Raw genomic sequence first — 72089 nt, 5'->3', positions numbered from 1 at the left:
GGGGAAGATAAAGACTGCATGAGCTGCTCACCAGCCATTATTTGTTGTGCTTTTGGGAGCGATGGAGTTTGATGGAAGGTTATGATCAGAGAAGTAGAGAATGGATAATTCAGTTGTGCTCAAAAGTTTACATACCCTGGCAGAATTTATGCTTTTTTGGCATTTTTCAGAGAATGTGAATGATAACACCAAAACTTTTCCTCCACTCATAGTTAGTGGTTCGGTGAAGCCATTTATTGTGAAACTACTGTGTTTTCTCTTTTTAAATCCTAATGACAACCCAAAGCATCCAAATGACCCTGGTCAATAGTTTGCATACCCCAATTGTTAATACTGAGTACTGCCCCCTCTAACATCAATGACAGCTTGAAGTCTTTTGTGGTAGTTGTGGATGACCACTCTTCTTGGCAAAAAGTCTGCAGTTCCTGTAAATTCTTGGGCTGTCTAGCATGAACTGCTCGCTTGAGATCTCCTCAGAGTGGCTCAATGATATCGAGGTCAGGAGACTGAGATGGCCACTCCAGAATCTTCTTTGTTCTGCTGTAGCCAATGACAAGTCGACTTGGCCTTTTTGCAAATGTGCCTCCAGTAATTGCTGATAACGTGCTGCATTCATCTTTCCTTCAACTTTGACCAAGTTTCCTGTGCCTTTGTAGCTCATGCATTCCCAAAACATCAGCGATCCACCTTTGTACTTTGCAGGAAGAATTGTGTTCCTTTCATCATAGGCCTTGTTGACCTCTCTCCAAATGTAACATTTATGGTTGTGGCCAAAAAGTTCAATTTTGGTCTCATCACTCCAAATTATCTTGTTCCAAGAGTTTTGAGGCTTGTCAATGTGCTGTTTTGTGTATTGTATGCAAGATACTTTGTGGCATTTGGCAGTAATGGCTTTCTTATGGCGACTCGACCATGCAGCCGATTTTTCTTCAAGTGCCTCCTTATTGGGCATCTTGAAACAGCCACACTGCTAGTTTTCCGAGAGTCCAGTATTTCAGCTGATGCTATTTGTACATTTTTCTTTGTAACCCAAACAATAATTAGCTAAGCAAGACTTGCAATGATAATTATTGCAGAAATAATATGCGCCCAGACAATGCACCCTGGATATGTCATACAGGTGTGGAGTCTTGCTGTTTCTAGTGAAGGTTAGCAGCATTTCACATTACATTTTATGATTTTTTTGAAATTTATAAGTGTATCTCTCAGTATCTTCATTTACAATTGGGTCTAGAGACTCTTATTAATAATTATGTATTTGAGTATTTTTTTTAATAATATGATACAGTCACACAAATACTCCTAGAAACCTCTTGTTATATAAAACAAATTGGTGCTTGCAATAGGTAAAAATGTTGGAGAGTAAAATATAGTAAACCTAAAGTAACAGTAGTTAGCCTCATTCACATGTCCATGTTTAAACATGTACGTGAAAAATGGTACCAATGTCATAAGTGTATGGTCCATGTGTCCATTTTTACCATGAGTATGTCATCCGTGTGTCCATTTCTACCATCGGTGTGTCATCCGTGTGTCTGTTTTTACCATCAGTGTGTCATCTGTGTGTCCATTTTTACCATTATTGTGTCCTCTGTGTGTCCATTTTTACCATCAGTGTGTCATCTGTGTGTTCGTTTTTACCATCAGATTGTCATCTGTGTGTTCGTTTTTAACCATTAGTGTGTCATCCTTGTGTTCTTTTTTATCCATTAGTATGCCATCTGTGGGTCCGTTTTTACCATCAGTGTTTTGGATCAGTGTTCATTCTGTGTGTCCGTTTTTACCATCAGTGTGTCATCAGTATTTTTCATGGTTGGATAAGTAAACAGTAATTTTATTGAAAACATTATATACCAAAAGAGGCAAAACTGCAGATAAAACAAAGATAAAAATGCATAAAAAAAACGCCCTCAAAAAATGCAAGAAATATGGTAGGTTCAGAATGAAATAATCTACAACATCTTAAATGCATTAAATACTCATCATGGGAAATTAGTCTTAAACAATTAGAAAAACACTTGTATTTATTTGTAGCAAAAAAGATGACGACCCTCAAAAAGACACATGCCCCTGTATTTTTTTAGCCTTTCCATTGACTTGTATTCCAAAGTATTGAGAATCTTCCTCGCAGAAAATGCCAGGAGAATAGTCAGGTCACTTTTTTTTTTTAATGTTTGGCGTCTTTGAAAAAGATGTTCAAAAGCCTGAACATCTGAATAGCAAGACATTTTCTCATACAAACCAAAAGGACCTTTCTTTCGATAGTTTTGTTTGCATTTATTCCACTATCTTGTAGCGTGCATCATCAGCTAAAAAAAATGGATTAAAAAATTACTCGTAAATGTCTGAAAATGAAGCAGTTTGTATGCAGTCAAGTAATATGTTGCCAAGTGAAAACTATTGGGTCAACTTACCGCCATATTCATCACATTATTACTGAATGGGTTTTCTCATTCTCCGGAGGACAGTGCGGAGATGCTGTACAGCAAAAGAAAGTTAGGACAATGCGCACTGTATCTTGTTCTAACATTACAGTATATGCTGAACAGTATTCTACTGTTTTAGTTATTATCTTTTTCAATGCAACAGACATAGTATTGTCCTTTCTTTCTATAAGTGATGACGATTACTATGAAAGGCTTTCTGTAGACTCGGATTTCTTTGAACACATCTGATGGTTTCCTGAATACGTAGAAAATGTATGTTGTTTTTGTACTGTTTGAAGCACCTAATAAAACATTGGCATGTTAATGATATGGCTTTCAGCACATTACAGAAATAATCTGTAAGAACGTATTCATCAGTAAACTCTATTTCGGGCACCAATTCTTAGAAACGTGTTCACTTATAAGTATTTATTTCAGTGTGGGGAGAGTTTGACTGTAACTACTGTACATCACTGACCCGGAGACCAGAATTATGTCTGCTCACTTAAGAATTTTTTGTTTGTTTCTGTGCCTTATCTCCAAGAATCACCAAAACATTTTCATGCATATTTGTGCATTATATCATCAGAACTTTGAATTAATAAACCTTTGAGACTTAAGGGAACATTCTGGGGCTGAAAGATATTGGGTTTCCTCATCATTTAACATACTTGATGAGGATAGAGATAAGATTTTCTGTAGGATTTTTGATGAATCCATCAAAGGTAAAAATGTTGCCATGATCTCATGTCTGCAAAATGGTCGTCTTCCTTTAGAAGCATTAGCTTGTAGCGGAGAATATCTCTATATACAGTTAGGTCCATATATATTTGGACAGAGACAACATTTTTCTAATTTTGGTTATAGACATTACCACAATGAATTTTAAACAAAACAATTCAGATGCAGTTGAAGTTCAGACTTTCAGCTTTCATTTGAGTGTATCCACATTAAAATTGGATGAAGGGTTTAGGAGTTTCAGCTCCTTAACATGTGCCACCCTGTTTTTAAAGGGACCAAAAGTAATTGGACAGATTCAATTATTTTAAATAAAATGTTCATTTCTAGTACTTGGTTGAAAACCCTTTGTTGTCAATGACTGCCTGAAGTCTTGAACTCATGGACATCACCAGACGCTGTGTTTCCTCCTTTTTGATGCTCTGCCAGGCCTACACTGTGGTGGTTTTCAGTTGCTGTTTTCTTGTGGGCCTTTCTGTCTGAAGTTTAGTCTTTAACAAGTGAAATGCATGCTCAATTGGGTTGAGATCAGGTGACTGACTTGGCCATTCAAGAATATTCCACTTCTTTGCTTTAATAAACTCTTGGGTTGCTTTAGCTTTATGTTTTGGGTCATTGTCCATCTGTAGTATGAAATGACGACCAATCAGTTTGGCTGCATTTGGCTGGATGTGAGCACACAGTATGTCTCTGAATACCTCAGAATTCATTTGGATGCTTCTGTTCTGTGTCACATCATCAATAAACACTAGTGACCCAGTGCCACTGGTAGCCATGCATGCCCAAGCCATCACACTGCCTCCGCCGTGTTTTACAGATAATGTGGTATGCTTTGGATCATGAGCTGTACCACGCCTTCACCATACTTTTCTCTTTCCATCATTCTGGTAGAGGTTGTTCTTGGTTTCATCTGTCCAAAGAATGTTCTTCCAGAACTGTGCTGGCTTTTTTAGCTGTTTTTTTAGCAAAGTCCAGTCTAGCCTTTTTATTTTTGATGCTTATGAGTGGCTTGCACCGTGCAGTGAACCCTCTGTATTTACGTTCATGCAGTCTTCTCTTTATGCTAGATTTGGATATTGATACGCCGACCTCCTGGAGAGTGTTGTTCACTTGGTTGGCTGTTGTGAAGGGGTTTCTCTTCACCATGGAGATTATTCTGCGATCATCCACCACCGTTGTCTTCCGTGGGCGCCCAGGTCTTTTTGCATTGATGAGTTCACCAGTGCTTTCTTTCTTTCTCAGGATGTACCAAACTGTAGATTTTGCCACTCCTAATATTGTAGCAATTTCTCTGATGTTTTTTTTTCTGTTTTCGCAGCTTAAGGATGGCTTGTTTCACCTGCATGGAGAGCTCCTTTGACCGCATGTTCACTTCACAGCAAAACCTTCCAAATGCAAGCACCAAACCTCAAATCAACTCCAGGCCTTTTATCTGTTTAATTGAGAATGACATAACGAAGGGATTGCCCACACCTGTCCATGAAATAGCCTTGGAGTCAATTGTCCAATTACTTTTGGTCCCTTTAAAAACAGGGTGGCACATGTTAAGGAGCTGAAACGCCTAAACCCTTCATCCAATTTTAATGCGGATACCCTCAAATGAAAGCTGAAAGTTTGAAGTTCAACTGCATCAGAATTGTTTTGTTTAAAATTCATTGTGGTAATGTATATAACCAAAATTAGAAAAATGTCTCTGTCCAAATATATATGGACCTAACTGTATATGAAGTCAGAGGAAGTCTTTACAGCAGTATTTGAAGGCCATATTGCCTCGATTCCTTACCGTTCTTTGTTGACTATGTTATGTATGAGCCAATACAAGTGGAAAAATGATTCTTTCCTGACCTACTGTTGGGAATTGAACAGACCATTAAAGCGGAATTTCACCCCCAAAATATTTTTATCCACTTGTATCTATTTCATAGACATAACCTATCAGTACTTTTTCCAAGACAGTCTTCTGCTCCTGAGAAATCAGCATTTGAATGGATATGGAAATGAGGCTGAAAATCTATTGCAGATCTGAAGCCTCTGTCACTCCAGCTCTATTATGTGCTCAGAGCCTCCTGCTTGTCTTTCAGCTCCATTGCTGTGTGACTTAAAGCAAAGATGCTGTCAATCAAGCAAGAGGCTGCAGCGCTGGGTGGGAACATAGCCAGAGTGACAGAGGTCTTGGAAGAGCTTCCATGCACTGAAAGCCCTTCAGCCATGATTCAATGAATGATATCGCGGGAACAGAGAAACAAAATGTTTAGAAAAAAAGCTCAGGCTACATGGCGACTTTGGCCTTGGCTTCTGTCGAAATTAGGCATCAATTAGACTCAGTCAACATGTTGAGTTTGGCCTCGACACCTGTTGTACACTTAATGCCACTCCTACATCGCAGTGCAATGCAAGTGAATAGGGATGCATTGCGATCCCAAAGGTACTGTTACTACAACAAGCAAGTTGCAAAACAAAACCCATTATGGGCTGAGATTTAGCAGCAGCACTTAACGAGCCTTTGACCAGGTTAGCAAACCTTGGACCGGGCATACTCTTGGATTTTAACATGCAAAAAATAGGACAGAATAAAGAGATAATTAGAGGGAGCATATCACATAATGTGTATAAGGCAGCGTAATACCACCAGAAAATGAATAATAAAACACAATTTCTGAACATAAACGGAAACATACATGTAAAACCTAAATAAGTGTTTAACCCCTTAGCGACCGCCGAAACGCCTTTTAACGGCAGCAGTTAAGGGTACTTAAACCACAGTGCCGTTAATTAACGGCGCTGTGGAAAAAGTGTATAGCGCCCTCCAGAGTCAGAATTTCTCTGGGGTCTTGGTTGCTGGGGATAGCCGAGACCCCAGAGAACATGATTCGGGTCGGTTTTTACCCCTGGGTTGCGATCGCCAGTAAATAACCGTTTACCGGCGGTCGCAAAAAACCAAACACGATGGCCAATTAATTTCTCTGTCCTCCGATGTGATCGCACATCAGAGGACAGAGAAACGGGGTACCCGATAGCCCCCCGATACTCACCTGTCTCCCCCGATGATCCTCGTGGCTCCGGATGGGCGCCGCCATCTTTTTTGGGGAATAAAATGGCGGGCGCATGCACAGTGTGCCCGCCGGCCGGCACCCGGGAGATCTTTGGGGTCTCGGCTGCCGGGGGTAGCCGAGACCAAAAAGAACATGATCGGGTTGGTTTTTACCGACCCCTGTTTTGTGATCGCCGGTAAATAACCGTTTACAGGCGACCGCAAAAAGAAAAAAAAACAGTGTGTCATTGCACATCAGAGGACAGAGAAATAGGGGGGTTCGGGAACCCTGTCATACTTACCGGTGTCCTTGGGTCCTCCTGCATCCCCTCCTGGCCGCCAGCTTCTTCCTCCAGGAAGAAAATGGCGGGTGCATGCGCAGTGCGCCCACCGTCATGTGCCAGCCGGCAGAGGAAGATTTTTCCTCTTGTTTTATTTTGGTCACTGTGACATCCTATCACAGTGATCAAAATAAAAAAAATAGTAAATAACCCCCCCTTTATCACCCCCTTAGTTAGGAAATAATGATAAAATAAAAAAAAAATGTATTTCTATTTTCCAATTAGGGTTAGGGCTAGGGTTAGGGCTAGTGTTAAGGCTAGGGTTAAGGCTAGAGTTTGGTTTAGGGCTAGGGCTAAGGCTAGGCTTAGGGCTAGGGTTAGGGCTAGGTTTAGGGCTAGGGTTAGGGTTAGGGTTAGGGCTAGGGTTAGGATTGGGGCTAAAGTTAGGGTTAAGTTTGGGGCTAAAGTTAGGGTTAGGGCTAGGGTTAGGGTTGGTGCTAAAGTTAGGGTTAGGGTTGGGGCTAAAGTTAGGGTTAGGGCTAGGGTTAGGGTTGGGGCTAAAGTTGGGGTTAGGGTTGGGTTTAAACTTAGGGTTAGGGTTGGGGCTAAAGTTAGTGTTAAGGTTGGGACTAAAGTTAGGGTTAGGGTTGGGGCTAAAGTTAGGGTTAGGGTTGGGGCTAAAGTTAGGGCTAGGGTTGGGGCTAAAGTTAGGGTTAGAGTTGTAATTAGGGTTAGGGTTGGGATTAGGGTTTGGATTAGGGTTGGTATTAGAATTAAGGTTGGCATATTAGGGTTACATTTGGGATTAGGGTTAGGTCTGAGATTATGATTAGGGGTGTGTTTGGCTTAGGGATTTGATTAGGGTTAGGGTTGGGATTATGGTTAGGGGTGTTTTGGCGTTAGGGTTGTGATTAGGGCTATGGTTAGGGTTGGGATTAGGGTTAGGGGTGTTTTGGGGTTAGGGTTTTGATTAGGTTTATGGATTGGGGGGTTTCCAATGTTTAGGTACATCAGGGGGTCTCCAAACACGACCACCAATTTTGCGTTCAAAAAGTAAATTGGTGCTCCCTCCCTTCTGAGCTCTGCCGTGCGCCCAAAAAGTGGTTTACCCCAACATATGGGGTATTAGCATACTCAGGACTGATTGGACAACAACTTTTGGGGTCCAGTTTATCCTGCTACCCTTTCAAAAATAAAAAAAATTGGGGGCTAAAAAAGACATTTTTGTGGGGAAAAAATTATTTTTTATTTTCATAGCTCTGTGTCAAACTTCTGTGAAGCGGTTGGTTGTTCAAAATGCTCACCACATATCTAGATAAGTTCCTTGGGAGGTCTCGTTTCCAAAATAGGGTCACTTGTGTGGGGTTTCTACTGTTTAGGTACATCAGGGGCTCTGAAAATGCAACATGACACCCGCAGACCATTCCATCAAAGTCTGCATTTTAAAACGTCACTACTTCCCTTCCGAGCCCTGATTTGTGCCCAAACAGTGGTACTCCCAACATATGAGGTATTAGCGTACTCAGAACAAATTGGACAACAAATTTTGGGGTCCAATTTCTCCTTTTACCCTTGGGAAAATAAAAAATTGGGGGCTAAAAAAATCATTTTTTGAAAAAAATATATTTATATTTTCACGACTCATGCACTTCATGCATTATAAACCTCTGTGACACACTTGGGCGTTCAAAGTGCTCACCACACATCTAGATAAGATCCTTGGTGGGTCTATTTTCCAAAATGGGGTCACTTATTGGGGGTTTCTACTGTTTAGGTACATCAGGGGCTCTGCAAATGCAACATAACGCCGGCAGACCATTCTATCAAAGTCTGCATTCCAAAACGGCATGCCTTCCCTTCCGAGCTCTGCCATGCACCCAAACAGTGGTCCCCCTCCGCATATGGGGTATCAGCATACTCAGCATAAATTGCACAATAAATTTTGTGGTCCAATTTCTCCTGTTACCCTTGTGAAAGTAAAAATCTGGGGGTGAAAAATCATTTTTGTGGAAAAAATGTTTTTTTTTTATTTTCATGGCTCTACATTATAAAGTTCTGTGAATCAGTTGGGGGTTCATAGTGCTCATTACAAATCTATATAAGCTCTTTGGGGTCTAGTTTCCAAAATGGGGTCACTTGTGGGGGGTTTCTACTGTTTAGGTACATCAGGAGCTTTGTAAATGCAACATGACGCCCGCATACCATTCCATCAAAGTCTGCATTTTAAAACGTCACTACTTCTTTTCTGAGCCCCGATGTGTGCCCAAACAGTGGTCCCCCCCACAAATGGGGTATCAGCGTACTCAGGACAAACTGGACAACAAATTTTGGACCCTTGAGAAAATAAAATATTGTGAGCTAAAAATAATTTTTGAGGAAAAAAAAAGGATTTTAATTTTCACTGCTCTACGTTATAAATTTCTGTGAAGCACTTGGGGGTTCAAAGTGCTCACCACACATCTAGATAAGTTCCTTAATGGGTTCAGTTTACAAAATGGGGTCACTTGCGGGGGTTTCCACTGTTTAGGCACATCAGGAGCTCTCCAAACGCGACATTGCGTCTGATCTCAATTCCAGGAAATTCTGCATTGAAAAAGTCAAACAGAACTCCTTCTCTTCCAAACTCTGCCATGCGCCCAAACTGTGGTTTACCCCCACATATCAGGTATCAGCGTACTCATGACAAATTGCACAAAAATGTTTTGGGTCTAATATCTCCTGTTACCCTTGTGAAAATAAAGATTTGGGGGTGAAAAATCATTTTTGTAGAAAAAATTATTTTTTTTATTTTCAAGGCTCTACATTATAAACTTCTGTGAAGCACCTGGGGGATTAAAGTGCTCATCACACATCTAGCCAAGTTCCTTAAAGGGTCTAGTTTCCAAAATGGGGTCACTTGTGTGGGGGTTTCCACTGTTTAGGCACATCAGGGGTTCTCCAAGCGCGACATGGCATCCAATCTCATTTCCAGCCAATTCTGCATTGAAAAAGTCAAACGGAACTCCTTCTCTTCCAAGCTCTGCTGTGCACCCAAACTGTGGTTTACCCCCGCATATGGGGTATTGGCGTACTCAGGACAAAGTGCACAACAATTTTTGGGCTCTAATATTTCTCCTGTTACCCTTCTGAAAATAAAAATTTGAGGGCGAAAAGATCATTTCTGTAGAAAAAATGCAATTTTTTTATTTTCACGTCTCTACGTTATAAACTTCTGTGAAGCACCTAGGGGTTTAAAGTGCTCACCACATATCTAGACAAATTCCTTTAAGGGTCTAGTTTCCAATTGGTGTCACTTGTGGGGGGTTTCTACTGTTTAGGCACATCAGGGGCTCTCCAAACGCGACATGACGTCCGATCTCAATTCCAGCCAATTCTGCATTGAAAAGTCAAACGGTGCTCCTTCTCTTCCAAGCTCTGCCGTGTGCCCAAACAGTGGTTTACCCCCACATATGGGGTATCAACGTACTCAAGAGAAATTGCACAACAACTTTCATGGTCTAATTTCTCCTTTAACCCTTGTGAAAATAAGAATTTGTGGGCAAAAACATCATTTTTGTGTAAAAATTGCAATTTTTTTATTTTCATGGTTCTATGTTATAAATTTCTGTGAACCACTTGGGGGTTCAAAGTGCTCACTACACATCTATATAAGTTCCTTAAGGGGTATAGTTTAAAAAATGGGGTCACTTGTGGCGGGTTTCCACTGTTTAGGCACATCAGGGGCTTCCGAAACACGACATGGCGTCCGATCTCAATTCCAGCCAATTCTACATTGAAAAAGTCAAATTGCGCTCCTAATTTTCCAAGCCCTGCTGCACAGCATCAAAAAGGTATAAAGCCATAAGGGCATAAAACTAGTAGTGATGACAGTGCAAACCCCAAAGCAGTTTAGAGAAAGATGTAATACATTAGAATATATAGTCCATGGAGCCAAAATGAGCCCGTAGTTAAAGTGACAATAATGCAATACCAAGCAAGATGGTATGCATCGTGAAAAAGAATTGCCACAAAGTGACCACAAATCAAGACAATAAATGTATCCCCTTAAATGCATCATTAGAGCATTTATACAGATAAAACAAACAATTAATTATATATCCAAAAAGAGGTGGCAGCCAGATAATATAGTAGTTCTTATATACATGATGAATCTCATATGGCCTATGGCAACGTATCATTCTCTTTACTCAAACAGATGGGAAGGGGAGGAGGGTGTCCCAGGTGAATATAATTGATCCAGATAAATGCCATGATGATAGGTCGCATATGGTAAAAACCAAAAGAACAACTAAAAGATAATTCATGAACGGACTACTACCCAAATCCCCAATAGTCACGACCTTCTACCAAAGGTGCACAAGGACACTGTTAACCCCCCTGGTCGACCCATTGTCTCTGGCATAGGAGGTTTCAGTGATAACATCTGTAAATGTATTAAGTACTATTTGAAACCTTTCGTAGAGACACTCCCCTCCTATGTCAGAGACACGACCGACGTGCTCACTAGGATTGACGTGGTCTCTCTCGATGCCAACATGTTGCTTTTCATAATTGACATTGAATTGTTGTATACAACCATCAGATATGTTGATGGCCTCAGGGCGGACAGCTTCTTCCTTGAGACGGCCAACTGGGATGATCACTTCTCAGACCTTATTATTGATTTACTTGGATTTGTTTTAACACATCATTTTTTGTGTTTAAAGACAGTTTTTTTTTGTGCAAATTCAGGGGACCGCATTGAGTGCGGCGTGTGCTCTGTCATATGGAAATCTGTTTCTTGGCTTTTGGGAGAGGCAGATTTTCCAGGGCGATGGAGAACACACCTTGGACCCAGTCATAGGCTGGTTTAGTTACATCGACGATGTCCTGATAAATTGGGAGGGTGACGAGACCAGCCTATCTGAGTTTATGCGGCAACTCAAAGTGTTAGGACTGGCGGAACGCACCAAGTATAAGGTGTAATGGTATTAGGTGCGTTCGCCGTCCGAGGTCCACCGTGCAGGTGAAAGACCCTGCTGCTAGTAAGACGGACTATATGGCGGTACTAAGTATACACACATGAGTTAACTTCACCCTGCGTGAAGGAAGCGATCCTGTTGCGTCACAGGACCGCAGTACCGCACATAAAGCGCGAGCAAGAGGTCAGCGGACTCAACCCCTACACAGGATTGAAGTCCGATTAGACACTTGCTGGCACAACACCGCAACTGGGTGTGTCAGAGGAATATAAATAATAATATAAAGGCACAAGAGTGCGTGCGGTGCCGCACTGACGGATGCCACTAACCACCCAGGGTTGGGTCAGGAAAGCGCAGAGCAAGCGCACGGCGCCGTACTGGCGGACACAGCAACTGGTAGCTGAAATGTGTGTTTCGTGCTGTTGGATAAGTCGGGCGCTAGATAGCAAACATACACCTTCCGCGAACAGACATTCAATAGGGAGGGTTATTTAAAGAGCGACTTTCACTCACAACACACACACATATTTACAAGACAATACTAGCGCATGGCCGTGCGGCCATGCGGGGCTTAAATAGCTGCAGCATGTTTAGGACCTTCCAAAGAAGGACCAATGGAGTGCTGCAGCATCTGAGCATGTGACCCTGGATCTCCACTGAGAGATCTCACCATGGGCATGCTCAGAGTTCAAAGCAGGATTTAGTCCTAGCAGCTACAAGGACCTTAGCTGCAGTATCTGATCATGTGACCCTCGATCTCCACTGAGAGATCTTACTCTGGGCATGCTCAGAATGTAAAAAGCAGGACTTAGCCCCAGAAACGTCCGCTCGCCGCTGCCCAGCACTGACTTCAATGGGAGAAGCAGGAAACGCAGCAGTAACTCTAAGCACAGAGTCAGACTGAGCGAGACTCTAGGATCGACGTCTCTGCTGAGCAAGCTCCACTGCGGCAGGAGAAGAATGGGAGACCGCAGCGGAGATGGCCCAAGATTCCCCCTGTGCAGAGGCAGGAACTCGACCCCTAACACAAAGACAATTCTTTTTACCATAAATTTACATATAATTGGCATCAGAGTAGGATACATTTTTTGGACATTAGTTTGTGTGTCAGGGAGGATGGATCTATTGAGATAGATTTATACCGGAAAGAAACAACTGTTAATTCTCCTCTATTTGCCTTCTCGGCCCACAACTATGCAGGGATTAAGGCCATCCCAGTTGGCCAGTTTCTCAGGAACAGACAGGTCTGCTCTACAGAGACCCGCTTCGAGAGACAATCTGTCATTCTTACTGAGATATTGAGAGCCAGGGGTTACAGTGGGCACTGCATTAGGGCTGGCTACAGGATGGCCAGGTCAACAAGGAGTGATCTGCTTGCGTAGTCCAAAAATAGAGTACAGGCAAGTAATTTTGATCTGAGTTACATCTGATTACCACTGGGATAGAATCCATGAGATTCTGAACAGGCATTGGCCAGTTCTGCATACCAACACCGTCCTGGAATCCCACCTACCTTTTGCCCCACTCATGACAAAATGGAGAAGTAAAATGACCACCTGGTAAGAAAACAGTATGTGGAAAAGCAAAAATCAATTTTTAATTCAGGTGGTCCTAAACATGATTGCTTTACTTGTGGTTCATGTGTGGCATGCCTCAACATCCTCAGATGTGGGACCTTCAGATCATCTGATGGTAGCAGGGAATATGTGATTCGTAATTTTATCTCCTGCAATATTACACATGTGATTTACTATGCCACATGTCCCTTCTCTCTCATCTATATTGGTCTCACATCTAGGGAGTTAAAAAAAAGAACTCGCAAACATATACGCAATATTTTGGCTGCCAGGGAAGTGTCCGATGTTTCAAAACTTAGAACTTTACTGTGGCATTTTAAGGCCTCTCACGGATCTGATCCAAGTGGTTTGAGGATGAGGGGGATCGATAGGATTCATGGTGGTGTCAGGGGTGGCAACCTGAAACAGATGTTGGCTCAACATGAATGTAGGTGGATTGTCCCCTTTAACATCATATCCCCGAAAGGACTCAAAAAGAAAGTCAGTTTCGTTAACTTCTTATGACCTATCCCCTCTGCCGAGCGTTACGTCCTATATGATGCTTTCTACCACTGCTGCCTTCTGCGCTTTCCTTTATTTGGGCTCCTTGCTTTTCGAATTTTAACTAATGTATTGTTTGTGTCTTTTTCTTTTAGTTGTTCTATTGGTTTTTACCATATGTTCTCTGTCATCATGACATCTCTTTGGATCCATTATATTAATTATATTATCCTGGGACATCCTCCTCCTCTTCCCGTCTTCTTGAGTGAAGAGAATGATACATTGTCATTGGCCATATGAGGTTCACCATGAATACAGTGGGTACGGAAAGTATTCAGATCCCTTTAAATTTCTCACTCTTTGTTTCATTACAGCCATTTGTTAATTTAAAAAAAGTTCATTTTTTTCTTTTTAATATACACTCTACAACCCATCTTGACTGAAAAAAACCCCAGAAATGTAGAAATTTTTGCAAATTTATTAAAAAAGAAAAACTGAAATATCACATGGTCATAAGTATTCAGACCCCTTGCTCAGTAATGAGTATAAGCACCCTTTTGAACTAGTACAGCCATGAATCTTCTTGGGAATGATGCAACAAGTTTTTCACACCTGGATTTGGGAATCCTCTGCCATTCTTCCTTGCAGATCCTCTCCAGTTCTGTCAGGTTGGATGGTGAACTTTGGTGGACAGCCATTTTCAGGTCACTCCAGAGATGCTCAATTGGGTATAGGTCAGGGCACTGGCTGAGCCAGTCAAGAATGGTCACAGAGTTCTTCGGAAGCCACTCCATTGTTATTTTAGCTGTGTGCTTAGGGTCATTGTCTTGTTGGAAGGTGAACCTTCAGCCAAATCTGAGGTTCAGAGCACTCTGGAAGAGATTTTCATCCAGGATATCATGTACTTGGCTGCATTCATGTTCCTTCAATTGCAACCAGTTGTCCTGTCCCTGCAGCTGAAAAACACCCCCATAGCATGAGGCTGCCACCATTGTTGGCATTGTATTGGGCAGGTGATGAACAGTGCCTGGTTTTCTCCAGACATACTGCTTAGAATTATCACCAAAAAGGTCTATTTTTGTCTCATCAGACCAGAGAATCTAATTTCTCATAGTCTGGGAGTCATGCATGTGTTTTTTACCAAATTCTATGCGGACTTTCATATGTCTTGCACTGAGGAGAGGTTTCCGCTGGGCCACTCTGCCATAAAGGCCGATGGTGGAGGGCTGCAGTGATAGCTGACTTTGTGGAACTTTCTCCCATATCCCTACTCCATCTGTGGAGCTCAGTCACAGTGATCTTGGGGTTCTTCTTTACCTCTCCCACCAAGGCTCTTCTCCACGATTGCTCAGTTTGGCTGGACGGCCAGGTCTAGGATGACTTCTGGTTGTCCCAAACTTCTTCCATTTAAGGATTATGGAGGCCACTGTGCTCTTAGTAACCTTGCGAACTGCAGAAATTCTTTTGTAACCTTGGCCAGATGTGAGCCTTGCCACAATTCTGTCTCTGAGCTCCTTGGCCAGTTCCTTTGACCTCATGATTCTCATTTGGTCTGACATGCACTGTGAGCTGTGAGGTCTTATATAGACAGGTGTGTGCCTTTCCAAATCAAGTCCTATCAGTTTAATTAAACACAGCTGGACTCCAATGAAGAAGTAGAACCATCTCAAGGAGCATCACAAGGAAATGGACAGCATGTGACTTAAATATGAGTGTCTGAGCAAAGGGTTTGAATAATTATGACTATGTGATATTTCAGTTTTTCTTTTATAATAAATTAGCAAAAATTTCTACATTTCTGTTTTTTTTCAGTCAAGATGGGGTGCAGAGTGTGCATTAATGAGAAAAAATGAACTTTTTTGAATTTACCAAATGGCTGCAATGAAACAAAGAGTGAAAAATTTAAAGGGGTCTGAATACTTTCTGTACCCACTGTATAAGAACTACTATTTTGTCTGGCTACCACCTGTTTTTGGATATAAAATTAATTGTTTGTTTTATCTGTATAAGTATTTTAATGATGTATCTAAGGGGGGACATTTATTGTCTTGTTTTGTTGTCACTTTGTGGCAATTCTTTTTCACGATGCATACCATCTTTGCTTTGTATTGCACTATTGTCTCCTTAACACCAGGCCCATATACTGTATTCTAATATATTACGTCTTGCTCTAAATTGCCTTGGGGTTTGCACTGTCGTCACTACTAGCTTTATGCCCTTATGGCTTATACGTTTTTGATGCTGTGCAGCATTATGTTTAAACACCTATTTAGGTTTTACATGTATGTCTCCATCTATGTACAGAGATTGTTTAATTTTTCATTTTCTGATGTTATTATGCTGTCTTTTACACATTATGTGATGCGCTCCTTCTAATTATCTCTTTATTCTGTCCTATTTTTGTTTTTTCTTTCCCCCTGTCATATCCACTTACCATATATGACACTGTAACTTTAACATGGGTATTATCTCCTGGATATTATAGCCCCTGCATTTGAAATAAGTATTTTCTTATACCTGGAATGATGGCCACAATCTTCAGGAAATTGGCCCCCGAAAGTGATTCTTCCAGCAGTTTACTTTCTCAGTGGCTATCGATCTTATGCAGTGCTCATGTCTAATGACGTCATCGGGTGCTACGTCACCCGCATGCGCACTGTGTGGTGATGGCGGCGGAGGAAGTGACTCTCCATGTGTCTAGAAACCGGGGCTGTGTACCACAGTTATCGGTGCTTTTTCTCCATATGTAATGCTTTCCAGAGACAGAACACTATCTACTCCAATTCTGATAAAGTGAGCATGTGAAACATGTGTCAGGGGCTGAAAGGCTGTAACGGTCTGGACCTACCATGGGTGCTTCTTTTTATGGCAGTTCATGTTATTGATACATAGGTATATCCTACAATTATTTACGGTGTCTCCTACTTGATGAATTCGTATGCACCCTTATTGTGATACTTTCTACCTCGCTTCAACAGGTCCTATACTGACCCTTAGGGTTCATACTCACCTACGAGAATCTCTGATGAGTATCGCAGGTCAATACCCGAAGCGTGCGGCTGCATGTATTCCTTTGCTGCCACACGCTCCGATCTGAGTGCTGGGTTCAGTGACGGCTGCGACCAATCAGTGACGCGGGATTTCCGTGACAGGCAAACAGACGGAAGTGACCCTTAGAGGATTATATAGATAGATAGAGGGGTCTCACACCATTATTTTTATTATTTAAATAAATAATTTTAAAAATGGTGAGGGCCTCCCCACATTTTTGACAACCAGCCAAACTAAAGCAAACAGCTGGGGGCTCATATCCTCAGACTGGTAAGGTGCCATAGATATTGCCTCCCCAGCCTACAAATAGCAGCCTGCAGCTTCCCCAGAAATGTGAATTAAAAAGATGCCCCAATTCTGGTGCTTTGTCCTGCTCTTTCCATTTGCCCTGGCGTGGTGGCAAGTGGGGTAATGTTTACATAGTTACATAGTTATTAAGGTTGAAGGAAGACTATAAGTCCATCTAGTTTAACCCATAGCCTAACCTAACATGCCCTAACATATTGATCCATGTTGTGAGGTTAATGTCAGCTGTTTTATGGCCGCTGACATCAAGCCCACAAGTTAGTAAAAAATGAGAGGTGTTTATAAGATCTGGAGAAGTCCATGTTCGAGGTCCGTGTATGAACACTATGTGTTCTGTATGGACCCCAAACTCTACTGCTCAGGCTGAGGTATGCTCATCTCTAATAGTTAATAAAAAAAAAGAAATCTCCATAACATTGGTAAACAAGCAGCATACAGTTTCCTGAGTTATAGTCAGAAACTTTATTTTATTCATTTTATCCATACATTAGGTGACTGTTCCCGAAAGTCTTTATTCAGTTTGATCAAGCACTGGCATTGTTCCAAAAGGAATGGATGAACCAATATCCAGATGTGCAAAACTGTCAACTATATACCCAAGCAAACTCACCACTGTAAAGGCTGAGTTTTACATGGGGGTTTCTCCTTTTTACTTATAATCAATTAACACATGTTTCACAGATGTTTATTTGACCTTAAAAAATTTTGTGCTGATATAATGGCAGAAATAAAGAATAAATCATTATGATGCTATCAGGTCAGAACAAAGATATGTAAAAGGTTGTGCCTTGTTTTCATCAGTAATGTACATTTTGTGGATTGTGTTATGTTTGCTAATGACAGGTGTTATGAAGGCAATCCAGAAACACAGTGTGCTTAGCGATCAGAGCGCACACAGTGATCTGACAAATACCCAAAAATACAAGAACGAGCTCTGAGACGTGGAAACTCTGTAGACTGCACACCTGATCCTATCCTAAACACAACTAAAAGCGGCTGTGGATTGCGCCTAACAACTACCTAGGCAACTCGGCACAGCCTAAGAAACTAGCTAGCCTGAAGATAGAAAAATAGGCCTGACTTGCCCCAGAGAAATTCCCCAAAGGAAAAGGCAGCCCCCCACATATAATGACTGTGAGTAAGATGAAAAGACAAAACCTAGGGATGAAATAGATTCAGCAAAGTGGGGCCCGATATTCTAGGACAGAGCGAGGACAGTAAAGCGAACTTTGCAGTCTACAAAAAACCCTAAAGCAAAACCACGCAAAGGGGGCAAAAAAAACCCACCGTGCCGAACTAACGGCACGGCGGTACACCCTTTGCGTCTCAGAGCTTCCAGCAAAACAAAAGACAAGCTGGACAGAAAAAAAGCAACAAAAAAGCAAAAAGCACTTAGCTATACAGAGCAGCAGGTCACAGGAACAATCAGGAGAAGCTCAGATCCAACACTGAAACATTGACAAGGAGCAAGGATAGCAGCATTAGGCGGAGTTAAGTAATGAAGCAGTTAACGAGCTCACCAGAACACCTGAGGGAGGAAGCTCAGAAGCTGCAGTACCACTTGTGACCACAGGAGTGAATTCAGCCACAGAATTCACAACAGGATTGTGCATGAAAAGAGAAGTAAGCCATACCCTCACAGCTGTGAGATTGTTGCGTCTGTAAGTCCGGTTTCAAACGTTCTGATATTTCTGATACTGGAAAAACCGGTACCAGAGATATATGTGTCTGTGTTTGCAATACTTCTGGCACACGTGTGGCAACTGTATGCCGCATCAGTATCACATGGATGGCCACCGGGGAAGAAGCGCTACAGTAAGCGCTGTTCCCGGCGGCGGATGCTGAAGACAGCTCTCACCATTCTCCCCTGCTCTGCCGACGATTGGCACGAGCAGAGAAGAATATTGAGAATTATATTAAAGTCAGAACAATAACAGCTGGTGGTGGCTTTTGGGACCATTACTCCCAACATCCGACACCTGCTGCCGCTAACAACCGTGACAGCAGGAGCGGATGATCGGGTTATTTCTCACCAGCCGCCTGCGCTATAACAAAATAAATGAATGAAAAACCTGGCTTGAGTTCCCCTTTATTTTCTTGAACCAACCAGACAAAACTCACAGCAGGGGACTGCAACCCTTAACTGTCAGCTTCAGAAAGGTTGGTTATCAAGAATACAGGGGTCCCTATGCTGTTTTTAAAGTTATTTAAATAAATGATTTAAAAAACGACGTGGACTCCCCCAATTTTTGACAACCAGCATTGCTAAAGCTCACAGCTGGGGGCTAGTATTCTCAGGCTGGTAAGGGGCCATTGATATAGCCCCCCCCAGCCTAAAAACAGCAGCCCCAGCTGTCCAGAAAAAGAGCATCTGTTGGATGAGCCAATTCTGAAGCTTTGCCCGGCTCTTCCCACTTGTCCTGTAGCGGTGGCAACTGGAGTTCATATTTGTGGGGTTGATGTCATCTTTGCATTGTCAGGTGACATCAAGCCCATGGCTTAGTAATGGAGAGGTGTCTGTTAGACACCTCTCCATTACTAATCCTATAGTTATATGTAAATGAAGACACAGCCAGAATAAAGTCCTTAATTTGATAAAATGACACATACTCCTTTATTAATCTCAATTAAACCATACTTATGACCTCGCCTAATTCCACCAAAACCCTCAATCTCCTGTAATATAAGTAAAATAAACAAACAACAATATACCATACCTGTCCATCGTTCTGTCCCACGCTGTAATCCATGTTTGGGGGCTAAATAGTTTTCAACCTGGATGGTGTCAAAATGCGACTATCCAGGCTGAGAACCACTGATAAATGAGCTGCTCCGAGTGCAGCATCAGTGACCAGTGGTGACATCATCACTGGCATTTTCCCATGGTCCTGAGGTCACTGCAGTTCAACCCAGCCTCGATGATGTCACCACTGGTGAATGATGGTGTGCTCTCAGCACTTTTATAACTCTATAAATTGGTCACCATGATGATATTTTATTAATGTGGCACTCAGATGGTGCTGCTAATGGTAGTGTTCTATATGGTGCAAAGAGAGGCTTAGCTAGGGTTTTGGTTCAGGGGGGCGAAACTTCTGAGTGTGCCCCTAGCCAGGTAACCTTGATTACAACTCGGTGACACACCCTAATAGTGGATGTAGGAGATGACTGTGCCGTTAGATTATTTTAAGTAATATATAATTGCCAATCGGCCCTGTCACAGCTTCCAGCGATTGTGTCGCTATCCCACAATCCACCACAGCCGGAAGCTGTGACAAAAACAGCACAGCTATTCCGTCGGGAGATTAGTGGTGCTTCTCTCGCCGCAGGGAGGTCAGTGGCAACACAGCCGGGAGATGAGCAGTGCCAGCCACTCATCTCCTGGCTGCTCGCATCAGGACTACGCCGACCGCCATATTGGAGCACCCAAGTTATGGCCATTCCGATATGGCAGCCAGGATTCATATCCCCGCCAAAGCTCATTGGCTGAGCCGCCCCTGGCAACGTGGGTTTGGCAGGGGATTCAAATCCCGCGTGGCACCGCTCATTGGCTCAACCGGCAGGGCAGGGTGTTTGAATCCCGCCCCACTCATTGCTGAGCGCCCCGCGTGGCTTTGGCGAGGGATTTGAATCTCACACCACTTAAAGCCGTGCGGCACCGCTCATTGGCTGAGCTGCCGCCGGCATTGCCAATGAGTGGTGCGGGATTCAAATCCCCCACCAAAGCTGCATGGCACCGCTCATTGGCTGAGCACCCCTGGCGCTCAGTCAATGAGTGGCACAGAATTCAAATCCCCCACTAAAGCCACGTGGCACAGCTCATTTGCTCAGCCAGTGCCGCGCGGGATTTGAATCCCCCACCAAGCCACCAATTATTGGCTGATTTCCAGGGGCAGGGGTCTGTGGGTCGCTGTCCGGGGGTCTGTGGGCTGTCTGGGGAGTCTTTGAGTGTGTGTGCAGGCATCGTCCAATGGGACTACAAGTCCCATCCGGCGATGCCTGCAACAGTGACAGTGATTGACACATTAGCCGGCTAATGTGCTGAATGTAAAAAAAAAACTTTCACGCATATACGGTACATACTACATACAGTACATACTATATACAGTACATACAGTACACACTGCATACAGTACATACAGTGCCTTGCGAAAGTATTCGTCTCCCTGTAACTTTTCAACCTTTTCCCACATATCATGCTTCAAACATAAAGATACCAAATGTAAAATTTTGGTGAAGAATCAACAACAGGTGGAACACAATTGTGAAGTTGAACGAAATTTACTTGTTATTTTAAATTTTTGTGGAAATTCAAAAACTGAAAAGTGGGGCCTGCAATATTATTCGGCCCCTTTACTTTCAGTGCAGCAAACTCACTCCAGAAGTTCATTGTGGATCTCTGAATGATCTAATGTTGTCCTAAATGACTAATGATGATAAATATAATCCACCTGTGTGTAATCAAGTCCCCGTATAAATTCACCTGCTATCTGATAGTCTCAGGGTTCTGTTTGAAGCACAGAGAGCATAATGAAAACCAAGGTACACAACAGGCAGGTCCGTGATACTGTTGTGGAGAAGGTTAAAGCCGGATTTGGATACAAAATGATTTCCAAAACTTTAAACATCCCAAGGAGCACTGTGCAAGCGATCATATTGAAATGGAAGGAGTATACAACTGCAAATCTACCAATACCCAGCCGTCCATCTAAATTTTCATCTCAAACAAGGAGAAGACTGATCAAAGATGCAGCCAAGAGGCCCATGAGCACTCTGGATGAACTGCAGAGATCTACAGCTGAGGTGGGACAGTCTGTCCATAGGACACCAATCAGTCATACACTGCGCAAATCTGGCCTTTATGGAAGAGTGGCTAGAAGTGGCTCAAATATATCCATAAAAAGTGTTGTTTAAAGTTTGCAACAAGCCACCTGGGATACACATCAAACATGTGGAAGAAGGTGCTCTGGTCAGATGAAATCAAAATCAAACTTTTTGGCAACAATGCCAAACAATATGTTTGGCGTAAAGGCAACACAGCTCATCACCCTGAACACACCATCCCCACTGTCAATCATGGTCGTGGCAGCATCATGGTTTGGGCATTCTTTTCTTCAGCAGGGACAGGGAAGATTGTTAACATTGATGGGAAGATGGATGGAGCCAAATACAGGACCATTCTTGAAGAAAACCTGTTGGAGTCTGCAAATGACCTGAGACTGGGACGGAGATTTGTCTTCCAACAAGACAATGATCCCAAACATAAAGCAATGGAATGGTTCACAAGTAATCGTATCCAGGTGTTAGAATGGCCAGGTCAAAGTCCAGACCTCAATACAATTGAAAACATGTGGAAAGAGCTGAAAACTGCTGTTCACAAATAGTTTTGAGCCACCCCACTAGTGTTCTAGTTCGGTTCGGTTCGTCGAACTGGGGCGTGTTCGACGAATGTTCGTCGAACGTTCGACAAACACCGTCGAGCCCCATTGAAACCAATAGCAGGCAAACACATACAAACACATATAAAACACATAGAAAACACCTTAAAAGGTGTCCAAAAGCTGACAAACTGCTCAGAAGACACAACAAACACATGGAAAAGTCTCATAACTACATATAGTCATGTGAAAAGAAAAGAGGTGGAGGAGTAAATGTCCTGCCCTTCTAAAATCAAGAAAGACTGGAGTAAAAATCTAAAATCACCCTACCAACACCCAGACGTTGTGACAAAAAAAAATTAAAAGATAAATATCTTTAGGTAGAATGGCGGCGAGTCCATTCAGAACACTTTCCTCAGAAGATGTAGTGGTACCCTCGTTGGGAGTTGTGCCAAAAAAGGAACCCAATACATTCAGACTAATCCACCATTTGTCATATCCAAGGGGCAGGTCAGTAAAAGACAACATCGATGGTATATACTGTACCTCCTTTGATGAGGCAATAAGGTGGGTCAAGAAGTTTGGAAGGGGCACACTAATGACCAAAACAGACATTGAGGGGACGTTCCAGTTACTACCTGTGCCTCTGAAAATGTCCTCCCATTGGGCTGCTTCTGTGAAGGAGCATACTACATAGATCGCTGTTTGCCCATGGGGTGCTCCATATCCTGCTCACTCTTGGAGGCGTTTAATTACTTCCTCGAATGGGTCGTCATGGACGTTTGTAAGGCGGCACATATTATCCATTGCCTCGACGACTTCTTATGCCTGGGCCCAAAAGACTTGCCACAGTATGAATACACGCAGTAGTCCACCTATGAGAAAGAGAGAGCTGGAGGGAGAGTGGACACCCCAGAGCCGAGGGGTTAGGTTGAGAAAGGAAGAAGGCGGTGTAGCTTGCTTCATGGGTGGGATACTCTGCTGAGTAGCAGAAATTGCTACTAGGCCCAAAAGGATTTCCTGGGCTAGATGCCGTTAAAAATAGTACTTAGGTAAACAGGCGGTGTAGCTTGCTTCATTGGCGGGGTACTCTGCTGAGTAGCATAAAATTCTACTAGGCCCAAAAGGATTTCCTGGGCTAGATGCAGTTAAATGATAGTACTTAGGTAAACAGGCGGTGTTGCTTGCTTCATGGGTGGGGTTCTCTGCTGAGTAGCAGAAATTGCTACTAGGCCCAAAAGGATTTCCTGGGCTAGATGCAGTTAAAAATTAGTAATTAAATAAACAGGCGGTGTAGACGGGGTAGAAAAGTCCTTGCGTATCCAGGATTTGCTCATCTTGATGAACGTTAGTCTGTCTACATTGTCACTGGACAGCCGCGTGCGCTTATCTGTCAGCACACCACCAGCAGCGCTGAACACACATTCAGAGAGAATGCTGGCTGCGGGGCACGACAAGATCTCCAAGGCGTGAGTGGCAAGCTCAGGCCATTTTTCAAGATTGGAAGCCCAAAATGAGCAAGGGTCCAGTTCCACAGTCATGGCATCGATGTTAACTTGGAGAGACTCTTGTACCATGCTCTCTAGGCGTTGGTTGTGCATCAGACTTCTTGTCTCCTGTGGCCTTGCAAAGGATAGTCAAAAAAATCTTGAAACGAAATTGCTGTTACCACCAGATACGATGTTACTGTTACGGTTTGAGTCATGACTCGATAGTCCCACGGTTGGCAAGTCAGAACTCAGAAATTCGCTACGTGCACCACTGGTGTTTTGTGGAAAAGCAGATGGCACCAGGGCTCGTCGGTGCTGCCACAGTCGCTGCAACATGTGCAGAGTTGAATTCCACCGTGTGGGCACATCGCATTTCAGCCGGTGAACTGGCAGGCCCAACGACTTCTGTAGAGATGTAAGTTATTGAGCTGCGGGATGCGAACGGCAGAAGTGAGCACACAGCGACCGTGACCTCTGCAGAAGCACATCTAGTCTGGGATAGTTGGATAAAAATTGCTGGACAACCAGGTTCAAAACGTGAGCCATACAAGGCACGTGTGTGACATTGCCCCGGCGAAGGGCCACACCCAAGTTTGCAGCATTGTTGCACACGGCCTTCCCTGGCTGCAGGTTGAGTGGAGACAACCATTGATGGAACTCGGTCTCCAGAGCTGACCACAACTCCTCAGCTGTGTGACTCACATTTCCCAGACATTTCAATGTAAACACTGCCTGATGCCATTGAGCCCTGGTGACAGCATAGTAAGGAGGTGTGCAGGATTCCTTCTGCGCAGTTAGAACGCGGGTGGCATTACCAGACAGGCTTTGGGTGCAGGTGGAGGACCGAGAGGAGGTTGAGGAGGCAGAAGCAGTGGAGGAACTTCTAGATACAGAGGATAGACGAGCAACTCATGGGGACGGCAAGACTTGAACAGCAGCCCCTTCTCCTGATGTCACCATAGTTACCCAGTGCTCAGTCACCAACATGTAACGCCCCTGTCCAGGTCTACTCGTCCAAGCGTCTGTGGTGAAATGCACCCTGTCACACACACAGTTTCTCAAGGAAGCGGTGATGTTGTGTGCGACATGCTGGTGTAGTGCAGACACAGCTTTCTTTGATGAGTAGTGGTGACTGGGCATGTGGTACTGGGGCACTGCGACGGACATAAGGTCTCGGAAATCCTCTGTGTCCACCAGGCGGAAAGGCAGCATTTCTGTAGCCAACAGCTTGCAGATGGTGAAATTCAACCTCCTAGCTTTGTCATGGCTAGGAGGAAATGGTCTTTTACTTGTCCACATCTGAGGGACTGAGGGCTGGCTGCCGTGCTTAGACGGAGTTGAGTAGGTTGTCCCACACAAGCTGCTGGTCTGTGAGGAAGGTGCAGGTGGAGATGTTATGTTGCCTTGATCAAAATGTGGTCTCAATGTCGCAGAGCACTCATCACCAGCTGGTGTTTCCACTTGCAAATGTCCTGACGACCTGCCAATCACACTGGCTGTTGCGGGTAAAGATGTGGAAGGTCTGCGTCCAAAACCATGTGCGACTGCTGTTCCCACAGTCACAGAGGATGAAGAGGACGCGGATGCACTTGATGGGGCAGAAGGGGGTTGACCCGTCCCACTAGACCGCATTGTAGCACAGTGAGCTTCCCACTGCAACTTATGCCTCATATCCATGTGACGGTTCATGCATGAAGTACTCAAGCTAGTCACTTTTTGGCCTCTACTGAGATTTTGGTGACAAATCTTACAGACAGCATGAGTTGGGTCATGCTTTGCAATGTGTCAAAAAATGCCCAGGCTATGCAAGGCTTAGAGCCCGTGTGACCTGAAGAGCCACCACGACTTCTGCTCAAAGGCACAGTTGGGGTTGAGGATGCAGTTGTTGACGTGCTTCCAGTACTCCGTCTCTGTCCAGGAAAGTGCAACCTAACCTCGTTGTCAGACTTGTCACTAGCATCCTCCCCCACCTCCTCTGCTGACCTCATGGACTGGCGACTGGGGGTTGACAATAAGTGGGGTCTCCAACCTCGTCATCATCATCCTGTGTGTTCTCAGAGCAAACCTCTTCCTGCCCTGACCGAAAAGTAAAGTTTTCGTTCCAATCAGGTATCTCAGTCTCATCATCATCTTCCTCATTGTCTCCACCAACAGGAGTTACAGTTTGGGAACGAGGGTCTACATTATGCTCAGAACCTTCTTCATCTGGGCCTGGATCCGACTCACAAAGTTTCTGGGCATCAGTGCAGATCATTTCCTCATCTGGATTCACAGAAGCTCTGGAGCAGACCTCTGATTCCCAGGCTATAGTATGAGTAAACAGCTCTGCAGACTCAACCATCTGTGTTACCACATATTCAGACGGGCGGTGGGAGACTTGAGAGCTGTGAGGAAGCAATTGCGATTGGGGTGACAACTCTGAGGACTGGAGTAGTTGTGATGTTGAAGTTGACATGGAGGAGAGCCCACTTGAACAAGCACTTGATATCCGTTCAAGCACCTGCTGTTTTTGTGCCTCATCTGGAATTTTTGGCGATGTTCGTAGCGATGGTCGTAAGAAAGGGATCATATCAGATTGTCCACGAAAAGAAGTAGACATCTTACTTTGGCTGGAAGATGGTCTTTCTTCTGCAGATGTTACTGTTGCTTTTCCACCTACCCCACAGACACAACCTTTTTTTCCCGTTCCAACATGCCTATTCCCCTTTCCACCAGCAGCAGGCCTTTTGCCACTCATTTTGGTGCTTAACTAATTGGCAACTCTGCATCTGTAGTTGTTGGCACAAAAACCGATGGATGAAAACCGAGCAGAACTGAGTGGCCAAACTGTGGTACTAGGCCCAAAAGGATTTATTGGGTTAGATTCAGTAAAAATTTAGATACGCAGGCAGTGTAGCTAGCTTCACAGGTGGGTTACTCCGCTGATGTGCAGACACTGCTACTAAGTCCCCAAAAATTTACTGGGTTAGATGCCGTAAAAATGTAGATTCACAGGCGTGCAGACACTGCTCCTAGGCCCAAAACAATTTACTGGGTTAAATGCAGTAAAAATTTAGATACACAGGCGGTGTAGTTAGCTTCACAGGCGGGCTACTCCGCTGATGTGCAGACACTGCTACTAGGCCCAAAAGTAGGCTTGAGCGAAACGGATCGTACAAATTAAAAAGTCACCGACTTTTGGCAAAGTCGGGTTTCATGAAACCCGACCCGATCCTAGTGTGAGATCGGCCATGCGGTCGGCGATCTTCGCGCCAAAGTCGCGTTTCGTATGACGCGTTTGGCGCCATTTTTTCAGCCAATGAAGGAGCATGGGCAGAGTGATGACATAGGTCTTAGGGGCGTGGACGCCTATCGCCATCTTGTCGCTTGTGCGCTGTATCGATTTGCAATGTGTAACACCAGCTTTTCTGTTCAGGGACGGAGGAGAGAGAGAGAGAGAGAACAAAAAAAAAAAGATTTCCCATTGACTTTGCATTGGGTTTCGTGTTTCGGTCGATCCCCGACTTTTCGCCATAATCGGCCGATTTCACTCGACTCGACTTTTGAGATAGTCGGGTTTCGCGAAGCCCGACTCGACCCTAAAAAACTAAAAGTCGCTCAACCCTACCAAAAAGTATTTACTGGGTTAGATGCAGTATAAATTTAGATACACAGGCGGTGTAGCTAGGTTCACAGGCGGGCTACTCCGCTGACGTGCAGACACTGCTACTAAGCCCAAAAAGATTTACTGGGTTAGATGCAGTAAAAATTTAGACACACAGGCGAGCAGACACTGCTCCTAGGTCCAAAACAATTTACTGGGTTAGATGCAGTAAAAATTTAGATACACAGGCGGTGTAGTTAGCTTCACAGACGGGCTACTCCGCTGACGTGCAGACACTGCTCCTAGGCCAAAAAGTATTTACTGGGTTAGATGCAGTAAAAATTTAGCTACACAGGCGGTGTAGCTAGGTTCACAGGCGGGCTGCTCCGCTGATGTGCAGACACTGCTACTAAGCCCAAAAAGATTTACTGGGTTAGATGCCGTAAAAATGTAGATTCACAGGAGTGCAGACACTGCTCCTAGGCCCAAAACAATTTACTGGGTTAAATGCAGTAAAAATTTAGATACACAGGCGTGCAGACACTGCTCCTAGGCCCAAAACAATTTACTGGGTTAGATGCAGTAAAAATTTAGATACACAGGCGATGTAGATAGCTTCACAGGCGGGCTACTCCGCTGACGTGCAGACACTGCTCCTTGGCCCAAAAGTATTTACTGGGTTAGATGCTGTATAAATTTAGATACACAGGCGGTGTAGCTAGGTTCACAGGCGGGCTACTCCGCTGACGTGCAGACACTGCTACTAAGCCCAAAAAGATTAACTGGGTTAGATGCAGTAAAAATTTAGACACACAGGCGTGCAGACACTGCTCCTAGGCCCAAAAAAAGTACTGGGTTAGATGCAGTAAAAATTTAGATACACAGGTGTGCAGACACTGCTCCTAGGCCCAAAACAATTTACTGGGTTAGATGCAATAAAAATTTAGATACACAGGCGTGCAGACACTGCTCCTAGGCCCAAAGCAATTTACTGGGTTAGATGTAGTAAAAATTTGTATACACAGGCGGTGTAGCTAGCTTCACAGGTGGGCTAGTCCGCTGACGTTCAGACACTACTCCTAGGCCCAAAAGAATTTACTGGGTTAGATGCAGTAAAAATTTAGATACACAAGCGGTGTAGTTAGCTTCACAGGCGGGCTACTCAGATGATGTGCAGACACTGCTACTAAGCCCAAAAAGATTTACTGGGTTAGATGCAGTAAAAATTTAGATACACAGGCGGTGTAGCTAGCTTCATAGGTGGGCTACTCTGCAGACGTGCAGACACTGCTACTAAGCCCAAAATGATTTCCTAGGATAGATACAGAAAAAATTTAGATACGCAGGCGATGTAGCTAGCTTCACAGGTGGGCTACTCAGATGACTACCAAACAATGCTACTAGCCCAAAAGGATTGGCTGAGCTAGATTGCACCAAAATCTGTGACAATCACTTGCATAGCACTGGCACAGACCTGCCTGGCAAATAGTGCTAGGAACTGCTGTAACCTACCCTGAAAAGGGCTGATATTTCAACTAGTCCTGTCTCCCGACTCCCTAAACCTATCTGTCTGAAAATTCGCTCCCAAAAAAGACTCTTAGTCTGTACAGCGCCCATAGCAGCAGCGGTGCCGTCTAACACTAATCTGCACCTTGAGGAAATGGTGGCGACGGGGAAAATGGCTGGTTCTTATAGGGCAAGGACATGTGACGTACACAGCCAATGACACATGCCCTTGCTTGTGTGCATCACATGCATATTTCTGTATGCGTGTGTGCACTGCTGATAGGCTGAGAGACTGCACCGCCCCACTGTAAATGCGGGAAAGAAAAAAAAAATGGAGATCGGCATTATTTCAGCACAGATCTATCCACCACCCACTATACACTGAAACAGTCTATTAACAATGATAAACAGTTTTAATGTGCAAATCAAGTTAGGCTTTTGGTGAACGAACAGTTATCGAACAGAAACTCGAACAGACGAATTTTAAGCAAATTGTTCGAGTTCGACGAACGACTCGAACACCGCCCAAAACATCTCGAATTTGAAATTGGCGAACAGTTCGACTCGAACACCGCTCATCTCTATTCACAAACGATCTCCATCAAACCTCACTGAGCTCGAGCTGTTTGCCAACGAAGAATGGGAAAGAATTTCAGTCTCTTGATATACAAAACTGGTAGAGACATGCCCCAAGCGACTTGCAGCTGTAATTGCAGCAGAAGGTGGCGCAACAAAGTATTAAGTTAAAGGGGCCGAATAATATTGCATGCCCCACTTTTCAGTTTTTTAATTTCCACAAAAATGTAAAATAAGCAATAAATTTTGTTCAACTTCACAATTGTGTTCCATTTGTTGATTCTTCACCAAAAATTTACATTTGATATATTTATGTTTAAAGCATGATATGTGGGAAAAGGTTGAAAAGTACCAGGGAGCCGAATAATTTCACAAGGCACTGTACTACATACAGTACATACAGTCATGGCCAAAAGTATTGACACCCCTGCAATTCTGTCAGATAATACTCATTTTCTTCCTGAAAATGATTGCAAACACAAATTATTTGGTATTATTATCTTCATTTAATTTGTCTTAATGAAAAAAACACAAAAAGAATTGTCCTAAAGACAGATTGGATATAATTCCACACCAAACATAAAAAAGGGGGTGGACAAAAGTATTGGCACTGTTTGAAAAATCATGTGATGCTTCTCTAATTTGTGTAATTAACAGCACCTGTAACTTACCTGTGGCACCTAACAGGTGTTGGCAATAACTAAATCACACTTGCAGCCAGTTGACATGGATTAAAGTTGACTCAACCTCTGTCCTGTGTCCTTGTGTGTACCACATTGAGCATGGAGAAAAGAAAGAAGACCAAAGAACTGTCTGAGCACTTGACAAACCAAATTGTGAGGAAGCACGAGCAATCTCAAGGCTGCAAGTCCATCTCCAAAGACCTGAATGTTCCTGTGTCTACTGTGCGCAGTGTCATCAAGAAGTTTAAAGCCCATGGCACTGTGGCTAACTTCCCTAGATGTGGACGGAAAAGAAAAATTGACAAGAGATTTCAATGCAAGATTGTGCGGATGTTGGATAAAGAACCTCGACTAGCATCCAAACAAGTTCAAGCTGCCCTGCAGTCCGAGGGTACAACAGTGTCAACCCGTACTATCCGTCTGCATCTGAATGAAAAGGTACTGTATGGTTGGAGACCCAGGAAGACCCCAGACCCCAGACCCCAGACCAGGCTGGAGTTTGCCAAAACTTATCTAAAAAAGCCTAAAACGTTTTGGAAGAATGTTCTCTGGTCAGATGAGACAAAAGTAGAGCTTTTTGGGCAAAGGCATCAACATAGAGTTTACAGGAGAAAAAAGAAGCATTCAAAGAAAAGAACACGGTCCCTACAGTCAAACATGGCGGAGGTTCCCTGATGTTTTGGGGTTGCTTTGCTGCCTCTGGCACTGGACTGCTTGACCGTGTGCATGGCTTATGAAGTCTGAAAACTACCAACAAATTTTGCAGCATAATGTAGGGCCCATTGTGAGAAAGCCGGGTCTCCCTCAGAGGTCATGGGTCTTCCAGCAGGACAATGACCCAAAACACACTTCAAAAAGCACTAGAAAAAGGTTTGAGAGAAAGCACTGGAGACTTCTAAGGTGGCCAGCAATGAGTCCAGACCTGAATCCCATAGAACACCTGTGGAGAGATCTAAAAATGACAGTTTGGAGAAGCCACCCTTCAAATATCAGGGACCTGGAGCAGTTTGCCAAAGAAGAATGGTCTAAAATTCCAGCAGAGCATTGTAAGAAACTCATTGATGGTTACCAGAAGTGGTTGGTCGCAGTTATTTTGGCTACAGGTTGTGCAACCAAGTATTAGGCTGAGGGTGCCAATACTTTTGTCTGGCCCATTTTTGGAGTTTTGTGTGAAATGATCAATGTTTTGCTTTTTGCTTCATTCTCTTTTGTGTTTTTTTCATTTAAGACAAATTAAATGATGATAATAATTGCAAATAATTTGTGTTTGCAATCATTTTCAGGAAGAAAATGAGTATTATCTGACAGAATTGCAGGGGTGTCAATACTGTTGACCATGACTGTACTACATACAGTACATACAGTACATACTACATACAGTACATACAGTACATACTACATACTGTACATACAGTACATACTACATACTGTACATACAGTACATACTACATACACTACATACACACAACTATATCAATAGTAAAAGAATAAAAACTGAAAATGTAGGCCCCTTAAAAAATAGTAAGGAAAGAATGGTTGTAGATGACGAGGAAAAAGCTAACATATTAAACACCTTCTTCTCCACGGTATTCACGGTGGAAAATGAAATGCTAGGTGAGATCCCAAGAAACAATGAAAACCCTATATTAAGGGTCACCAATCTAACCCAAGAAGAGGTGCGAAACCGGCTAAATAAGATCAAAATAGATAAATCTCCGGGTCCGGATGGCATACACCCACGAGTACTAAGAGAACTAAGTAATGTAATAGATAAACCATTATTTCTTATTTTTAGGGACTCTATAGTGACAGGGTCTGTTCCGCAGGACTGGCGCATAGCAAATGTGGTGCCAATATTCAAAAAGTGCTCTAAAAGTGAGCCTGGAAATTATAGGCCAGTAAGTCTAACCTCTATTGTTGGTAAAATATTTGAAGGGTTTCTGAGGGATGTTATTCTGGATTATCTCAATGAGAATAACTGTTTAACTCCATATCAGCATGGGTTTATGAGAAATCGCTCCTGTCAAACCAATCTAATCAGTTTTTATGAAGAGGTAAGCTATAGGCTGGACCACGGTGAGTCATTGGACGTGGTATATCTCGATTTTTCCAAAGCGTTTGATACCGTGCCGCACAAGAGTTTGGTACACAAAATGAGAATGCTTGGCCTGGGGGAAAATGTGTGTAAATGGGTTAGTAACTGGCTTAGTGATAGAAAGCAGAGGGTGGTTATAAATGGTATAGTCTCTAACTGGGTCGCTGTGACCAGTGGTGTACCGCAGGGGTCGGTATTGGGAGCTGTTCTCTTCAACATATTCATTAATGATCTGGTAGAAGGTTTACACAGTAAAATATCGATATTTGCAGATGATACAAAACTATGTAAAGCAGTTAATACAAGAGAAGATAGTATTCTGCTACAGATGGATCTGGATAAGTTGGAAACTTGGGCTGAAATGTGGCAGATGAGGTTTAACAATGATAAATGTAAGGTTATACACATGGGAAGAAGGAATCAATATCACCATTACACACTGAATGGGAAACCACTGGGTAAATCTGACAGGGAGAAGGACTTGGGGATACTAGTTAATGATAAACTTACCTGGAGCAGCCAGTGCCAGGCAGCAGCTGCCAAGGCAAGCAGGATCATGGGGTGCATTAAAAGAGGTCTGGATACACATGATGAGAGCATTATACTGCCTCTGTACAAATCTCTAGTTAGACCGCACATGGAGTACTGTGTCCACTTTTGGGCACCGGTGCTCAGGAAGGATATAATGGAACTAGAGAGAGTACAAGGGAGGGCAACAAAATTAATAAAGGGGATGGGAGAACTACAATACCTAGATAGATTAGCGAAATTAGGATTATTTAGTCTAGAAAAAAGACGACTGAGGGGCGATCTAATAACCATGTATAAATATATAAGGGGACAATACAAATAGCTCGCTGAGGATTTGTTTATACCAAGGAAGGTGACGGGCACAAGGGGGCATTCTTTGCGTCTGGAGGAGAAAAGGTTTTTCCACCAACATAGAAGAGGATTCTTTACGGTTAGGGCAGTGAGAATCTGGAATTGCTTGCCTGAGGAGGTGGTGATGGCGAACTCAGTCGAGGGGTTCAAGAGAGGCCTGGATGTCTTCCTGGAGCAGAACAATATTGTATCATACAATTATTAGGTTCTGTAGAAGGACGTAAATCTGGGGATTTATTATGATGGAATATAGGCTGAACTGGATGGACAAATGTCTTTTTTCGGCCTTACTAACTATGTTACTATGTTACTATGTTACATACAGAAAATACTACATACAGTACATACTAGATACAGTACATACAGTACATACTACATACTGTACATAAAACATACAGTACATACAGTAGATTCAACACAGTGCATACTACATACAGTACATAGAGCATACAGTGCACACAACATACAGTGCAAACAGTACATACAACATACAGTACATACAGTGCATACAACATACAGTACATACAGTGCATACAACACTCAGTACATACAGTACATACAACATACAGTACATACAGTGCATATAACATACAGTACATACAGTACATACTACATACAGTACTGTTGTGAATTCTGTGGCTGAATTTACTCCTGTGGTCACAAGTGGTACTGCAGCTTCTGAGCTTCCTCCCTCAGGTGTTCTGGTGAGCTCGTTAACTGCTTCATTACTTAACTCCGCCTGATGCTGCTATCCTTGCTCCTTGTCAATGTTTCAGTGTTGGATCTGAGCTTCTCCTGATTGTTCCTGTGACCTGCTGCTCTGTATAGCTAAGTGCTTTTTGCTTTTTTGTTGCTTTTTTTCTGTCCAGCTTGTCTTTTGTTTTGCTGGAAGCTCTGAGACGCAAAGGGTGTACCGCCGTGCCGTTAGTTCGGCACGGTGGGTTTTTTTTGCCCCCTTTGCGTGGTTTTGCTTTAGGGTTTTTTGTAGACTGCAAAGTTCACTTTACTGTCCTCGCTCTGTCCTAGAATATCGGGCCCCACTTTGCTGAATCTATTTCATCCCTACGTTTTGTCTTTTCATCTTACTCACAGTCATTATATGTGGGGGGCTGCCTTTTCCTTTGGGGAATTTCTCTGGGGCAAGTCAGGCCTATTTTTCTATCTTCAGGCTAGCTAGTTTCTTAGGCTGTGCCGAGTTACCTAGGTAGTTGTTAGGCGCAATCCACAGCCGCTTTTAGTTGTGTTTAGGATAGGATCAGGTGTGCAGTCTACAGAGTTTCCACGTCTCAGAGCTCGTTCTTGTATTTTTGGGTATTTGTCAGATCACTGTGTGCGCTCTGATCGCTAAGCACACTGTGTTTCTGGATTGCCTTCATAACACCTGTCATTAGCAAACATAACACAGTACATACTACATACAGTACATACAACAAACAGTACATACAGTGCATACAACATACAGTACATACAGTGCATACAACACTCTGTACATACAGTACATAAAACATACTGTACATACAGTGCATATAACACACCGTACATACAGTACATACTACATACAGTACATACAACATACAATACATACAGTACATACTACATACAGTACATACAACATATAGTGCATGCAACATACAACATATAACATACAGTACATCATCTTCCTCATTGTCTCCACCAACAGGAGTTATAGTTTGGGAACGAGGGTCTACATTATGCTCAGAACCTTCTTCATCTGGGCCTGGATCCGACTCACAAAGTTTCTGGGCATCAGTGCAGATCATTTCCTCATCTGGATTCACAGAAGCTCTGGAGCAGACCTCTGATTCCCAGGCTATAGTATGAGTAAACAGCTCTGCAGACTCAACCATCTGTGTTACCACATATTCAGACGGGCGGTGGGAGACTTGAGAGCTGTGAGGAAGCAATTGCGATTGGGGTGACAACTCTGAGGACTGGAGTAGTTGTGATGTTGAAGTTGACATGGAGGAGAGCCCACTTGAACGAGCACTTGATATCCGTTCAAGCACCTGCTGTTTTTGTGGCTCATCTGGAATTTTTGGCGATGTTCGTAGCGATGGTCGTAAGAAAGGGATCATATCAGATTGTCCACGAAAAGAAGTAGACATCTTACTTTGGCTGGAAGATGGTCTTTCTTCTGCAGATGTTAATGTTGCTTTTCCACCTACCCCACAGACACAACCTTTTTTTCCCATTCCAACATGCCTATTTCCCTTTCCACCAGCAGCAGGCCTTTTGCCACTCATTTTGGTGCTTAACTAATTGGCAACTCTGCATCTGTAGTTGTTGGCACAAAAACCGATGGATGAAAACCGAGCAGAACTGAGTGGCCAAACTGTGGTACTAGGCCCAAAAGGATTTATTGGGTTAGATTCAGTAAAAATTTAGATACGCAGGCAGTGTAGCTAGCTTCACAGGTGGGTTACTCCGCTGATGTGCAGACACTGCTACTAAGCCCCCCAAAATTTACTGGGTTAGATGCCATAAAAATGTAGATTCACAGGCGTGCAGACACTGCTCCTAGGCCCAAAACAATTTACTGGGTTAAATGCAGTAAAAATTTAGATACACAGGCGGTGTAGTTAGCTTCACAGGCGGGCTACTCTGCTGATGTGCAGACACTGCTACTAGGCCCAAAAGTAGGCTTGAGCGAAACGGATCGTACAAATTCAAAAGTCACCGACTTTTGGCAAAGTCGGGTTTCATGAAACCCGACCCGATCCTAGTGTGAGATCGGCCATGCGGTCGGCGATCTTCGCGCCAAAGTCGCGTTTCGTATGACGCGTTTGGCGCCATTTTTTCAGCCAATGAAGGAGCATGGGCAGAGTGATGACATAGGTCTTAGTGGCGTGGACGCCTATCGCCATCTTGTCGCTTGTGCGCTGTAGCGATTTGCAATGTGTAACACCAGCTTTTCTGTTCAGGGACGGAGGAGAGAGAGAGAGAGAACAAAAAAAAAAAGATTTCCCATTGACTTTGCATTGGGTTTCGTGTTTCGGTCGATCCCCGACTTTTCGCCATAATCGGCCGATTTCACTCGACTCGACTTTTGAGATAGTCGGGTTTCGCGAAGCCCGACTCGACCCTAAAAAACTAAAAGTCGCTCAACCCTACCAAAAAGTATTTACTGGGTTAGATGCAGTATAAATTTAGATACACAGGCGGTGTAGCTAGGTTCACAGGCGGGCTACTCCGCTGACGTGCAGACACTGCTACTAAGCCCAAAAAGATTTACTGGGTTAGATGCAGTAAAAATTTAGACACACAGGCGAGCAGACACTGCTCCTAGGTCCAAAACAATTTACTGGGTTAGATGCAGTAAAAATTTAGATACACAGGCGGTGTAGTTAGCTTCACAGACGGGCTACTCCGCTGACGTGCAGACACTGCTCCTAGGCCAAAAAGTATTTACTGGGTTAGATGCAGTAAAAATTTAGCTACACAGGCGGTGTAGCTAGGTTCACAGGCGGGCTGCTCCGCTGATGTGCAGACACTGCTACTAAGCCCAAAAAGATTTACTGGGTTAGATGCCGTAAAAATGTAGATTCACAGGAGTGCAGACACTGCTCCTAGGCCCAAAACAATTTACTGGGTTAAATGCAGTAAAAATTTAGATACACAGGCGTGCAGACACTGCTCCTAGGCCCAAAACAATTTACTGGGTTAGATGCAGTAAAAATTTAGATACACAGGCGATGTAGATAGCTTCACAGGCGGGCTACTCCGCTGACGTGCAGACACTGCTCCTTGGCCCAAAAGTATTTACTGGGTTAGATGCTGTATAAATTTAGATACACAGGCGGTGTAGCTAGGTTCACAGGCGGGCTACTCCGCTGACGTGCAGACACTGCTACTAAGCCCAAAAAGATTAACTGGGTTAGATGCAGTAAAAATTTAGACACACAGGCGTGCAGACACTGCTCCTAGGCCCAAAAAAAGTACTGGGTTAGATGCAGTAAAAATTTAGATACACAGGTGTGCAGACACTGCTCCTAGGCCCAAAACAATTTACTGGGTTAGATGCAATAAAAATTTAGATACACAGGCGTGCAGACACTGCTCCTAGGCCCAAAGCAATTTACTGGGTTAGATGTAGTAAAAATTTGTATACACAGGTGGTGTAGCTAGCTTCACAGGTGGGCTAGTCCGCTGACGTTCAGACACTACTCCTAGGCCCAAAACAATTTACTGGGTTAGATGCAGTAAAAATTTAGATACACAGGCGATGTAGATAGCTTCACAGGCGGGCTACTCCTCTGACGTGCAGACACTGCTCCTTGGCCCAAAAGTATTTACTGGGTTAGATGCTGTATAAATTTAGATACACAGGCGGTGTAGCTAGGTTCACAGGCGGGCTACTCCGCTGACGTGCAGACACTGCTACTAAGCCCAAAAAGATTAACTGGGTTAGATGCAGTAAAAATTTAGACACACAGGCGTGCAGACACTGCTCCTAGGCCCAAAAAAAGTACTGGGTTAGATGCAGTAAAAATTTAGATACACAGGTGTGCAGACACTGCTCCTAGGCCCAAAACAATTTACTGGGTTAGATGCAATAAAAATTTAGATACACAGGCGTGCAGACACTGCTCCTAGGCCCAAAGCAATTTACTGGGTTAGATGTAGTAAAAATTTGTATACACAGGCGGTGTAGCTAGCTTCACAGGTGGGCTAGTCCGCTGACGTTCAGACACTACTCCTAGGCCCAAAACAATTTACTGGGTTAGATGCAGTAAAAATTTAGATACACAGGCGATGTAGATAGCTTCACAGGCGGGCTACTCCGCTGACGTGCAGACACTGCTCCTTGGCCCAAAAGTATTTACTGGGTTAGATGCTGTATAAATTTAGATACACAGGCGGTGTAGCTAGGTTCACAGGCGGGCTACTCCGCTGACGTGCAGACACTGCTACTAAGCCCAAAAAGATTTACTGGGTTAGATGCAGTAAAAATTTAGACACACAGGCGTGCAGACACTGCTCCTAGGCCCAAAAAAAGTACTGGGTTAGATGCAGTAAAAATTTAGATACACAGGTGTGCAGACACTGCTCCTAGGCCCAAAGCAATTTACTGGGTTAGATGTAGTAAAAATTTGTATACACAGGCGGTGTAGCTAGCTTCACAGGTGGGCTAGTCCGCTGACGTTCAGACACTACTCCTAGGCCCAAAACAATTTACTGGGTTAGATGCAGTAAAAATTTAGATACACAAGCGGTGTAGTTAGCTTCACAGGCGGGCTACTCAGATGACTACCAGACAATGCTATTAAGCCCAAAACGATTTCCTGGGTTAGATGCAGTAAAAATTTAGATACACAGGTGGTCTAGCTCTCTTCACAGCCGGGCTACTCCGCTGATGTGCAGACACTGCTACTAAGCCCAAAATGATTTCCTGGGTTACATGCAGTAAAAATTTAGATACACAGGTGTGCAGACACTGCTCCTAGGCCCAAAACAATTTACTGTGTTCGATGCAGTAAAAATTTAGATACACAGGCGGTGTAGTTAGCTTCACAGGCGGGCTACTCCACTGACGTGCAGACACTGCTCCTTGGCCCAAAACATTTTACTGGGTTAGATGCAGTAAAAATTTAGATACACAGGCGGTGTAGTTAGCTGCACAGGCGGGCTACTCCGCTGATGTGCAGACACTGCTACTAAGCCCAAAAAGATTTACTGGGTTAGATGCAGTAAAAATTTAGATACACAGGCGGTGTAGCTAGCTTCATAGGTGGGCTACTCTGCAGACACTGCTATTAAGCCCAAAATGATTTCCTAGGATAGATACAGAAAAAATTTAGATACACAGGCGATGTAGCTAGCTTCACAGGTGGGCTACTCAGATGACTACCAAACAATGCTACTAGCCCAAAAGGATTGGCTGAGCTAGATTGCACCAAAATCTGTGACAATCACTTGCATAGCACTGGCACAGACCTGCCTGGCAAAAAGTGCTAGGAACTGCTGTAACCTACCCTGAAAAGGGCTGATATTTCAACTAGTCCCGTCTCCCGACTCCCTAAACCTATCTGTCTGAAAATTCGCTCCCAAAAAAGACTCTTAGTCTGTACAGCGCCCATAGCAGCAGCGGTGCCGTCTAACACTAATCTGCACCTTGAGGAAATGGTGGCGACGGGGAAAATGGCTGGTTCTTATAGGGCAAGGACATGTGACGTACACAGCCAATGACACATGCCCTTGCTTGTGTGCATCACATGCATATTTCTGTATGTGTGTGTGCACTGCTGATAGGCTGAGAGACTGCACCGCCCCACTGTAAATGCGGGAAAGAAAAAAAAAATGGAGATCGGCATTATTTCAGCACAGATCTATCCACCACCCACTATACACTGAAACAGTCTATTAACAATGATAAACAGTTTTAATGTGCAAATCAAGTTAGGCTTTTGGTGAACGAACAGTTATCGAACAGAAACTCGAACAGACGAATTTTAAGCAAATTGTTCGAGTTCGACGAACGACTCGAACACCGCCCAAAACATCTCGAATTTGAAATTGGCGAACAGTTCGACTCGAACACCGCTCATCTCTATTCACAAACGATCTACATCAAACCTCACTGAGCTCGAGCTGTTTGCCAACGAAGAATGGGAAAGAATTTCAGTCTCTTGATATACAAAACTGGTAGAGACATGCCCCAAGCGACTTGCAGCTGTAATTGCAGCAGAAGGTGGCGCAACAAAGTATTAAGTTAAAGGGGCCGAATAATATTGCATGCCCCACTTTTCAGTTTTTTAATTTCCACAAAAATGTAAAATAAGCAATAAATTTTGTTCAACTTCACAATTGTGTTCCATTTGTTGATTCTTCACCAAAAATTTACATTTGATATATTTATGTTTAAAGCATGATATGTGGGAAAAGGTTGAAAAGTACCAGGGAGCCGAATAATTTCACAAGGCACTGTACTACATACAGTACATACAGTCATGGCCAAAAGTATTGACACCCCTGCAATTCTGTCAGATAATACTCATTTTCTTCCTGAAAATGATTGCAAACACAAATTATTTGGTATTATTATCTTCATTTAGTTTGTCTTAAATGAAAAAAACACAAAAAGAATTGTCCTAAAGCCAGATTGGATATAATTCCACACCAAACATAAAAAAGGGGGTGGACAAAAGTATTGGCACTGTTTGAAAAATCATGTGATGCTTCTCTAATTTGTGTAATTAACAGCACCTGTAACTTACCTGTGGCACCTAATAGGTGTTGGCAATAACTAAATCACACTTGCAGCCAGTTGACATGGATTAAAGTTGACTCAACCTCTGTCCTGTGTCCTTGTGTGTACCACATTGAGTATGGAGAAAAGAAAGAAGACCAAAGAACTGTCTGAGCACTTGACAAACCAAATTGTGAGGAAGCACGAGCAATCTCAAGGCTACAAGTCCATCTCCAAAGACCTGAATGTTCCTGTGTCTACTGTGCGCAGTGTCATCAAGTAGTTTAAAGCCCATGGCACTGTGGCTAACTTCCCTAGATGTGGACGGAAAAGAAAAATTGACAAGAGATTTCAATGCAAGATTGTGCGGATGTTGGATAAAGAACCTCGACTAGCATCCAAACAAGTTCAAGCTGCCCTGCAGTCCGAGGGTACAACAGTGTCAACCCGTACTATCCGTCTCCGTCTGAATGAAAAGGTACTGTATGGTAGGAGACCCAGGAAGACCCCACTTCTTACCCCGAGACATAAAAAAGCCAGGCTGGAGTTTGCCAAAACTTATCTAAAAAAGCCTAAAACGTTTTGGAAGAATGTTCTCTGGTCAGATGAGACAAAAGTAGAGTTTTTTGGGCAAAGGCATCAACATAGAGTTTACAGGAGAAAAAAGAAGCATTCAAAGAAAAGAACACGGTCCCTACAGTCAAACATGGCGGAGGCTCCCTGATGTTTTGGGGTTGCTTTGCTGCCTCTGGCACTGGACTGCTTGACCGTGTGCATGGCTTATGAAGTCTGAAGACTACCAACAAATTTTGCAGCATAATGTAGGGCCCAGTGTGAGAAAGCCGGGTCTTCCTCAGAGGTCATGGGTCTTCCAGCAGGACAATGACCCAAAACACACTTCAAAAAGCACTAGAAAATGGTTTGAGAGAAAGCACTGGAGACTTCTAAGGTGGCCAGCAATGAGTCCAGACCTGAATCCCATAGAACACCTGTGGAGAGATCTAAAAATGGCAGTTTGGAGAAGCCACCCTTCAAATATCAGGGACCTGGAGCAGTTTGCCAAAGAAGAATGGTCTAAAATTCCAGCAGAGCATTGTAAGAAACTCATTGATGGTTACCAGAAGTGGTTGGTTGCAGTTATTTTGGCTAAAGGTTGTGCAACCAAGTATTAGGCTGAGGGTGCCAATACTTTTGTCTGGCCCATTTTTGGAGTTTTGTGTGAAATGATCAATGTTTTGCTTTTTGCTTCATTCTCTTTTGTGTTTTTTTCATTTAAGACAAATTAAATGAAGATAATAATTGCAAATAATTTGTTTGCAATCATTTTCAGGAAGAAAATGAGTATTATCTGACAGAATTGCAGGGGTGTCAATACTGTTGACCATGACTGTACTACATACAGTACATACAGTACATACTACATACAGTACATACAGTACATACTACATACTGTACATACAGTACATACTGCATACTGTACATACAGTACATACTACATACAGTACATACAGAAAATACTACATACAGTACATTTTAGATACAGTACATACAGTACATACAGTACATACTACATACTGTACATAAAACATACAGTACATACAGTAGATTCAACACAGTGCATACTACATACAGTACATAGAGCATACAGTGCACACAACATACAGTGCAAACAGTACATACAACATACAGTACATACAGTGCATACAACATACAGTACATGCAGTGCATACAACACTCAGTACATACAGTACATACAACATACAGTACATACAGTGCATATAACATACAGTACATACAGTACATACTACATACAGTACATACTACATACAGTACATACTACATACAGTACATACAGTGCATACAACATACAGTACATACAGTGCATACAACACTCTGTACATACAGTACATAAAACATACTGTACATACAGTGCATATAACACACCGTACATACAGTACATACTACATACAGTACATACAACATACAATGCATACAGTGCATACTACATACAGTACATACAACATATAGTGCATGCAACATACAACATATAACATACAGTACATAGAACATACAGTTTATTCAACATACAGTGCATAAAACATACAGTAGATCCAGTGCATACATCATACAGTACATGCTACATACAGTACATTCAACATACAGTACACAGTACCTACAGGGCATACAACATACTGTACATACAGTGCATATAACATACAGTACATACAGTACATACAACATAAACTACATGCTGTGCATACAACATACAGTACATACAACATGCAGTACATACTACATACAGTACATACAACATACATTGCATACAAAATACAGTACATACAGTGTATTCAACATACAGTGCATGCAACATACAGTACATACAGTGCATACAACATACAGTACATAAAACATACAGTACATACTACATACAGTACATACTAAACACAGTAAATACTACATACAGTACATACAACATACAGCATACAGTGCATACAACATTTAACATACAGTACATACAACATACAGTGCATACAACATATAACATACAGTACATAAGTACATACAGTACATACAACATACAGTGGACACAACATACATACAGTACATACAACATACGGTACATACAGTGCATACAACATACAGTACATACAGTACATACAACATGCAGTGCATACAGTACATACTACATACAGTACATACAACATATAGTGCATGCAACATACAACATATAACATACAGTACATAGAACAAAAAAGTTTATTCAACATACAGTGCATAAAACATACAGTAGATCCAGTGCATACAACATACAGTACATGCTACATACAGTACATACAACATACAGTACACAGTACCTACAGGGCATACAACATACTGTACATACAGTGCATATAACATACAGTACATACAGTACATACAACATAAACTACATGCTGTGCATACAACATACAGTACATACAACATGCAGTACATACTACATACAGTACATACAACATACAATGCATACAAAATACAGTACATACAGTGTATTCAACATACAGTGCATACAACATACAGTACATACAGTGCATTCAACATACAGTGCATACAACATACAGTACATAAAACATACAGTACATACTACATACAGTACATACTAAACACAGTAAATACTGCACACAGTACATACAACATACAGCATACAGTGCATACAACATTTAACATACAGTACATACAACATACAGTGCATACAACATATAACATACAGTACATACGTACATACAGTACATACAACATACAGTGGACACAACATACATACAGTACATACAACATACGGTACATACAGTGCATACAACATACAGTACATACAGTACATACAACATGCAGTGCATGCAACAAGCAATGCATACAGTGCATACAACATACAGTACATACAGTGCATACAACATACAGTACATACAACATAGAGTACATACTCACCAATCACCTTCATTCTGAAGCCATTGATCTCCTGTAAAAAATATATTGAAATAATAAACCAACAATATGCTCCCTGATCCTCAGAAATCCAATTAATACGAGTGACTCAGGACGATCTCCAGTGGAGAGCTGCCACATCAGCTGATGCGACCACTCTCCAGGGGCTCCGGGATACAATGACCGACGGTATTCTTCCGCACTGTATCCCTCTGCCGCTGTGAGTATAGTTCATACTCTCACTTGCGGCACTGTTGCTTGGGAAAATTCCCAGGTAGCATTGCCATTAAGTGAGAGCAATGAACTCAGGTAATCTCCTCAGTGATGCACTGCAGGAGCCATTGTGTCCTGTCAGTGTGTCACTGAAGGTCTATAGAGCTGTCACATCTCCTGATCGTGGGACACTCGCTATTAATTGAACTGCATCGGACAGGTAGTATATGATTGGTTTATTATTTTTTATTTTATTTTTGCAGGTGATTGAGGACATCACAGGAATTAGGCGTTGTTGTAAGTATGGTGAAATTAAGAATATTAAAATACTTTTTTTCTGGCTGTCTTTTTTTAACTCTTTCACTACAATAGAATTAATAATGGATAGGCGTCTTATTGACGCCTCTCCATTATTAACCGGGCTTATTGTCACCTTACAATACAAAGGTGACATTAACCCCTTATTACCCCATATCCTACATATCCTATCGTTACACGGGAGTGGGAAGAGAGCGGCTAAGTGCCACAATTGGCGCATCTTAGAGGTGCGTCATTTCTGGGACAGCTGCAGGCTGGTAATTGTAGTGGGGGGGCAATATCCATGGCCACTTCCTACGCTATGACTATCAGCCCAGAGCTGTCTGCATAGCCTTTCTGGCTATTAAATATAGGGGACCCCATATCATTTTTTGGGGGGTCCCCTGTTATGACCTGGTGGTCAGGACAATAATGGACCTGGTGGTTAAGAGCACACGGAATGACCTGATAGTTACTGATAATAAAGGACGAGCTCTGGGACGTGGGAACTCTGCTGACCGCAATCCCTAATCCTATCACACGCACTAGAAATAGCCGTGGATTGCACCTAACGCTCCCTATGCAACTCGGCACAGCCTAAGGAACTAGCGAGCCCTGAAGATAGAAAAAAAAAGCATACCTTGCCTCAGAGAAATTCCCCAAAGGAAAAGGCAGCCCCCCACATATAATGACTGTGAGTAAAGATGAAAATACAAACACAGAAATGAAATAGATTTAGCAAAGTGAGGCCCGACTTACTGAACAGACTGAGGATAGGAAAGGTTGCTTTGCGGTCAGCACAAAAACCTACAAAAAGACCACGCAGAGGGCGCAAAAAGACCCTCCGCACCGACTCACGGTGCGGAGGCGCTCCCTCTGTGTCCCAGAGCTTCCAGCAAGCAAGACAACAATAAAAATAGCAAGCTGTACAGAAAAATAGCAAACCAAAGAAAATACAAGCAGGAACTTAGCTTCTGCTGGGAAGACAGGTCACAAGAATGATCCAGGAGTGAACTAGACCAATACTGGAACATTGACAGGTGGCATGGAGCAAAGATCTAAGTGGAGTTAAATAGAGCAGCCAGCTAACGAACTAACCTCGTCACCTGTGGAAGGAAACTCAGAAACACCCACCAGAGGAAGTCCATGGACAGAACCAGCCGAAGTACCATTCATGACCACAGGAGGGAGCCCGACAACAGAATTCACAACAGTACCCCCCCCTTGAGGAGGGGTCACTGAACCCTCACCAGAGCCCCCAGGCCGACCAGGATGAGCCAAATGAAAGGCACAAACCAGATCGGCAGCATGAACATCAGAGGCAAAAACCCAGGAATTATCTTCCTGACCATAACCCTTCCACTTGACCAGGTACTGGAGTTTCCGTCTCGAAATACGAGAATCCAAAATCTTCTCCACCACATACTCCAACTCCTCCTCAACCAACACCGGGGCAGGAGGATCAACGGATGGAACCACAGGCCCACGTATCTCCGCAATAACGACCTATGGAACACATTATGGATGGCAAAAGAAGCAGGAAGGGCCAAACGAAATGACACAGGATTGATAACCTCAGAAATCTTATACCAATGAAATGAGGCTTAAACTTAGGAGAGGAAACCTTCATAGGAACATAACGAGATGACAACCAAACCAAATCCCCAACATGAAGTCGGGGACCCACACAGCGCCGGCGGTTAGCGAAACGTTGAGCCTTCTCCTGGGACAATGTCAAATTGTCCACCACATGAGTCCAAATCTGCTGCAACCTATCCACCACAGTATCTACACCAGGACAGTCCGAAGACTCAACCTGCCCTGAAGAGAAACGAGGATGGAAACCAGAATTGCAGAAAAACGGCGAAACCAAAGTAGCCGAGCTGGCCCGATGATTAAGGGCGAACTCAGCCAACGGCAAAAAGGAGACCCAATCATCCTGATCAGCAGAAACAAAGCATCTCAGATATGTTTCCAAAGTTTGATTAGTTCATTCGGTTTGGCCATTTGTCTGAGGATGGAAAGCCGAGGAAAAAGACACATCAATGCCCATCCTAGCACAAAAGGATCGCCAAAACCTCGAAACAAACTGGGAACCTCTGTCAGAAACGATGTTCTCCGGGATACCATGTAAACGAACCACATGCTGGAAAAATAATGGCACCAAATCAGAGGAGGAAGGCAATTTAGACAAAGGTACCAAATGGACCATCTTAGAAAAGCGATCACAAACCACCCAAATGACCGACATCTTTTGAGAGACAGGGAGATCCGAAATAAAATCCATAGAGATATGCGTCCAGGGCCTCTTCGGGACTGGCAAGGGCAAAAGCAACCCACTGGCACGAGAACAGCAGGGCTTAGCCCGAGCACAAGTCCCACAGGACTGCACAAAAGAACGCACATCCCGTGACAAAGACGGCCACCAAAAGGATCTAGCCACCAAATCTCTGGTACCAAAGATTCCAGGATGCCCAGCCAACACTGAACAATGAATCTCAGAGATAACTCTACTAGTCCATCTATCAGGGACAAACAGTTTCTCCGCTGGGCAACGGTCAGGTCTATCAGCCTGAAATTTTTGCAGCACCCGCAGCAAATTAGGGGAGATGGCAGACAAAATTACCCCCTCTTTGAGAATACCCGCCGGCTCAGGAAGACCCGGAGAGTCAGGCACAAAACTCCTTGACAGGGCATCAGCCTTCACATTCTTAGAGCCCGGAAGGTACGAAACCACAAAATCAAAACGGGAGAAAAATAACGACCATCGAGCCTGTCTCGGATTCAACCATTTGGCAGACTCAAGATAAGTCAAATTCTTGTGATCTGTCAAGACCACCACGCGATGCTTGGCTCCTTCAAGCCAATGACGCCACTCCTCGAATGCCCACTTCATGGCCAACAACTCTCGATTACCAACATCATAATTACGCTCAGCAGGCGAAAACTTTCTAGAAAAGAAAGCACATGGCTTCATCACCGAGCCATCAGAACTTCTTTGCGACAAAACAGCCCCTGCTCCAATCTCAGAAGCATCAACCTCAACCTAAAACGGGAGCGAAACATCTGGCTAGCACAACACAGGGGCAGAAGAAAAACGACGCTTCAACTCCTGAAAAGCCTCTACAGCCGCAGAGGACCTATTGACCATATCAGCACCCTTCTTGGTCAAATCAGTCAACGGTTTAGCAACACTAGAAAAATTAGCGATGAAGCGCCGATAAAAATTAGCAAACCCCCGGAACTTTTGCAGGCTCTTCACAGATGTCGGCTGAGTCCAATCGTAAATGGCCTGGACTTTAACAGGGTCCATCTCGATAGTAGAAGGGGAAAAAATGAACCCCAAAAATGAAACCTTCTGAACTTCAAAGAGACACTTTGACCCCTTCACAAACAAGGAATTCGCACGAAGGACCTGGAACACCATTCTGACCTGCTTCACATGAGACTCCCAATCATCCGAAAAGACCAAAATATCATCCAAATACACAATCAGGAATTTATCCAGGTACTCTCGGAAGATGTCATGCATAAAGGACTGAAATACAGATGGAGCATTGGAAAGCCCGAATGGCATAACCAGGTACTCAAAATGGCCCTCGGGCGTATTAAATGCTGTTTTCCATTCATCGCCTTGTTTAATACGCACAAGATTATACGCCCCTCGAAGATCTATCTTGGTGAACCAACTAGCCCCTTTAATACGAGCAAACAAATCAGACAGCAACGGCAAAGGATACTGAAATTTGACTGTAATTTTATTAAGAAGGCGGTAATCAATACAAGGTCTCAAAGAACCATCCTTCTTGGCCACGAAAAAGAACCCTGCTCCTAACGGTGATGACGACGGGCGAATATGGCCTTTCTCCAAGGATTCCTTTATATAACTCCGCATAGCTGCGTGTTCTGGCACAGATAAATTGAACAATCGGCCCTTAGGAAACTTACTACCAGGAATCAAATTAATTGCACAATCGCAATCCCTATGAGGAGGTAGGGCACTGGCTTTAGGCTCATCAAATACATCCCGATAATCCGACAAAAACTCTGGAACTTCAGAAGGAGTGGAAGACGAAATAGACAAAAATGGATGAAAATACAAACACAGAAATGAAATAGATTTAGCAAAGTGAGGCCCAACTTACTGAACAGACTGAGGATAGGAAAGGTTGCTTTGCGGTCAGCACAAAAACCTACAAAAAGACCACGCAGAGGGCGCAAAAAGACCCTCCGCACCGACTCACGGTACGGAGGCGCTCCCTCTGCGTCCCAGAGCTTCCAGCAAGCAAGACAACAATAAAAATAGCAAGCTGGACAGAAAAATAGCAAACCAAAGAAAATACAAGCAGGAACTTAGCTTCTGCTGGGAAGACAGGTCACAAGAACGATCCAGGAGTGAACTAGACCAATACTGGAACATTGACAGGTGGCATGGAGCAAAGATCTAAGTGGAGTTAAATAGAGCAGCCAGCTAACGAACTAACCTCGTCACCTGTGGAAGGAAACTCAGAAACACCCACCAGAGGAAGTCCATGGACAGAACCAGCCGAAGTACCATTCATGACCACAGGAGGGAGCCCGACAACAGAATTCACAACAGTCCCCCTTTTTTAATAGCCAGTAAAGGCTATGCAGACAGCTGCAGGTTGATATTCATAGCCTGGGAAGGGGCCATGGGTATTTACCCCCTTCTCAGGCTACAAATTTTGGCCCCCAGCCGTCGACTTTCCCCCTATGTTGTAGATAATCTTGGCACACACGTGGTCAAATGAAAGTGAGATTTAATTGAAAGAGAGTACATACAATATTGACGTTTCGGTCACAGGTTAGACCTTCATCAATGTACCTCTCTTAGAGTATATTCATAGATTGACCTTCTAATAGGAGATTAATCCCTCTGCTTGTGGCTGGAGCAGCTATAAATAGCTGGCTACACTGGGCGCCAGTGCTGTGCTGTGCTGGATGCGGCTTCCACCGCTCTGTCACAGCTTCTGGCGATTGTGTCGCTATCCCACAATCCTCCACGGCTGGAGGCTGTGACCAAAACAGCAGCGCCAATGCCGTCGGGATATCAGCGGCGACGCAGGGAGGTCAGCGGCGATGTAGCTGGGAGATGAGCGTTGCTGTGTGGGATTTGAATCCCCCGCCAAGCCGCACAGCACCGCTCATTGGCTGAGCACCCCTGGCCTCAGCCAATTAACAGCGCAGGATTCAAATCCCCCACCAAAGCTGTGCGGCTCCACTCATTGGTGGAGCTGCCCCTGGCCGCGTGGATTTCGCAGGGGATTCAAATCCAGCACGGCACCGCTCATTGGCTCAGCAAGCGGAGTGGAGGATTTGAATCCCGCGCCGCTCATTGGCTGGTGCCAGGGTTCATTTCACCTAACTCCCAATGCAATAGCATCGAGCCTATTTCTAGTCTCTAGATAAAGATCAACATGGATATTATCACCAAATGGTCAGTGGTAAATACCAGTCCTACAAAACATATAAGTGATTACTGCACAGTAATAGATGGTGACTTACCGCTGACGTTCTTTCTGATGGAATCGTTCACTTTTCTCGTCTCTTCCATATGGCCCAGACCGACATGACAACTTCTTACAGCCAGGACTCTGCTGCAGAGATTACAAGAAAGACAAATTTCACGCCTCACATTTTCAGCACGTCACCATCTATTCCAAACCTGCACAGACTCCTTATCCTGATGATACCCCAATACTGAGCGTTGCTGCCATATGTGTCCCTATTACTGCACCTGCTGTGTGGTACTGTGTGCCCTTTAATTTTCAAAGCAACTCTCTATAATATAGTAATGCTGGGTGCAAGTGCCCTAGAAAACAGTGCCCACATTTTGTCCCCTAGAAAGTAATATTGCCTTCTGTGTGCCCCTTTGACAGTTACAGTAACCTGCGTTCCCCTATAGCAATAAGTGCCCACTTTACATTTAATAATGTCACGAGTCGCCCCTTATACAGCTCCCCTATACCCAGTATGATGCTCTCTTATACACAGTATAATGCCCCATCACTGTATATATACTGACCCCTTAGTAACCCCCAAATGATGGCTCCAACACTGTATGATGGCCCCATCATTATAATCTCCACACTGTATGATGGCCCCCTAGATAGCCTCCATATAGTATAATGCATGAGATAGACCTCAATATAGTATAATGCACCCCCCGTAGACAGACTGTAATATAAGGCAGCCCCCCTTAGGCAGACTGTATTATAATGCACCCCCAGGCAGACTAATATAATGCAGCCCCTCATAGGCAGACTCTGATATAAGGCAGCCCCCATAGGCAAACACTCTAATATAATGCATTCCCCATGCCAACTCTAATATAATGCAGCCCCCATAGGCAGACTTTAACATAATGCAGCCCCCCAGGCAGACTCTAATATAAGGCAGCGCCCATAGTATCTATAGTATGATGCACCTCCATAAATAAAAATCCAATACTCACCTCTCTTCCTCCTGGTTCCAGCGCTGCTCAGAGCTCCCACTCATCTTCTGACAGCGGGTAGTGATGTCATTGCGCTCCCTGTCAGTGTCGGCGTCTTTGATGTCAGACACTGAGAGGGGGATGATGGGAGAGGGAGCATAACGCTCCCTCTCTCATAAATGCGGTCAGCTGTATTGGCTATATGCCGATACAGTTGAACCTGCGATGACGGGCGGGGGGCCCACTGCTGGCACCGGGTCCCAACGCCTGCTTAGGGGCCCCATAGCAACCGGGCAGCAGAGCAGGTAGAACGATTCTCCCTGCTCTGTCACAGAATGCAATTGTATTGGCGCACTGCGCATGTGGATGTAGTTACAGTAGAGTAGCTTCAGGTGGGCTCCCTCAGAGCTACGCTACTGGGTGCAACTAAAAAGTAAAGAAGACTTGTTACTCAGTCAAAAGGGGCCATTTTCTGCTTTTATTTTATTGTCACTGCTTCTCTGAGTTTTTTTTTTTTTGCTTGTTTTGTTTTTTATATCTGCTATATGGTTCCATAGATCTACACATACTGTATGGGCTTTTTAATTTAGTGCTAATTTATATGGTATTTACAAAGTGGCTTTGCTCACAGTATAATTATGCAGAGCAGCCTAAAGACATGCTCCCAGGAAATTCAGTGAGCCTTGCCCAGTTGTAAGGACCATAAAAATTAATACTTAACCCCTTAACCCCCAAGGGTGGATTAGGCTACGTTCACATTAGCGTTGCGCCGTCGTTGGTTAGGACAATAATGGACCTGGTGGTTAATAGCACACGGAATGACCTGATAGTTACTAATAATATAGGACGAGCTCTGAGACGTGGGAACTCTGCTGACCGCAATCCCTAATCCTATCACACACACTAGAAATAGCCGTGGATTGCTCCTAACGCTCCCTATGCAACTCGACACAGCCTAAGAAACTAGCTAGCCCTAAAGATAGAAATATAAAGCCTACCTTGCCTCAGAGAAATGCCCCAAAGGAAAAGGCAGTCCCCCACATATAATGACTGTGAGTAAAGATGAAAATTACAAACACAGAGATGAAATAGATTTAGCAAAGTGAGGCCCGACTTACTGAACAGACGGAGGATAGGAAAGGTAACTTTGCGGTCAGCACAAAAAACTACAAAAAGACCACGCAGAGGGCACAAAAGACCCTCCGCACCGACTCACGGTGCGGAGGCGCTCCCTCTGCGTCCCAGAGCTTCCAGCAAGCAAGACAAAAATCAAAATAGCAAGCTGGACAGAAAAATAGCAAACAGAGAAAAACAAGCAGGAACTTAGCTTCTGCTGGGAAGTCAGGTCACAAGAACGATCCAGGAGTGAACTAGACCAATACTGGAACATTGACAGGTGGCATGGAGCAAAGATCTAAGTGGAGTTAAATAGAGCAGCCAGCTAACGAATTAACCTCGTCAACTGTGGAAGGAAACTCAGAAGCCGCAGCCCCACTCACAACCACCAGAGGAAGCCCATGGACAGAACCAGCCGAAGTACCATTCATGACCACAGGAGGGAGCTTGACAACAGAATTCACAACAGTACCCCCCCTTGAGGAGGGTTCACCGAACCCTCACCAGAGCCCCCAGGCCGACCAGGACGAGCCAAATGAAAGGCACGAACCAGATCGGCAGCATGAACATCGGAGGCAAAGACCCAGGAATTATCTTCCTGACCATAACCCTTCCACTTGACCAGGTACTGGAGTTTCCGTCTCGAAATACGAGAATCCAAAATCTTCTCCACCACATACTCCAACTCACCCTCTGTCATGATCCCAATGGCAGGGGATCACAAAAGGACAAGCAGAAAAACAAAAACAAGCTCTAGGGTGATGGAACCTGAGCTGACCGCGATCCTGAACCTACACACACAACTAGCAGTAGCCGGGGAACGTGCCTACGATGATTCCTAGACGTCTCGCACCAGCCGAAGGACTAGCTTCCCCTATAAGAAGAAACACAGACTTCACTTGCCTCCAGAGAAACACCCCACAGAAATAGCAGCCCCCCACATGTAATAACGGTGAAATGAGAGGAAAGCACAAACATAGAAATGAAAACAGAATCAGCAAAATGAGGCCCGCTAAAGCTAGATAGCAGAGGATACAAAAGTGAACTGCGCGGTCAGCGAAAAACCCTTCAAAAAACCATCCTGAAATTACTTGAACTCATGTGCCAACTCATGGAACATGAGGAGTAATTTCAGCCCACTAGAGCAACCAGCAGCAAGGAGTCACATAACAGCAAGCTGGACTAAGACAAAAAGTAAGCAAAACATAGAACAGGAAAATCAAAACTTAGCTTGTCCAGAAGATAACAGACGCAGGGAGCAAAGGCAAACAGACACGCTGATTACATTGATAGCCGGCGAGGAAATGACAAAACAGCCAGGTTAAATAGGAAACACCCATAACCTGATGGAACAGGTGGACACCAGAGACCGCAGAGAACACAAGTCACCCAGTACCATCAGTAACCACCAGAGGGAGCCCAAAAACAGAACTCACAACAGTACCCCCCCCCCTTGAGGTGGGGTCACCGAACCCTCACGAGAACCACCAGGGCGACCAGGATGAGCCCTATGAAACGCACGGACCAAATCGGCAGCATGAACATCAGAGGCAATCACCCAAGAATTATCCTCCTGACCATAACCCTTCCACTTGACCAAATACTGGAGTTTCCGTCTGGAAACACGAGAATCCAATATCTTCTCCACAACATACTCCAATTCACCCTCTACCAGCACCGGAGCAGGAGGCTCAAGCGAAGGAACGACAGGTACCTCATACCTCCGCAACAACGATCGATGGAACACATTATGAATAGCAAACGATGCTTGGAGATCCAAACGAAACGACACAGGGTTAAGAATTTCCAAGATCCTATAGGGACCGATGAACCGAGGCTTGAACTTAGGAGAAGAGACCTTCATAGGAACAAAACGAGAAGACAACCACACCAAGTCCCCAACAAGAAGTCGAGGACCCACGCGGCGACGGCGATTAGCAAACTGCTGAGCCTTCCCCTGGGACAACTTCAAATTGTCCACCACATGACTCCAAATCCGATGTAACCTATCCACCACCATGTCCACTCCAGGACAATCAGAAGGCTCCACCTGACCAGAGGAAAAACGAGGATGAAACCCCGAATTACAAAAGAAAGGAGAAACCAAGGTAGCAGAACTAGCCCGATTATTAAGGGCAAACTCGGCAAGCGGCAAAAAGGAAACCCAGTCATCCTGATCAGCCGAAACAAAACACCTTAAATAAGTTTCTAAAGTCTGATTAGTTCGTTCCGTCTGGCCATTCGTCTGGGGATGGAATGCAGACGAAAAGGACAAATCAATGCCCATCTTAGCACAGAACGTCCGCCAAAATCTAGACACAAACTGGGATCCCCTGTCAGAAACGATGTTCTCCGGAATGCCATGCAAACGGACCACGTTTTGAAAAAACAGAGGGACCAACTCAGAGGATGAAGGTAACTTAGGCAAGGGTACCAGATGAACCATCTTAGAAAAGCGGTCACACACAACCCATATGACAGACATTTTTTGAGAGACAGGGAGATCCGAAATAAAGTCCATGGAAATGTGCGTCCAAGGCCTCTTCGGGATAGGCAAAGGTAACAACAATCCACTGGCCCGAGAGCAGCAAGGCTTAGCCCGAGCACAAACTCCACAAGACTGCACGAAAGAACGCACATCCCTCGACAAGGAAGGCCACCAAAAAGACCTGGCCACCAAGTCTCTAGTACCAAATATTCCAGGATTACCTGCCAACACAGAAGAATGGACCTCGGAGATGACTCTACTGGTCCAATTATCCGGAACAAACAGTCTTTCCGGCGGACAACGATCAGGTTTATCCGCCTGAAACTCCTGCAAAGCACGTCGCAAGTCTGGAGAGACAGCCGACAAAATCACCCCATCCCTAAGGATACCAGTGGGCTCCGAATTTCCAGGGGAGTCAGGCACAAAACTCCTAGAAAGAGCATCCGCCTTCACATTCTTTGAACCTGGCAGGTAGGAAACCACAAAATTGAAACGGGAGAAAAACAGTGACCAACGAGCCTGTCTAGGATTCAGACGCTTGGCAGACTCAAGATACATCAGATTTTTGTGATCAGTCAAGACCACCACACGATGTCTAGCACCCTCAAGCCAATGATGCCACTCCTCAAATGCCCACTTCATGGCCAAAAGCTCCTGATTACCAACATCATAATTCCGTTCAGCGGGCGAAAATTTTCTAGAAAAGAACGCACATGGCTTCATCACTGAGCCATCGGAGCTTCTCTGTGACAAAACCGCCCCCGCTCCGATCTCGGAAGCATCAACCTCAACCTGAAAAGGAAGCGACGTATCTGGCTGACGCAACACAGGAGCAGAAGAAAACCGGCGCTTAAGTTCCTGAAAGGCCTCCACAGCCTCAGGAGACCAATCAGTAACATCAGCACCCTTTTTAGTCAAATCCGTCAAAGGTTTAGCAACACTAGAAAAATTAGTTATGAAGCGACGATAAAAATTAGCAAAGCCCAAGAACTTCTGTAGACTCTTAAGAGATGTAGGCTGCGTCCAGTCACAAATAGCCTGAACCTTGACGGGATCCATCTCAATAGTAGAAGGGGAAAAAATATACCCCAAAAAAGAAATCTTCTGGACTCCAAAGAGACATTTAGAACCCTTTACAAACAAAGAATTGGCCCGCAGGACCTGAAACACCCTCCTGACCTGCTGAACATGAGACTCCCAGTCATCAGAAAAAACCAAAACATCATCCAGATACACGATAATAAATTTATCCAGATATTCACGGAAAATATTGTGCATAAAGGACTGGAAGACCGAAGGAGCATTAGAAAGTCCAAAAGGCATCACCAAATACTCGAAATGGCCCTCAGGCGTATTAAATGCGGTTTTCCACTCATCACCCTGCCTTATCCGCACAAGATTATACGCACCCCTAAGATCAATCTTAGTGAACCATTTAGCCCCCTTAATGCGAGCGAACAAATCAGTCAACAATGGCAAAGGATACTGATATTTGACTGTAATCTTATTCAAAAGACGATAATCTATGCAAGGCCTCAAGGAACCATCTTTTTTAACCACAAAAAAAAAACCTGCTCCCAAAGGGGACGAAGATGGACGGATATGTCCCTTTTCCAAGGACTCCTTAATATAATTCCGCATAGCAGTATGCTCTGGCACTGACAGATTGAACAAACGACCTTTCGGGAACTTACTGCCAGGAATCAAATCTATAGCACAATCGCAATCCCTGTGAGGAGGAAGCGAACTGAGCTTAGGCTCCTCAAAAACATCCCGATAATCAGACAGAAATACCGGAACCTCAGAAGGAGTAGATGAAGCGATAGAAATCGAAGATGCATCATCATGAACCCCCTGACATCCCCAGCTTAACACAGACATTGTTTTCCAGTCCAGGACTGGGTTATGAGTTTGTAACCATGGCAGACCAAGCACTAAGACATCATGTAAATTATACAGCACCAGGAAGCGAATCACCTCCTGATGAACGGGAGTCATACGCATGGTCACTTGTGTCCAGTACTGAGGTTTATTCATAGCCAAAGGTGTAGAGTCAATTCCTTTTAAAGGAATAGGAACTTCCAGAGGTTCCAGACTAAACCCACAGCGATTGGCAAATGACCAATCCATAAGACTCAGGGCAGCGCCTGAATCCACATAGGCATCGACGGAAATGGATGATAATGAACAAATCAGCGTCACAGACAGAATGAACTTAGACTGTAAAGTACCAATGGCAACAGACTTATCAACCTTTTTTGTGCGTTTAGAGCATGCTGATATAACATGAGCTGAATCACCACAATAAAAACACAAACCATTATTCCGCCTATAATTTTGCCGTTCACTTCTGGACTGAATTCTATCACATTGCATTATCTCAGGTACCTGTTCAGAAGACACCGCCAAATGGTGCACAGGTTTGCGCTCCCGTAAACGCCGATCAATCTGAATAGCCATAGTCATGGACTCATTCAGACCTGTAGGCGCCGGGAACCCCACCATAACATCTTTAATGGCCTCAGAAAGACCATCTCTGAATTTTGCAGCCAGAGCGCACTCATTCCACTGAGTAAGGACCGACCACTTCCGAAATTTCTGACAATATATTTCTGCTTCATCTTGCCCCTGAGAAAGAGCCAATAAAGCTTTTTCAGCCTGAATCTCTAGGTTAGGTTCCTCATAGAGCAAACCCAATGCCAGAAAAAACGCATCCACATTGAGCAACGCAGGATCCCCTGGTGCCAATGCAAATGCCCAATTCTGAGGATCACCCCGCAGGAAAGATATAACAATCTTGACCTGCTGAGCAGGGTCTCCAGAGGAGCGAGATTTCAAGGAAAGAAACAACTTACAATTATTCCTAAAATTCAGAAAACTAGATCTATCTCCAGAAAAAAACTCTGGGACAGGAATTCTAGGTTCAGACATAGGCGTATGTACAACAAAATCTTGTATATTTTGAACCTTAGCAGCAAGATTATTCAGGCTGGAAGCCAAACTCTGGAAGTCCATGATTAACAGCTAAGGTCAGAGACATTCAAGGATTAAGAGGAGGAAAAAAGCAATCAAGCTGCAATTAAGGCTAGGCAGCACACACTGAGGAGGAAAAAAAAAAAATAAAAAATAACCTCAGACTACTTTTCCTCCACTTCAGCCAAAACGATGACCAATTTTTATTTTTTATGGCCGGCTATACTGTCATGATCCCAATGGCAGGGGATCACAAAAGGACAAGCAGAAAAACAAAAACAAGCTCTAGGGTGATGGAACCTGAGCTGACCGCGATCCTGAACCTACACACACAACTAGCAGTAGCCGGGGAACGTGCCTACGATGATTCCTAGACGTCTCGCACCAGCCGAAGGACTAGCTTCCCCTATAAGAAGAAACACAGACTTCACTTGCCTCCAGAGAAACACCCCACAGAAATAGCAGCCCCCCACATGTAATAACGGTGAAATGAGAGGAAAGCACAAACGTAGAAATGAAAACAGAATCAGCAAAATGAGGCCCGCTAAAGCTAGATAGCAGAGGATACAAAAGTGAACTGCGCGGTCAGCGAAAAACCCTTCAAAAAACCATCCTGAAATTACTTGAACTCATGTGCCAACTCATGGAACATGAGGAGTAATTTTAGCCCACTAGAGCAACCAGCAGCAAGGAGTCACATAACAGCAAGCTGGACTAAGACAAAAAGTAAGCAAAACATAGAACAGGAAAATCAAAACTTAGCTTGTCCAGAAGATAACAGACGCAGGGAGCAAAGGCAAACAGACACGCTGATTACATTGATAGCCGGCGAGGAAATGACAAAACAGCCAGGTTAAATAGGAAACACCCATAACCTGATGGAACAGGTGGACACCAGAGACCGCAGAGAACACAAGTCACCCAGTACCATCAGTAACCACCAGAGGGAGCCCAAAAACAGAACTCACAACAACCCTCAACCAACACCGGGGCAGGAGCATCAACGGATGGAACCACAGGCGCCACGTATCTCCGCAACAACGACCTATGGAACACATTATGGATGGCAAAAGAAGCTGGAAGGGTCAAACGAAACGACACAGGATTGAGAACCTCAGAAATCTTATACGAACCAATGAAACGAGGCTTAAACTTAGGAGAGGAAACCTTCATAGGAACATAACGAGACGACAACCAAACCAAATCCCCAACACGAAGTCGGGGACCCACACTGCGCCGGCGGTTAGCGAAACGTTGAGCCTTCTCCTGGGACAATGTTAAATTGTCCAACACATGAGTCCAAATCTGCTGCAACCTATCCACCACAGTATCTACACCAGGACAGTCCGAAGACTCAACCTGCCCTGAAGAGAAACGAGGATGGAAACCAGAATTGCAGAAAAACGGTGAAACCAAAGTAGCCGAGCTGGCCCGATTATTAAGGTCGAACTCAGCCAAAGGCAAAAAGGACACCCAATCATCCTGATCAGCATAAACAAAGCATCTCAGATATGTCTCCAAAGTCTGATTAGTTCGTTCGGTTTGGCCATTTGTCTGAGGATGGAAAGCTGAGGAAAAAGACAAATCAATGCCCATCCTAGCACAAAAGGCTCGCCAAAACCTCGAAACAAACTGGGAACCTCTGTCCGAAACGATGTTCTCCGGAATGCCATGTAAACGAACCACATGCTGGAAAAACAATGGCACCAAATCAGAGGAGGAAGGCAATTTAGACAAGGGTACCAAATGGACCATCTTAGAGAAGCGATCACAAACCACCGAAATGACCGACATCTTTTGAGAGACAGGGAGATCTGAAATAAAATCCATAGAGATATGCGTCCAGGGCCTCTTCGGGACTGCAAGGGCAAAAGCAACCCACTGGCACGAGAACAGCAGGGCTTAGCCCGAGCACAAGTCCCACAGGACTGCACAAAAGAACGCACATCCCGCGACAAAGACGGCCACCAAAAGGATCTAGCCACCAAATCTCTGGTACCAAAGATTCCAGGATGACCAGCCAACACCGAACAATGAACCTCAGAGATAACTCTACTAGTCCATTTATCAGGGACAAACAGTTTCTCCGCTGGGCAACGGTCAGGTCTATCAGCCTGAAATTTTTGCAGCACCTGCAGCAAATCAGGGGAGATGGCAGACAAAATTACCCCCTCTTTGAGAATACCCGCCGGCTCAGTAACACCCGGAGAGTCGGGCACAAAACTCCTTGACAGGGCATCAGCCTTCACATTCTTAGAGCCTGGAAGGTACGAAACCACAAAATCAAAATGGGAGAAAAATAGCAACCAACGATCCTGTCTAGGATTCAACCGTTTGGCAGACTCGAGATAAGTCAAATTCTTGTGATCCGTCAAGACCACCACGCGATGCTTGGCTCCTTCAAGCCAATGACGCCACTCCTCGAATGCCAACTTCATGGCCAACAACTCTCGATTGCCAACATCATAATTGCGCTCAGCAGGCGAAAACTTTCTAGAAAAGAAGGCACATGGTTTCATCACCGAGCCATCAGAACTTCTTTGCGACAAAACAGCCCCTGCACCAATCTCAGAAGCATCAACCTCGACCTGAAACGGGAGCGAAACATCTGGCTGGCACAACACAGGGGCAGAGGAAAAACGACGCTTCAACTCCTGAAAAGCTTCCACAGCCGCAGAAGACCAATTGACCACATCAGCACCCTTCTTGGTCAAATCAGTCAACAGTTTAGCAAAACTAGAAAAATTACTGATGAAGCGACGATAAAAATTAGCAAAGCCCAGGAACTTTTGCAGACTCTTCACAGATGTCGGCTGAGTCCAATCATAAATGGCCTGGACTTTAACAGGGTCCATCTCGATAGTAGAAGGGGAAAAAATGAAACCCAAAAATGAAACCTTCTGAACTCCAAAGAGACACTTTGACCCCTTCACAAACAAAGAATTCGCACGAAGGACCTGGAACACCATTCTGACCTGCTTCACGTGAGACTCCCAATCATCCGAAAAGACCAAAATATCATCCAAATATACAATCAGGAATTTATCCAGGTACTCTCGGAAGATGTCATGCATAAAGGACTGAAATACTGATGGAGCATTGGCAAGTCCGAATGGCATTACTAGATACTCAAAATGACCCTCGGGCGTATTAAATGCAGTTTTCCATTCATCGCCTCGCTTAATTTGCACAAGATTATACGCACCACGAAGATCTATCTTGGTGAACCAACTAGCCCCCTTAATCCGAGCAAATAAATCAGACAGCAGCGGCAAAGGGTACTGAAATTTGACTGTGATCTTATTAAGAAGGCGGTAATCAATACAAGGTCTCAAAGAACCATCCTTCTTGGCCACAAAAAAGAACCCTGCTCCCAATGGAGACGACGACGGGCGAATATGACCCTTCTCCAAGGATTCCTTTACATAACTCTGCATAGCGGCGTGCTCTGGCACAGATAAATTGAACAGTCGGCCCTTAGGAAACTTACTACCAGGAATCAAATTAATAGCACAATCGCAATCCCTATGAGGAGGTAGGGCACTGGATTTGGGCTCATCAAATACATCCCAGTAATCCGACAAAAACTCCGGGACTTCAGAAGGGGTGGATGATGAAATAGACAAAAATGGAACATCACCATGTACCCCCTGACAACCCCAGCTGGACACAGACATAGATTTCAAATCCAATACTGGATTATGGACCTGTAGCCATGGCAACCCCAAAACGACCACATCATGCAGATTATGCAACACCAAAAAGCGAATATCCTCCTGATGTGCAGGAGCCATGCACATGGTCAATTGGGTCCAGTACTGGGGCTTATTCTTGGCCAAAGGCGTAGCATCAATTCCTCTCAGTGGAATAGGATACCAAAAGGGCTCCAAGAAAAAACCACAGCGCCTAGCAAACTCCAAGTCCATCAAATTCAGGGCAGCGCCTGAATCCACAAATGCCATAACAGAAAAGGATGACAAAGAGCAAATCAGAGTAACGGACAAAAGAAATTTCGACTGTACCGTACCAATGGTGGCAGACCTAGCGAAACGCTTAGTGCGCTGAGGACAATCGGAGATAGCATGAGTGGAATCACCACAGTAAAAACACAGCCTATTCCGACGTCTGTGTTCTTGCCGTTCAGCTCTGGTCAAAGTCCTATCACATTGCATAGGCTCAGGTCTATGCTCAGATAATACCGCCAAATGGTGCACAGCTTTACGCTCACGCAAGCGTCGATCGATCTGAATGGCCAAAGACATAGACTCATTCAGACCAGCAGGCATGGGAAATCCCACCATGACATCCTTAAGGGCTTCAGAGAGACCCTTTCTGAAAATTGCTGCCAAGGCACATTCATTCCACTGAGTGAGTACAGACCACTTCCTAAACTTCTGACAATATATCTCTACCTCATCCTGACCCTGACACAGAGCCAGCAAGATTTTCTCTGCCTGATCCACTGAATTTGGTTCATCATAAAGTAATCCGAGCGCCAGAAAAAACGCATCAACATCACGCAATGCCGGATCTCCTGGTGCAAGGGAAAATGCCCAGTCTTGAGGGTCGCCACGTAACAAAGAAATAATGATTTTCACTTGTTGAACAGGGTCACCTGAGGAGCGAGGTTTCAAAGCAAGAAACAATTTACAATTATTTTTGAAATTCAGAAACTTAGCTCTATCCCCAAAAAACAAATCAGGATTCGGAATCCTAGGCTCTAACATCGGATTCTGAACCACAAAATCTTGAATGTTTTGTACCCTTGCAGTGAGATTATTCATACAAGAGGACAGACCTTGAATGTCCATATCTACACCTGTATCCTGAACCACCCAGAGGTAAAGGGGAGAAGAGAGACAAAACACACTGCAAAGAAAAAAAAATGGTCTCAGAACTTCTCTTATCCCTCTATTGAGAGGTATTAGTACTTTGGGCCACCTGTACTGTTATGACCTAGTGGTTAGGACAATAATGGACCTGGTGGTTAATAGCACACGGAATGACCTGATAGTTACTAATAATATAGGACGAGCTCTGAGACGTGGGAACTCTGCTGACCGCAATCCCTAATCCTATCACACACACTAGAAATAGCCGTGGATTGCTCCTAACGCTCCCTATGCAACTCGACACAGCCTAAGAAACTAGCTAGCCCTAAAGATAGAAATATAAAGCCTACCTTGCCTCAGAGAAATTCCCCAAAGGAAAAGGCAGCCCCCCACATATAATGACTGTGAGTAAAGATGAAAATTACAAACACAGAGATGAAATAGATTTAGCAAAGTGAAGCCCGACTTACTGAACAGACTGAGGATAGGAAAGGTAACTTTGCGGTCAGCACAAAAAACTACAAAAAGACCACGCAGAGGGCGCAAAAGACCCTCCGCACCGACTCACAGTGCGGAGGCGCTCCCTCTGCGTCCCAGAGCTTCCAGCAAGCAAGACAAAAATCAAAATAGCAAGCTGGACAGAAAAATAGCAAACAGAGAAAAACAAGCAGGAACTTAGCTTCTGCTGGGAAGTCAGGTCACAAGAACGATCCAGGAGTGAACTAGACCAATACTGGAACATTGACAGGTGGCATGGAGCAAAGATCTAAGTGGAGTTAAATAGAGCAGCCAGCTAACGAATTAACCTCGTCACCTGTGGAAGGAAACTCAGAAGCCGCAGCCCCACTCACAACCACCAGAGGAAGCCCATGGACAGAACCAGCCGAAGTACCATTCATGACCACAGGAGGGAGCTTGACAACAGAATTCACAGCAGTAGAGATGTAAAAATAAAAAATCATATCTTTCGCCCCAAATTTTTTATCTTTCCAAGGGTAACAGGAGAAACTGGACCCCAAAAGTTGTTGTGCAATTTGTCCTGAGAACGCTGATACCTGATATGTGGGGGTAAACCACTGTTTGGGCGCATAGCAGAGCTCGGAAGGGAAGGAGCACCGTTTGACTTTTCAATGCAAAATTGGCTGGAATTGATATCGGACGCCATGTCACATTTGGAGAGCCCCTGGTGTGCCTAAACAGTGGAAACCCTCCAATTCTAACTTCATACCTAACCCCAACACACCCCTAACCCTAATCCCAACCCTAACCATAACCCTAACCACACCCCTAACCCAAACACACCCCTAACCCTAATCACAACCTTAACCACAATCCTAAACCCAACACACTCCTAACCCTAATCCCAACCCTAACCCTAATCTCAACAGTAAACGTAATCCCAACACTAACCCAAATCCTAACCCTACCTGTAGCCCTAACCCTAACCCTAACTTTAGCCCCAAAACCTAACCCTACTTTAGCCCCAAACCTAACCCTAACTTTAGCCCCAATGGAAATACTTTTTTTTAATTTTATTATTTTTCCATAACTAAGGGGGTAATAAACGGGGGTTTGATTTACTATTTATAGTGGGTTTTTATACCGGGTTTTATGTGTGGCAGTTGTCACACGCTAAAAGATGCTTTTTATTGCAAAAATAGTTTTTGCATCTCCACATTTTGAGATATAATTTTACCATATTTTGCCCAAAGAGTCATGTGAGGTCTTGTTTTTTGCAGGACGAGATGACCTTTTTATTGGTACCATGTTAGGCACATGACATTATTTGATCGCTTTGAAATTGCTTCCAGGCAGCACGAATCTCCATTACCAGCTGTGATTTGTGCCCCAGACTGCACCTGCAACCTGGAGTTAAAGATAAAGGAAACTGCAACCCTTGAGTCTTCTAGTTTATCCTGTACTCTCAGTCCTACACCCCAAAGTCCACAAGTCCCTTACCAAAACTGTCCCGGGTGCCCTGGGGCCCCGCTCCACCTGTGGGGAGCAGAACCATGCCAGCTACATCACTATTGTCCCCAGCGGTCCCTTTAAGAGCCGTCTGACCTGGTTCCAAGTACCACATGGCCCTAGCAGGCGTTGCAAATACAGTGTTTTTTGTTTTCTGCAGGTGTCCGCAGCTAACGAGGCAATAACAATCTTCTCTGATTATTGCTGCGTTTTTTATGCCTTTTCCACCTTACTTGATGCATTTTAGTGCAGTCAGTATGTGCAGGCACTAGGGAGGAGCGAACATGCTCGGTGACACTCTGATATCACTTGAGTGTCTACGTACTCAGATGTTGTTAAGGACTGGCGGAACGCACCAAGTATAGATGATAAGAAACTAGGTGCGTTCGCAGTCCGAGGTCCACCGTGCAGGTAAAAGACCCTGCAGCTAGCAAGACGGACAATATGGCGGTACACTAAAGGATACACGCGTGGGTTAAACCTCACCCAGCGTGAGGAAAGCGATCCTGTTAATTCACAGGACCGCAGTACCGCACTAGTGCGCGAGCAAGTGGTCAGCGGACTTAACCCCAGAAGGGATTGGAGCCCGATTAGACCCTTGCTGGCGTAACACCACAACTGGGTGTGTAGAGTACCTTAAGAAATATAAGTGCACAAGAGTGCGAGCGATGCCGCACTAACGGACGCCACTAACCACCCAGACTCGGGTATGGAAAGCGCAAGGCAGGCGCACGGCGCCGTACTGGCAGGCACAGCTACAGGATGCTGAGATGTGTGTTTAGTGCTGTAGGCTAAGTCGGGCGCTAGGTAGCAGCCATACACCTTCCGCGAACAGACATTCAATAGGGTAGGGGTTTCCAAGGACGACTTGCACTCACAACATACACACATTAGCAATTGTTTGAGAATACTAGCGCATGGCCGTGCGGTCATGCGCAGTTTATATAGCAGCAGCACAGGAAGTGGCCACAGCACTTTTGCCCTTCTAGGACCTGCCAAGAGGACCAATGGAATGTGCTGCAGAGCCTGAGCACATGACCCTCGATCTCCAACGGGAGACCTTACGCTGGGCATGCTCAGTACATGCAGACAAGGACTTAGTCCCAGAGAAGTCCGCTCGCTGCTGATCAGCACTGACTTTAATGGCAGAGACTGGAGAAGCAGCACTAACTCTCAGAACAGAGTGAGAATGAGCAAGACGCTGGGACCGACGTCCTTGCTGAGCAGGCTCCACTGCGGCTGGACAAGAATGGGAGACCGCAGCGGAAGTAGCTCGAGATTCCCCCTGTGCAGAAGCGGGAACTCGACCCCTAACAGATGTGCTCATTACTTTGAGAGCATTAGCCGATACTTGATTTCAAACTCGAATCCCCACCCCGCATGTTTGACCCTTGTTACACAGCCAATAAGCATGTAGGGATTGCCAGTGCATCATTGTAATGCCGTAGCCATCTTGGTAGTGGCATTACTGTGAATGGCTTCTTTTATAAGGGTTATAAAAGGACAGGTGCCACCAGGCTTAGCACCCTGACGCCATTGCACGGCTTTGTGATAGTTGTTATTGGAGGGAGAGAGTCCTTGTCCAGGCATTTGTGTGCACAGTTTAATGAATCAGAGTCCTGTAGTTTTGATACTGGTGCTGAAGCTGAACCATCATACTAACAGTCCATCTAAGGGCACTCTTGAGTTGCATTAGCAGGGAGAGAGGCCCGAATACAGTCTCTAGAATGGGATTAGGGTTTTGCGGTTTGTTGCCAAATATATAGTTGCAGCAATTGACCACATTATTTTTTTGTGTTAGAAAATTGTATTGTCACACGCTGGGGAAGGGAGGGAGGGGTTGTTTTTTCCCTTTTTTTGGGGGGGGGAGGGATTAAGTGTTAAATTCATGATACTTGTTGGATATCATTGCCTGCATGTACTACAATGCATTTAATAAACAGAGTTTAAGAAAAAAAAATAAAATTGTATTGTGATCCATAGAGCATTATTTGCATTGTGGTATATTTTAGTGTTATATAACACTCCAAAAAAGTGGTTAAAGCATTTTCTGGATTCAATTACTCACCCATAGAGTATTCCATGCTCTGAGGTAAAGTTATGTAGCATATAACACTCCAAAAAAGCATTAATATTTTTTTCTGTATTCACTTACTCATCCATAGAGTACATTTCTGTAGCAGATAACACTCCAAAAAAGCATTCCAAATTTTTTCTGGACTTAATTAGTCATTCATACAGTGTAACGTGCTTGGTGGGCAATAAAGATGACAGAATCACGCGAGACTCCCAAGGTAGTGACTAGAGAAATGTCAGAGCCAAAGGAAGCTTGCGTGACAGTGGAGGTGGCATCAGCCTGTGGTCCAGATCCGGTCGCTTTCCCAGAACTACCAAGGGCCGAACCCAGGCTGCAACCCTTACCACTGAGGTTCTTGCAGACTGCTGATGGGAGAGCCAGGATCTAGAGTGGACTGCGGGGCCTAGGCTGGTCAGAAGAGACAAGAAGGCGAGCCAGGACCAGGGATGGAAAAATGCTATTGGGCCTGCTAGCTGCAAGGTGCTGACAGTTGGCATCATGGGGATGTTGTTATGTACGACCGTAGTAGAGATGGGGGTCTATAGAAGAGTTTTGCAACCAGCGAGTATTTGAGATGGCACACTTGCCTTGAAGGCTGCAAGAGCTAACAGCTTTAACAAAAGTCATGTTCCTCAAAATGGGGGGGCAACATTGCTGGTATGTGGAGGGTGTGATCTGAGAAGGAATGGAGCAGGATGAACCCTTCTTGAGAAATGAATGGGCCTAGGAGAGCCTCCTCGAGGCAGATTGAGACGAGGCTTCTACCACCATCCGAGAGATCGTACTGTCCTTGCGGTTCCCCACCTCCTATGTGGGAGCAGGCAATGGTGCATGTGACACAGGGGGCTGTGGCCTTTTTCTATATGTCGAGGGCACCAGCACTATCTGAAACTGGGTCACTAACAGCTAAGTTCCCCTAGCCTCCTGAGGATGAAGAAGAAGGCGACACCTGAAAAGTATTACTGTCTTACCCTCTTTATAATTTTTTCCTGGCTTTGCACTTTGTGCAAAGCCTTTATGAGTGTAGGAGTACAACAACTACACTTTAAAAATATTTTAATGAGGCCCGCCAGTTATTGCCCTTCAGGGGTGTATGGATGACTGAATAATCCTCTTTATATTATTTTCCATTGCTTTGCACTTTCTGCAAAGCCTTTATGAGTGTAGAAGTACACTACTCTTTCAAAATATTTATGATAACATTTTTTTCTGGGTTCAATTAGTCATTCATACACTTGAATGCAGTTAATGTAAAACTACAAAAAAGCGTTGAGTGGTGATAAATGGTTGCACATCCAATTGAAAAGTGGAGCACCACAAGGCTCTGTCCTGGCCCCGGTGTTGTTCAACATTTTTATAAATTAATCAAATTTGCAGATGATGCAAAGCTAGGATGGATAGCTAACACTAGAGAAGACAGAGAAAGGCTATATGCCCACGTCGCGGATTCGTGTGCAAATTTTTCTGCACCGTTTTTGAAAAATCCGCAGGTAAAACGCATTGCGGATTTACTGCGGATTTCGGACGTTTTTTGTGTGGATTTCACCTGCGGTTTTACACCTGTGGATTCCTATTGAGGAGCAGGTGTAAAACGCTGCAGGATCTGCACAAAGAATTGACATGCTGCGGAAAATACAACACACCGTTTCCGCACGGTATTTTCCGCACCATGGGCACAGTGGATTTGGTTTTCCATAGATTTACATGGTACTGTAAACCTAATGGAAAACTGCTGCGAATCCACAGCGGCCAATTCGCTGCAGATCCGCAGGCAAATCCGCACAGTGTGCACATATCCAAAGGATTTAGAATGATCTAGATAAGCTTGAACAATGGGCAGTGACTAATAGAATTGTATTTAACAGGGAGTAATGCAAGATTCTATATCTGGGCAAGAAAACATCTACAAAATGGGAAGATTAAAACTAAGCAATAGCACATGTGAAAAAGACTTGGGAATACTAATAAATTATAGAGTGCATATGAGTCAACAGTGTGATGCAGCAGCAATAAAGTCAAACACAGTTATAGGATTTATTAAGAGAAGCATAGAGTCTAGATCACATGTCACTTAATCCCTCTGTCTACTCCTCCTTGGTCCGGCCTCATCTGGAATACTGTGTCCAGTTCTGGGCACCACATTTTAAAAAAGACATTGAAAAACTTGAGCAAGTTTAGAGAAGAACTACCATGATGGCGAGCGGACTGCAAAGTATGTCCTATGAGGAACAGTTAAAGGATCTGAGGATGCTTAGTGCAGCGCCCCAGGGTCCTGGTCGTTGCAGTAATGTCATTCTTCCACCAGGGGGAGTGATGTTACGTCTGAAGGCAATAAAGGAGATCACTTTACCAGGTATCACAAACCACACAACACACTTCACACTCCAGTCTGCCAGGGGAGCTATGCTCCTATCTATTAGGGCACTCCTCACAAACTGGTGGGCTGGACAGGAAGTAGAGAGAAGCGAGCTGGGTTTCACCCAGGCAGCACCAGCCTGGCGGACGCTGGCTGGGCTTCACCCAGCAAGCTGCTATCTGGGCTCTGCTCAGGTAGTGGGTCCCTGACAGAGGTGGGATCCTGTCAGAGGCCTAGACAGAGGGACACGGAGCAGCGCCTGCCCCACGTGCGGCAGCATCCAAAGAAAGAGACATTGAAGGGAATTGCATTGCAGAGAATGAGAAACGAGGTCATAGCAAAAAGGAGAGGAAACCAGAAGGAGTTCTGCCCTGTAAAAGGCTGCCTCCTTTCTGATGCGCAGAAACCGGTAGACGGAACACTGAGGGAGTCATCATCTCCAAGCCTGGCTTCAGAGACCAGCAGGACAGCTAGTTCCATATTAGTTGCCTGACCTTATATCCAGGAGGCACGGTGGCAACTGTGGGGGCCGGGGTGTGATAGAGTCCCTGTAAAAAGCCTCATGCCATCAGTCATATGGGTTTGTCCTATCCTATTCATCAGGGGGACAGAGAGAGAAAGAGACATAACATCTAGAACATCTACAACAGTTGTAAGGACCTTACCGAGATGCACAGAAGGGAGGTACTACAACACTCAGGTGCTAGAGGAAAGCTACTGATTTCCACCTGGATAGGGGACCTCTGGATTTGCCTTCGGACCGGCCGGACTCTGCCTACCCTGTGATCTGGTGCTCTGGACTGAGGATGCTGAAGCCTTCAGTAAAGGTAAAGAGACTGCAACCTTGTGTCCTCGTTCTTCACTGTGCCTCACACTATCCACCATCTACACTCAGGGAAGCCCTGGGGACACACTTCATTTGTGGGAAGGTATACCATCTAGCTACCATAACATCACCCCCAGCGGATCCCTAAGCAGCGTCAGTCACCCTGACCAAATAACACAGGTGGTGTCACGAACATTATCCCTTTAAAGACCTTTCCCCATTTACAATGCACGACCCCTTGGGCCACGGACCGGGTCAGCCACGGTGACATTCCCCCTTGAGAACCGAAGGACCTAGTATCGAGTACCCCACTGCCCTACGGGGGCGCTCCATTTAGCTTGAAAAAAACAAGGCTAAGAGGAAACTGGATAGCTGTCTACAAATAACTGAAGGGATGTCACAGTGTAGCGGGATAATCATTATTCTCATTTGCACATGGAAACACAAGAAGCAATGGAATGAAACTGAAAGGGAGAAGATAGATTAGACATTAGAAAAAACTTTTTGACAGTGAGGGTGATCCATGAGTGGAACAAGCTGCCATGAGAGGTGGTACGTTCTTCTTCAATGGAAGTCTTCAAACTGAGGCTGGGCAGACATCTGTCTGAGATGGTTTATTGAGTCCTGCATTGAACCGGGGGTTGAAAATGATGAGCTTGAAGGTCCCTTTCAACTCTAACATTCCATGATTCTAGATTTCTATGATATTGTGGAGCAAAGGGGAGGTACTGATATAGTCGAAGTGGGAGGATGCTCTAGAAGTGATCAGCCATAGATGTCTGTATATTACATTTTGCAGAGAGGAGTCATGCTGGAAGTTATTGCGGTCTGCACTTGATGTAGAAGAAAAGCAAAAATTAATTACTTCAACTATAGATATTACTGGTAAGAGTCTGTGGAGTTACCCAGAGGCAGACATATCACTGGTGCGACCTGTGCAGGCGCACAGGGTCCCAAGGAGTGAGGGTGCCCATTTCCACCTTTAAAACAGACTTATTTGTGCATTATGATGAATTTTTTAACTGCAAAGGAGCCACTTCTATCTGTGCCCAGCAGCAGAGTTTCCTCTACTGACACCTTCCACCAGATGTCATTGTATCAGTGTAAACTACTTTGGTTTTTATTAATAATCAGTATGGTGGTATTATTCTCTCACTTTGTGGTGTTTATGTGGTCTAGTCATAATATGATTGTATTTTTCCTTTGCATGTGGCATTTTTAGGTATATTGGTTTTCGTACAATGGCCTTTCTTCGGTAACAGTATGGTGGTCATATTCAGACACTATGTGGCAGTAAAGCATGGTCATTGTGTGGCGGTATTTGTATTTTGTATGTGATATTATTGACATATTGGTTTTGTTATAGTGGGATTTGTCCAGTAATAATATGATGATAATATTTGCTCTTGTAACTATATGACTATATTATTTAGAAATATTCCATAGAAAATTATTTTATTGCTGTGTTTTTCTGATTTATAAATTATATTTGTATTATTTTGTGATCAGGGGCTAACAATGCACTACTGGCTCCAGCACATCTAAACAACATTCTACTGGGAGGAGAATTGGGATGGGGAAGAGGGAGAGGTCAGATCCAAATTTTGTCCTGTGGCCTACAGGACTCTAGTTACACTACTGAACATTAATTTTATCCAAACTGCAGTGAGCAGTGATGCATCCCTGGAATCCATGTCTTTGCCCCTACATCATGCTGCTCTTGGATAGAGGAGCAAAAGCCTCTTCACTAGTGTTGAGCATTCCGATACCGCAAGTATCGGGTATCGGCCGATATTTGCGGTATCGGAATTCCGATACCGAGATCCGATATTTTTGTGATATCGGGTATCGGTATCGAATCAATAGGGATGTGGAAAATAAAGAATTAAAATAAAAAATATTGATATGCTCACCTCTCCGGCGGCCCCTGTACTTCACGCTGCTATCCGGGAGGCTTCTTTGTTTAAAAAGCGCGCCTTTCGGACCTGTGAATGACGTCCCGGCTTCTGATTGGTCGCGTGCCGCCCATGTGACCGGCACGCGACCAATCAGAGGCCGCGACGTCATTCGCAGGTCCTCAATTCCTAGAATTAGCAGTTTTGTGAATGAGAATGACGTCGCGGCTTCTGATTGGCCGCGTGCCGCCCATGTGACCGGCACGCGGCCAATCAGAAGCCGCGACGTCATTCTCATTCACAAAACTGCTAATTCTAGGAATTGAGGACCTGCGAATGACGTCGCGGCCTCTGATTGGTCGCGTGCCGGTCACATGGGCGGCACGCGACCAATCAGAAGCCGGGACGTCATTCACAGGTCCGAAAGGCGCGCTTTTTAAACAAAGAAGCCTCCCGGTTAGCAGTGTGAAGTCCAGGGGCCGCCGGAGAGGTGAGCATATCAATATTTTTTATTTTAATTCTTTATTTTACACATCCCTATGGATCCCAGGGCCTGAAGGAGAGTTTCCTCTCCTTCAGACCCTGGGAACCATGAGAATACCTTCCGATACTTGATGTCCCATTGACTTGTATTGGTATCGGATATCGGTATCGGCGATATCCGATATTTTTCGGGTATCGGCCGATACTATCCGATACCAATACTTTCAAGTATCGGACGGTATCGCTCAACACTACTCTTCACAGATTCCCTTTAAAAGAACGCAAATTTGGTTTAATTTTAAATGTTACAGAATCTAATTTCTGTGTGAACCATTCTAGAGAATATTACTTGTCAGAGATATCCACATTACATGCTGATTTCTAGATGTAAACATACTCATTTTATT

The sequence above is a fragment of the Ranitomeya imitator genome, chromosome 4, assembly GCF_032444005.1.
Source record: "Ranitomeya imitator isolate aRanImi1 chromosome 4, aRanImi1.pri, whole genome shotgun sequence".
NCBI lineage: Eukaryota > Metazoa > Chordata > Amphibia > Anura > Dendrobatidae > Ranitomeya > Ranitomeya imitator.
This window is presented reverse-complemented; position numbering follows the sequence as displayed.